We start from the raw sequence: 72,089 nt of genomic DNA, 5'->3' as shown, positions 1-72,089 counted from the left end.
TGGGTTCAGTGGGTATAACCAGATCCAAATCAGCCCGGAGGACCAAGATAAGACCACCTTCACTTGTCCATGGGGTACCTTTTCCTACCTAGTCCTTCCCTTTGGGCTATGCAACGCTCCTGCCACTTTCCAGAGAGCAGTATTGAGCATATTTTCTAAGTTGGTCCACGATTCGGTAGAAATCTATATGGATGACTTTACTCCTTATGGGTCCAACTTCCAAGAAGCATTGGCTAACCTGGGAAAAGTTTTAACCAAGTGCATTGAGATGAACCTGTCCCTCAGTCTCGAAAAATGTGAATTCCTGATGATCAAAGGGATTGTGCTAGGTCATACCATTTCTCGGCAAGGATTACAGGTGGATCCTAACAAGATTGCTATCATCCAAAAGGTCCCACCTCCTCAAAAGGTAAGAGATGTTCGAAGTTTCCTAGGCTTAGCAGGATATTATCGAAGATTCATTAAATATTTCAGTAAGCTAGCCTCGCCATTGTTTGGCCTCTTAGGGAAAGATGTTGAGTTTAAATGGACTGACGATTGTCAAGGGGCTCTGGATGAGTTGAAAGATAAGTTGGTGTCCGCCCCGATCTTGAGAGGTCCAAACTGGGCCCTACCTTTCCACATCCACACTGACGCCTCGAACAGAGCCATAGGGGCATCCTTAGGACAAGTTGAGGAGAAACTACCATATGCCATATACTTTGTCAGCAAAAACTTGTCCAAGGCAGAAATGAACTATACTGTAACAGAGAAAGAATTCCTAGCTGTAGTCCATTCCATAAACAGGTTCACACTGGTTATCAAACATTTGTACACACTGATCATGCTGCGATTAGATATTTAATGAATAAGCCTGATGTAAATGCTCGTATCATTAGATGGTTACTTTTTTTGCAGCAATTTGATTTGACTATTGTCGACAAGCCAGGTAAGGAAAATGTTGTTGCTGACTTCTTGTCTAGATTGGATTTTCCTGCAGGTGAAGAAGGGATAGTGGATGACCAGATGCCAGATGAACACCTGTTTTCTATCTCAGTACTCTCTCCATGGTTTGCTGATATATCAAATTACTTGGTCTCAGCACAGTTCCCTTTGCATCTATCCTCAAAGGAGAAGAGAAAAATTGTGAGGAAGAGTGCCCCGTTCACTTGGATCGGGGGCAACCTATTTAAACTTGGCCCAGATCAGATCTTGAGGTGTTGTGTTATGGAGGAGGAAGTCTTTAACATCCTCCTATCCTGTCATGACGGACCTTGTAGAGGCCACTTTGCAGCAAAAAGGACTGCCTTCAAAATTCTACAGGCATGCTAATATTGGCCTACTCTTCATCAAGATGTCAGAAGATACATCAGCTAGTGTGACCGATGTCAGAGGATGGGGAAACCGACTCCAAGGGATGAAATGCCTCTCCAACCTCAAGTGACCTTCGAGCCATTTGAGAAGTGGGGCATGGATTTTGTGGGTCCTATCAACCCTCCTTCAAAGCAAAGGTCATACATCATTGTGTGCACCGACTATCTGACAAAGTGGGTAGAAACAAAGGCAATCAAAGCAACGACAGAAGAAAAGGTGGCTGATTTTTTAAGGGAAAATATCTTCTACAAGTTTGGCTACCTAAGAGAGTTAGTCACCAATCGAGGGAGCCAGTTCACCTCTAACCTAATTGAAGACTTGCTCGCTCATCACAAGATCAAGCATAGGACTTCCACCCCATATCATCCACAAGCAAATGGGCAGGTGGAAGTCATTAATAGAGCCTTGGAAGGGATTTTGACTAAGGTGGTGAGCAGCAGCAGAAAGGATTGGGCAGATCGCCTGGTTGAGGCCACCTGGGCCTACAACACCACTTGGAAGACTACAACTGGTTTCACACCTTATGAGCTGGTCTACAGGAAGAAAGCTTTGTTGTCCATAGAGTTCGAGTACAACACATTGAGGGTGGCAGCTCAGCTGGACCTAGATCTTTGCCATGCTCAACGTGAAAGATTATTGCAGTTGAATGGATTAGATGAACATAGAATGCAGGCCCTCCTCCACTCAGAAGTAGTTCAACTCCAGAGGAAGATATGGCATGACCGGCACCTTAATGAAAAGCAATTCCAGCCGGGAGACTGGGTGTTGTTGTATAACTCAAGATACAAGGATTTCAAAGGAAAGCTGAGGACAAGATGGTTAGGACCATATATAGTGGAGAAATGCAATGACAATGGTTCAGTCCTTATCAGGACCATTGATGAAGATGCCATCCCCATGCTTGTTAATGGGAATCAATTGAAAATCTACAAGAAACCCCTTTCGAGGCAGGAGTTCATTGAAACTTTGGAAAAATCAGTGCTGGTAGTGGAGCAGGGCTCTGTCTCTATTCCGCCCACACCTTGATCATAAAAAAAAAAGGAATAAAAATATCCCTGGGTGAAAACCTCTCTGAGGTGCCCAGGGCAAACAGTGAGGGTGAAAACCTCATGCAGGCGCCCTAGCTGTCTCTTAGGAAATAAATAAATGGAATCAAAAAAGATCCTTGGGTGAAAACCTCTCTGAGGCTCCCAGGGCAGATAGTGGGGGTGAAAACCTCATGGAGACACCCCTGCTGTCTCTCAAGAAAAAATAAGAAAAAAGAGAAAGAAAAGAAAACAAGGGAAAAAAAAGAAAAAGAAACAGGTCTAATCTCTATAAAATTATTGAAGGTTGCAGGGAATACATTGCAGATAGAGAAGGTCGCACAAAACAAGGACAGGGGTCCGTACCAAGCTACATGACCTCCTTACAGACACTCCCTCCATGGCCACTCACTTCTCCTAGGGTTTGATCACATTCGGGTCGAGATTCCACCTCCTACAGGAAGTTTTGGGTAAGTTCTGGGCTTCTACAGGAAGTTTTGTATTTCTACAGGAAACATCCTATAGGACTGTCGGGCAGGCCAAATTCGATTTTGGAAGGGGAGTTGAAGCTGGGAGTCTGTTGATTAGGCCTGCAGCCACCCCTCTCTTCCATCCATCACCTGTTTCATCTCTTTCCACCGCGATTGCAACCATCTAGTTATGTATTCCTGCACAGTCATACAAAGAGCCCTGTTTTCCTCAGATTGATTTTTTTTTTCAAGTGACAAATCAAGCACACAAAGGCTCACACACCCTACCGGTCAAATATCCATCAGGACTCTTCATCAGCGAATAAAACCCTGCTTGTTTAATCCAGCATCCCAGGAGGAGAAGCAGCTACAGGATATCCTATAGGAATTCTATAGCAGCTGATCCGTCTAGAGCACATACTCTGGAGTCAGTAGCAGCTGAAATCGACACAGGGGACATGTAAAAAAGCTTCGCTTGGACGTGAACACATCCTCGACAATAGAGACCAGACAGAACCTGTGCATGCAGCGTTTACAACCAAAGGATCGGGTTCCAAAGCCGTGCATACAGCATCAACCAATGAAAGAAGGAGTTCCAGCACCTGTGCATGAAGCAGCAGTGAGCGAAGCAGTCGTTCCAACTCTCGAAGCCTACAGAACACGTCATCGGCCACAGAGGTAAGTGTCTAACCCTATTCGTCAAATTGCATAGACTATATTCCGAAAACTGCATGTCTGTGAAATGTTTCGGATTGAACGAATTCGGTGGCCAGTCAACTTGTTAGGGTCCCACCCTAACCCCCTTATTTATGTCATGGGATCACGTCATAGTCAAGATTCAATAAAGCCCATATTAATATTTGTAAGTGGTTCACCCGCAATTAATGACGAGACCACAGTTAGTTGCAAATGGGCGGTAGTATTAGATAGATGGTAAATGGGCGGTAGTATTAGATAGATGGTATTAATAAAACCCACGATATTGCCCGTGGTATTGCATGTACGAGTCATATATAAAGGATAGAGACTCCCTGTGAGGAGTATCGTGTCTTGTTTTGTAATCGAGCTCTGCTCTATTGGAGGTTGCCCCCTCGAAGAGGCCTGTGAACATTTCTCTCTGAATAATAAAATCATTGCTATTCTGTGCTCTGGGTACATTTCTTCGCATATTTTGTGTTCTTGGTATCTTTTCTTCGCAAATTCTATGTTTGGGTATTACTTTGCAGGTTAAGAGCATAACAAGTGGTATCAGAGCACTTTCCAGGGCTCGGTGGGATCTCCAAATCTTAGCAAATTTTTTTTTTTTTTTTTGGCTAGAGACGTGTTCCGGCGTCTTCAAACCACGGGATCTGTCGTTAAGCGCATAAACCTGCGGATTTGGGGAAGCATGCACGCAGGAAATACAAGAGGTGGTCACGTCTGTTGGACTCCCTTGTAACCCCTGTGGGTACCCCTTCGAGTAGTAGCGCATTAGACAGAACCGCGCACGGACTGTCTTCCACGTACCCTCTAGGTATATAGGAAGCCCCCTAGCTCCCTTGAAACCTCGCCATAGATAAACCTTCGGCCGTCTTGTGGCTACAGTACATCGAGAACAGCACTCGGAGAGATTACTCGCCCGTACGATAGGGTAGTCGGGTTGTACGGCTAAGGGTATGGTCGATCCTCCTTAGTTAGAGCCCTGAAACATTGGGCCGAGTACTACTGTCAGACCCTTATGTATATTGCGATCTGTAGTACCTGACACTCCTCAAGACCATAGTTCCCTTTCTATCGAGGGATCACACATCACCTACTCCAGATCAGCAAGTGCAGCAGCAGCCGACATCAATCCCACAGCTCCATCATATCAGCAGCAGCAGTTGTTCCACCATTCAGATCTCTCAGATCCACCAGATCGGAGTAGTTGTGAAGGGTTCCTGTCCCTGGATATAATTTTCGCATGAATTTTGGCGGCATTGACATTCTGAGGATTTGGCGACTGCAGTATTGATAAGGAAGGAGTAAAACTCTGTTAGGAGTTTTCCAAAAAAAAAAACGAGTCTGAGATCTTCCGGGGCGCTTATTGGTGACCTAGCCCATCAGGATCAGGACGACGAGCTGAGCAAGGTGGTACCATTCAATTTCTTAGTAAAAAAATTTTAGGCGGTCCCAATTTTTTCCTCAGGTTGGTGTATGGTAGAAACTCGCGCTCAAGTGATGGCCAATGAAAGGATCTACAAAATTGAATACCATGTGCACTCCCTCCAAACTGCGGTGAAGAATATCGAACTTGAGCTTAAAGGAATAAGTAACCAGATACATGATGCACTCCCAAAGGGCAAGGAGCCAGCCCATGAGGAGGCGTATAATCGCCATGAATACCATGAGGGTGAGTCTAGCCACTCTCAGCACGTCTGGCACACCCTTCCACCACCTAGTCAGCGACCTCCCAAGTTGGATATGCATAAATTTGACGGTTCTCACATGTCCGCATGGCTAGCACAAATGGAGCAGTATTTCCAATTGAATCATATCATAGATGAGGGGACTAAGCTTATGGTTGGCACCATGTACTTGGACAATGAACGATGGCAATGGAAGGAATGGCATCAGCGTTGCAATGGACATTTTCAGAATTGGGCCCAATTTGCCAAAACTCTTCGCAGTCGCTTTGAACAGGAAGACTCTTTTTTGGGGCGTCTCACTAAGCTCCGACAGACGGGTACAGTGGAGGAATATATTACTACTTTTGAAGCCTTAGCCTTCCGCACTAGGGGTCTCACAGATGAGTTCTACATCGAATGCTTTATCAGCGGTCTTAAAGAAGCCATCAAATCTCAGGTTCTACTCCACCACCCTCCCACATGGACAGAGGCTTGCCAGGTAGCCCGTAAGGTGGAACGTGCATTAACAGCCCAATCCAGCCGCCCCAACTTCCCCGCTAAAGGTCGTCCCTCACAGGCTCCCAATACGACTCAGACACTTAAGATTCAAAAGGTGTCACCTGCGGAAATGGCCGAAAGAAGGAAGCAAGGACTATGTTACTACTGTGATGAAAAATATTCCCCGGGTCATAAATGCAAAGAGCACAAGTTTTTTCAAATAGATTCCACTGACTACAGCTCCACCGAGGAAGATCCACCACTTGAGGAACCGGAGGAGATAGAAGAAGATAACCAAAAGGAAATTGTATCTAATGAACCAATTATTTCGCTAAATGCATTGGCAGGAATTTCTTCCCCTCAAACTCTCAAAATCAGGGGTTTTCTTAAACATCGCCCAGTAGTAGTCTTGATTGATAGTGGAAGTACCCATAATTTCATCCATCAAAAGATCGCTGAAGCAACACATTGTTTCGTCCGGGCAGTTTCTAACTTCCAAGTCCAGATTGCAGATGGGGGCACAATGAAATGTGAAGGTCGCTGTGAAAATGTCAAAATTCAAATGGGGGATTATCAATTGAAAACCCACATGTTTGCAATACACATGGGGGGTTGCGACATCGTCCTAGGCGCGAAATGGCTCCACACTCTTGGGCCAATCACAATGGATTTCCAGGAGTTATATATGAGTTTTAAGCAGAACAACTCCACACATACCCTCCGTGGACTACAGGCGGGAGCCCCCTCTATCATCAGCTCACATAGGATGGAAAAATTGTTAAAAAAGGGCCATCATGGAGTGGTAGCTCAATTCAATGCCATCCAGGTAGTAGACACCATGTCTCCGCCAATCCATCCTGAGATGCAACAGATTTTAAATAAACATCGGACGGTCTTTGACAAGCCTCATGAGCTTCCACCCTCGCGAGGGGAACATGATCATAGCATCACATTGGTTCCAGGGGCCCAACCCCCAAATGTGCGACCATACAGATATCCGTTCACCCAAAAGAATGAAATAGAAAAAATCATCAAGGAATTGTTGGAAGCAGGTGTCATTCGTCCCAGCATTAGTCCTTATTCATCCCTAGTGGTCATGGTCCTCAAGAAAGATGGGGAGTGGCGGATGTGTCCTGACTTCAGGGCCCTCAATAAGTTAACAGTCAAAGATAAATTTCCCATCCCAGTGGTTAATGATTTGCTGGACGAACTCAATGGGGCTCAATTCTTCACTAAGTTGGATCTTCGCTCAGGCTACCACCAAATTCGCATGAAGGAAGTCGACATTCCCAAGACAGCTTTCAGAACTCATGAAAGCCATTATGAGTTCCTAGTCATGCCATTTGGTCTCTGTAATGCCCCCTCTACTTTTCAGAGCCTTATGAATCACCTCCTCAAACCATATCTCAGAAAATTTGTCCTTGTCTTCTTTGATGACATCCTCATCTATAGTGGCACTTGGGCGGCACATCTTCAGCATGTATATCTACTCTTGCAACTGCTCCGCACGCATAAATTATTTATCAAGATGTCTAAGTGTTCGTTTGGCATGGAAGAAGTTGAGTATTTGGGCCACATTGTGGGGCGTGAAGGTGTCAAGGTGGACCCCAAAAAGATCCAAGCAATGCAAGAATGGCCTCAACCTAAGACCTTGAAAAGCTTGAGAGGATTTTTGGGTCTCACAGGCTATTATCGTAAATATGTCCGCAACTATGGCCGCATAGCGAAGCCCCTAACGCAACTCCTAAAGAAAAATTCCTTCTTCTAGAATGAGGAAGCACAACAGGCATTTACCGCTCTCAAAACCGCCATGTGTTCCACTACTGTCTTAGCACTACCGGACTTCACCAAATCATTTGTCATTGAATGTGATGCTTCAGGAACAGGTATTGGAGCGGTCTTAATGCAGGAAGGGCGACCATTGGCCTTCACCAGCCAACAACTAAGTGGGAGGAATCTGGGCCAATCTACCTATGAGAAGGAAATGATGGCCATCTTACATGCAGTCGAGACCCTGCGACCTTACTTGTTGGGGCGACGTTTCCAAATCCGCACAGATCATCACAGTCTTAAATATTTTTTGGAGCAACGCCTATCTTCCCCACAACAAAATAAATGGTTAGCCAAAATGCTGGGATATGATTATGAGATCATTTACAAGAAAGGGAAAGACAACAGGGTAGTAGATGCATTTTCGCGCCAATTTGAGGAGGAAAGTAATCTGCTCGCAATTTCCCTCCCCATTCCCGACTGGATTGAAGAGGCTCGCAGGGAATGGTTTTCACATCCCGGGCTCTCACAACTCATTTCTCAATTGCAGGTAGATCCTAATTCCAGCAAGGGCTACTCGTGGCAGAATGATATTCTTCGCTACAAGGACAGAGTCGTAATATCACCAACATCCACCCTCAAAGGTCGCATTTTGGCAGAATTGCACTCATCTCCCATTACAGGACATTTGGGCTTTCAGAAGACGTACGCTCGCACCAGAAGATCATTTTTTTGGGCCGGCATGAAACAGGACATCCTTACTTTCGTAGCAGAGTGTGACGTCTGTCAACGCCACAAAGGGGAAACTGTCAACACACCAGGCACATTACAACCATTGCCCATTCCGGCGTTAATTTGGACGGAGGTCTCCATGGATTTCATTACAGGTCTTCCAAAGTCTGGGGACAAGTCAGTCATCATGGTGGTTGTGGACCGACTGTCGAAGTATGCTCATTTCTGCGCCCTACCCCAACCATTTACACCAACTTTGGTTGCTCAAACTTTCATGGATCAGATCTTCAAATTGCATGGCATGCCCACTTCTATTGTGTCTGACCGCGACCCAATCTTCACCAGTAATTTTTGGCAGGAGCTCTTCAGAATACAAGGCACTCAACTCAAACTCAATACTTCATATCATCCGCAAACAGATGGTCAAACAGAAGCCGTCAACAAATGTCTAGAAACCTACCTTAGGTGTTTCACTTCAGAAAAGCAACACCTTTGGGTACAGTGGTTACCTCTGGCGGAGTTGTGGTATAACACCAACTATCATGCCACCACCAAAATGACTCCCTATGAAGCAGTCTATGGACAACTTCCGCCTTCCCCTACTTCTTATCTCACGGGGTGCTCCAAAGTACAAGTCGTGGATCAACTCCTACAACACCGTGCAACCATGCTTGCCCATCTGCGCGAGAATCTTCATCAAGCTCAGAACCGTATGAAGCAACAGGCTAACCAACATCGCTCAGAGCGCCAATTTCAAGAAGGGGATCAGGTCTTTTTGAGGCTGCAACCATATAAGCAAACATCACTCAAAGACAAGGGTTGTCAAAATCTCTCTCCAAAATTCTACGGACCATACCAAGTACTTCATCACATTGGAGAAGTGGCTTACAAGTTGGCTTTGCCACCTACAGTAAAAATCCACCCAGTTTTCCATGTATCGTGCCTCAAGAAAGTGATTGGGAACAATTGCCGAGTTCAAACCAGTCTACCTGAATTGGACGAAGAAGGGTCAATCTGGCTTCAACCTGAACAGGTTCTAGACACACGAGACAAGCACCTGCGTGGCCGCATGATTAAGGAGGTCCTCGTCAAATGGAAAGACACCTCTCCGAAAGAGGCAACTTGGGAACCAGCCACTATTCTTCAGCAGTTTCCGCAGCTTCAGCCTTGAGGACAAGGCTAGTCTTAAGGGGGAGGGCATGTTAGGGTCCCACCCTAACCCCCTTATTTATGTCATGGGATCATGTCATAGTCAAGAGTCAATAAAGCCCATATTAATATTTGTAAGTGGTTAACCCGCAATTAATGACGGGACCACAGTTAGTTGTAAATGGGCGGTAGTATTAGATAGATGGTATTAATAAAACCCACGATATTGGCCCGTGGTATTGCATGTATGAGTCATATATAAAGGATAGAGACTCCCTGCGAGGAGTATCGTGTCTTGTTTTGTAATCGAGCTCTGCTCTATTGGAGGTTGCCCCCTCGAAGAGGCCTGTGAACATTTCTCTCTGAATAATAAAATCATTGCTATTCTGTGCTCTGGGTATATTTCTTCGCATATTCTGCGTTCTCGGTATCTTTTCTTCGCAAATTCTATGTTTGGGTATTACTTTAAAGGTTAAGAGCATAACACAACTGGCCACCCACAGTCAGTCAAATGGCTTCGTGGGATCCGAACAAGCTCGGTTACATTTGAATTCACCAAAGGGACGTGCAGCCGACACGTGGGAAGTGTCCAGTCGGGAAGAATCAGCGGGATTGGCAGTGGTGGTGGCGGTTAATGGAAAAGGAAAGGTAATGGCTGTCAGAGACACACAGAAGAATGATGGCCGTGACGTTGGCTAACGGATCGGCCTGGTCACCTCACCCCCTTGCCATGAATTGCACTGTAATTCAAAAATGTGCGGCCGAAGAACTCACGTTAACCGTTGTTCATTTACATTTGCAACTATTCTCAGCGAAGTACGCGTCCTCCTCCTCTGCAGTTTGTTAGCCCGAGCTTTTCGGCCTATTTCAAAATTCTCCCGCGTCCCAGGCTCGTTCAGAAGTGCCGTAACATCCTCCAGAAGCCGGCAAAGCGTTCTACAGGAAGAAGCTCTACAGGAAACACAGCGTAGCCTTCCGGAGCGGAAAAGTCTGGACTTTCCTTCGTCAAAATTGAAGTTTCGAAGAGAGGTAGGCTCGAAAACACCCTTCCAATGCATGGTATATGTCGAAAACATGGTGAATTGAGTTGTCTTGAATTGGAGGGTTAGAGACAGGTCTGCCTGTGAGTCAAAATAGTAGTTTACTTGTGGTTGCATGAAATTTCTTCGTTGGTTTTGTGTCCAAGTTTTTCTCCACGGTTCCTGAAGAAAATTCCTCCTCTAGAAAAGTTAAAGCACTGTCAAGGCTAACCTGTGTAGAAAAAAATGTGAATTTTACATGGTTATATGTATGCTAGGGGGTGGAAATTGAGCTCTACACTCTGTCTGGGGAAACCCAAGTCTTCCTTCTGTACACGGATGATCGAGTTTTTTTAAAAAACTAGGGAATTGGTGCAAGGTTAAAACATAAACACCTGAGGGATACTGTCTTCAAGTTCAAGGGAGGAAACCATAAACAGAATTCCCCTTTCTGCTCAGAGCATCGAAACAGGTCATTCTCACCATGCTAGGAGGGTTTATCAGGAAGGAACCCTCGGATTCCAGAAAATTGCGTGAAACTCCCGAGGTGGTGAACCTCTTCACCCGTGCCAATTGGATGACCTTTTGTGATAGAATTCAAGGTCATGACGATGAGATAACAGAGGATTTCTTAATGTCCCTGCAGCATAAATCAAAGATACTGGCCACTATGAATTTTAGAGGGTTGACCCTAAAGCTTACCCCACAACTCATTAATCGAGTTATTGATCTGCCATTGGGGATACCCTGGAGCAAAGAGGAGAGGGCACTAGGCCAAAAAGCCAAGAAAGAATTCTTCCTACCAGAGGAACAGTTTTCAGAAGATAAGAACGGGGTCCGGAGAGCCATCTTACATCCTTTTTGGAGTGAATTCAGTCTTCAGATCATGAAATACATTACCTGTGAGGGGCGGTTCAGTATTGTTTACGGCTATCACTTCCGGTTGCTGAGCGAACTCAGACATGGGATGGATTTACCTCCAGAAAAAAAAAAGTTAAGCATCCCCTATTTCCTCCTACAATCATTAATTGAGTGTGGTACAAAATTGAAGGAAGGGACACCGGATCAGCTAGCCCATCATGGGCTTATCAAGCTTCTAGTGGAAGATGCCCTCCATACCTACACTGTCCCTCTCTCCTGGGAGATTTTCCGCAACATGTCCTAGGATGATGATATTCGAATTTTGGCCGAGGAACTCACTTCATCCAGCATTGAAGAGAAAGCCAGTGGAAAAGAAACATGGGACAGACCACCACAGAGAGAACGAGAAGAGAAACGAGGAAAAGGCCAAGTTGCAAAGCCTAAAACTGTGGGAGGAACAATGGCACAAACACCCAGGGAGAAAAGATTGCAGAGCAGGGCAGAGAGGACTAAAAAATTCAAAACAAGTGAGGACACAACCAAGGCAACCACACCAAAATTAAAAGGGAAGACACCCCCAGCCAAGCACACCAAAACAGTGAAGACAGTTTCTATAGGAAGCCAGGAAACAGTTTCTACAGGAAGCCAGAAAACAGTTTCTACAGGAAGCCAGAAAACAGTTGACATAGGACTTTCTACAGGAAGCATGGAGACAGGGCAATAAAAGGAAAAATCACTTGATATTTTAGCTAGGGAGGCAGCAGCTGTGATAGCTACCCTAAGCACATATCCAAAGCAAAAAGGGAAGCGAAAGAGGGAGCCTCCCATGTATTTTAAGGCAAGAAGGAGCATGCGGATAAAAACTGGTAGACCCCAACCACCATCAAAAGAGCCAATCACGATTTTAGACACCCCAGCTACACAAAAGGAGAGATCTCCCTCAAAGGCATCCATCACCTATGAACGGGGAAGCCCGAAGACATCCACCTAGATAGAAAGAATGAAAATGTTGGACACAAAGGCCTCTCTACATGATGCTGATACTGTTCTACAGGAAACGCTGGCTAGGATAAAGGAGACCGAAGAAATGGAAGGATAGGTAGCTAAATAACCACATGAGGAAGAAAAGGTGGAGAACATTATGGAACCTAGCCCCCAGCCCAGCTTGGGCTCCTACTATAACTTCTTAGAGGCCGGAAAGATCATTCCCCAAAAATTCACAGTGCCACTTTTCCTTGCACTAGAAGAAGAGAGAGTGAGGACCCACACTTGGATGAAGATCGCTAAGTCCAAGGGTGTGGCAGATATAGGTCCCCTGGAGGAACAACTCAAAGAGGCGAGAAAGGAATTGGCTTCGGTACGGCATGTGGAGAGCAGCCAACGGAGCAAGCTACAGGAAGAAAATGAGCTACTTAAACAACAGCTACAGCTACAGGGACAGAAGAAGGAAGACAAGCCTCACATCTTGGGAGAACAACAACAACAGGAGGAGCCCACAACAGACAAAGAAACCTCTAACGAACAGCAGAGAAAAGAAGGGATGTAGGCTGAAATTGAAACACTAACTAGATAGCTACAAGAGAAAGACTTGCAAGCAGGCCAGGAGATACAGTCTCTAAAACAACAGGTACAAGAAAAGGAGGCCCAACTGGCCTGCATGGCCAGCTGGGCGATGGAAGCTCTGCAGTGTAGGCAGCCTGCCAAATCATACGCCCTATACCTTAAGGATTAGTGGTTACAGTTTCATATTAACACCTTGGCCCAAAGGGGCATCACTCCATTTCAAAATTATCATCAATTTGTAGCTTTATGTGGAAGTAGTTCATCAGAGGATAGGGCCAAATTATCAGAATTTTATTTGCACAACTTATCCCTTCCAAACATGAATGCATGGGATCCCAACACTTTGATAGGAGATGTCCAACTTATGGCCATGGCCTATTGGATGAATCATGAGGAAAAAAAGAAGCAGAGGTCCACAGTATCATAGGCAGAGAACTCAGTGAGCCACTAATGATCATAGCAGAGCCGGATGACCCCACAGCAGTGATAAGCGCCCACCAGCACTTGGCCAACATCCCTCAGGATTTACCAGAATACATTGAGCAACAGGCTCAATCTATACTTTGAGGACATGGAGAGACTGTTGGGGGATAACTGCCTTCATGCCTGCACAAGGCAGTGGAACACACTGCCTCACAACTTGAAGATAATGGAATACCACTCTCCCACCAGGATGAGGGAGGCCTTGGCAAGGGTACCTACTACAAACAGTTGATACAAAATTTGCAAGCCAATTGGATCGGCCTGAAGTTCAGTCCTCCCTTACTTTTGGGATTGCTAGAAGGAGTTAAGGAAGAGGAGGAAAATAGACAGTGGGAGGAAGTGGAAAGGAAAGTAGGATTTCACGACTGGGAAGAAGATATCACCACGGAGGCCTGGGATGTGAGAGAGGCGATCAAGGAAATCATGGATGAGGAGCTGGACTAGTTGCTCAGAGGATGAGCAACCCATTTAGCAGGGGGGTGATGATGAGCCCCGAATTGGGTAACTTATTGGGCTCATTTTGCCTAATTTTTCTTGATCAATCCACCATTTTTCATATATTATGCATGTTTTTTGAGTATGTTTATGTTATTTGAACGAATAAGGGTGGTCACTTTACCAAGGAGGCTAATACGTGGTTATTTCAGGTTTTTTGGACAAATTTTGGAGCAAAGCCAAGTAATTATGAGCCAAGTGATAGCCAAGCATGAGGGAGCAAGGGTGAGGATTCGTAGGGAGGTTGTCTCTTGCATTAAATGGCCCTTCCTCGAAATTTCCACCCTCAACTCGGAGCTCAGCAGGCCACCAAAATGAATCCTAAAGGTAGCTGAGCAGCTTTGTGAAGAGTGACTGTTTACTGGCAGTTTGAACAACTTTGTCCCTTGAGTTAAGGAGCGCTACTAGGACCCTCGTAGTGCATAAATAGGAAGGCCTCAGCCTTCGTAGTTTACTTTTTGGAACTGTTGGGTTTTGCACTATAGTGCTATCATTGTCTCAGCTCGTTTTTTGTAGCTACTGTTGTATAAATTTCTTGTGATGATTATTTTTGAGTAATGAAGAGTAGCTTTACTTGGCATCAGTTCTGAGTTTTCTTTAGGAGCCTGTAGCTCTTGGGGTTGGGCCCAACCCAAGTGCCAAGGCTTCCTATATGTACTGTTATTTGCTTCTTCTGTCTCTGCAAGATAATTTCTAGGGTTTATGATATTAATACATATTCTAGTTTTTAGATTTTAACATCAATATAGATTTTAGGTTATTTAAAGTTTTTTTATATTATTATTATTATATATATTAGTTTTTAGATTATTATATTAATTTAGATTTTAGTTTTAAAAAAAAAAAATTGTTTCAAAAATATTTAATAAATAAGATTAATTTATTAAAATCATAATCAAAATTAAAATTAAAATTAGGTTTCATTATAAAGGATGCGCTTCTCTTAGTCTAAAAAATTTTGTTTCAAAAATTTTTAATAAATAAGATTAATTTATTAAAATTATAATCAAAATTAAAATTAAAATTAGGTTTCAATATAAAGGATGTGCTTCTCTTATTATATATATTAGTTTTTAGATAATTATATTAATTTAGATTTTAGGTTAAAAAAAAATTGTTTCAAAAATATTTAATAAATAAGATTAATTTATTAAAATTATAATCAAAATTAAAATTAAAATTAGGTTTCATTATAAATCTTTCTTGCCGACCTGTGCTTTGCCTTTAATTTTCATCCCTCATGAGTATTTATTTCCTCCATCTGGCTCTTCTTTTATCATCTTTCTCTTTCCCTGATGATGGATCCCATTTGGGATTCGAAACGTTGGTGTAAAAACTCTATTACTGTGGGTTCTCCAATCAAAAATTCAAATAGCACAAACCACAGATCTCTGAAATCCAAGATAATTTCTGTTAAGTAGATTAAAATCTTGCTGAATATCTAGGTCATTGTTGATGGTTAGAAAGGATTTTTATGTTCAGATTGAGCTGATAGGTTATTAACAAGAAAGATACCTAGAAAAAGGCCATCAAGGACCTCTGATCTCACCTCTCCCTCAGTGGGATCATGAGCTGGGACAAAGGATACATTGCTGCCAACAAAAACATTGTCTTTGCTTCACCATGCAATCATTAGTGTTCGATTTTTATTTGCAGAAGTTGGTTACATGTTCAGATTCTTGATTGCTTCGTTGCATAGTGATGAGCCCCAATTTTTGGTAACAAATTGGGCTCATTTGGCCTACTTACCTTGCTCAACCCTTCATCTTTTATCACTTATGCATTCATTTCTTGGTATATTCGTGTTATTTGTAGGAAGAAGGGCAGGCATTATATCTATGTGGCTAATACATGATGATTTCAGGTTTTTTGGCATTAAAGGGAGCAAAGACCACGCAGAAGGAGACAAGGAGACAGCAAAGGTGGCATTGCAGGTTTATAGGGAGGTTGTCTACAGCCTTAATGACCTCCCTCGTGATCTCCACCCTAACTCCGAGCTCCAACAGCTCTCCCCACGGAGCTTAAAGGCAGCCAACGGGTTCTACAGGAACAGCAGTTTACAACAGTTTAACTTTTAGTTGGACAGCCGAGCTCCATTAATTGAGGAAACCAGCTTGATCCTCATGATGTATAAATATTAAGGCCGTGGCCTTTGATAGGAGCTTTTTTGAACTTTTGAACTACTGTTGCAATTTCTAAGCACGAGCTACAGCTCGGTTTTTTGCTCTTTGTAAGCCAGTTTTGGCATGTCATTAGACTCATGATTATTCAATAAAGACAGGCAGCTTTTGATTCAATTCTGAGTTTCTAAGGGAGCTATAGCTCTCAGGTTAGGGCCCAACCTGAGAGCAATAGACCTCCTCTTCTTTGTATTGTTACTTGTCTTTCTTTTCAGCATTTTATTCCTCTGTTTTGACATGCATTTAGAGATTACAGTCTGCTAATTTGATTTCTTTTATGTGATTGAGTAGGATTAGTTTATGGTTCAAGTGCTTTTAGTTGCTTAGATTAGATTAGAAGGATCAGCATTCATTAGAGCTCCAAGAAAAGGCTGATAGTGCACTCACTGCCATCTCTGTTTAGAGATTGGGGGTGTAGACCGTACCAGCCACCAAAAACACAGTCATACACTTTCATTCAAGCTGCAACACATTCATTTCAATTATAGATCCATCCATGCATTCTGATCTTGAGCAGTATTTCCTCATTCCAACTCCGTGCACGATTTTTCTCTGAAGTATACATTGTTGTTCGTTGATCTAATAACACAGTTAGGATAAGTTGATGAATTCTCGGTTTTGTGCATATTTGTTTCCTTTACATTGCGTTGCATCACTCTGTTATCTTCTTCTTCTTCTCAACCGCGTCTAAAGCCACCTACCCAACCTCTGTTCAGATCGTTTGCCTTCCAACACTTCCACTGTTCACGTAGCTCCATTTTTTTGGACTTTTCATTGCTTCCACCCTTCCATTCACTAACTAGCTGCCAGCACTCTTTCCTCATCTCATATCTCTGTCCCTGAGCCATCATAAGCCCCCTTCCCATCCTACCTATCCACCTGTACCACTCCTCCACTCCTCCAACACCCAAAACTCCAACCACAGAACATCCTGTAGAAGTTAGCAGACTTCCTGTAGAAATCCCAAGCTTCCTGTAGGATCCCCTGCAGACATCCTGTAGAAACCTGTAACCTCGGTTGCCGAGCACCTGAACGTTGTGGACTTCTATGGAATGATGTTTTGGATCCTCTGGAACCTCTCCTAGCCCTCCTGACCTTTCCCAAGCTTTCTTTCCCTTCGAACTACCCCTGCGCAGTCAAACCCTAATAAGAAACAAAATCATAATAACTCCAAACCACTTAAGCAAAAATACAAAAACAATGTTCTTTTTAGTAGAAGTAGCTTAGTTTCATGCATCTCATATCACTAGAAGTAATGGCATCATTTCTAGAAGTTTGCAGACCCACCATAGCATCATAGAGATTAGACTAGTCAGATTAGGGTTTACTAGGGTTTCCCTGTTTTGTTGGCTTTCAGTTCATTATTGCAAAGTAGGTTAATTTCCTTTGAGGTAGTCTTCATCCATCATTTAGAAAGCTTCTTCTGAGAGCATATAGAAGTTGTCTTGAGCCCTAGCGGACTTGTGCCAGCTGACCAAGTGACAGCTGCGACAAGAGCTAGTACTTGTGCATACAGCACCGTCGCTTCCAAGTTTGTTACGAACTACCGGGTTGATAAAATTAGAGATAGGAAGCTCCAGGAGTTGTAGCATTATTGCTACAATACTGGAGCCCACCATCTTTTTGGCGCCGTTGCCGGGGAAGCATCAGAGTATTAGTAATTGTTGCTTTTCTTCTATTTTCTTACTCTTGCCTTCTGCTAAGTAGTTTATTTCATTTCCATTCTGCAAAAGTAGCATAGACATTTCCTGCTTTCATAGATTAGCATTTCCTGCTTTCATAGATTAGCATTTCAATTCTGCAATTTCAATTCTGCAAGCGTAGACTAACATTTCATTTCTGCAATTTCATTTGAGCAAAGTAGATTAGTTCTTTCCTGCTTTCAGTTTAATTCTGCATCTTTATAGTTAGTTGTAGATCAATCTGTTTCAGTTTTGCAGGTACCACAGAAAAAACAAAAGCAATCAAAAAGTCTTTCCATTTCATGCCTCGTAGGAATCGAGATAAAACAGACAAATTCTTACCTAACACCCCCACCACATCACTGAGTCACCCTTCTCTCTTCTTCGGTGATAGTGATCCAGAAGAACCTATAGGTGAACCTCCTGAGATATACGAAGATCCTATAGCAGAAGAAGAATTAGAGACCACCCCATCTGAAGCTATGGCTGACAATAGAAGAGAAGATGAGAGAATAGAAGGTGCCTTCCCCATCCGAGAGACCAATGGAGAGATGAAAATGAAGAACATTAGCCTCTCCGCTTTACCTCACTTCCATGGACTGACTACTGAAGATCCTGATACCTTCCTGTTTGAGTTTGATGTCCTTTGTAGAACCTATGACTATACTGAAGATGAGCAGAAGCTTAAACTCTTCCCTTCAACTCTTAAGGATGCAGCATTACGCTGGTTCATGGGCTTACCTAGGAATAGTATCACCACTTGGGCTCAGATGCAGCAAGCTTTCAATACCAAGTACAGGGATTACTGTAGGTCCAAGGAAACCAAGGGAGAAATCTTTCGGATGACCATGGGAAATGATGAGTCCTTAGAGGATTATGAGGAGAGGTTTCAACTTAGCTATAAGCGGGCCAGGTGCACACTTGACCGTGAATCCCTCAAGTTGGTCCTGCTCCGAGGAGTCCCTGAAGACCTCTTAGATACCCTTCACATGTTAGCTGGGGGGGACATTTACCAACTGCCTTATGAGGATATCAAGACTGTGTTTAGAAACCACTCCAGGGCAACTCGGAAACGAGGTAGAGAAAACCTCCTCTCAACTGGTGTCCCTTTCTCCAAACATGAGTTTGCAAATCAATTGGAATATCTTAAGAGTGAGGTGAGATAGACCATTGCCATGCAGCTGGACACATTCAGGATCCAGCAGAAGAAGGAAGAAGCTGAGAGAGCCTTGGCTATCTTCTGCCCTAGATGTACCCGGGGACACCCTAAGAACGAATGTCCATTGCATTCGGTTGAAGTGTGTTTCGTTTGTGAGGAGGACCATCCCACAAACCAATGTCCAACCTTACCTGGATTTAAATCCATGTACCAAGGGACAGAAGCTCCCACTGAACCTCTCTATTACCTCAACCAAAGGAGGCCACAAGGACCTAGAACTTACCAGCAGGGGATGCAAGGGGCACCTCAAGCTTATTACAGCCCCAACCAATCGACTCCTATGCCTTCCTAGGGTCCCCCTGCTCATCCTTCCTGGTCTATGCCTCCTCCATGGTCTTATCCACCTCAGTACCCTACCCAACCCACTACTCATTCTTATCACTCACATGCCCAGCCACAGCCTCAGTGGAATGCACCTCAGTCGGGGTGGAGGCCCCAATACAACACTCCTCCTACCATTTTGCCTCCACCACCAGTTCAACCTCAACCATTACCTCCTGCCCCTCCAAGGACACCTCAAATACCTGCTCAACCGAACCCGAACCCCAACAATAGACAGGCCCAGCAGGTGTACACTGGGGAAACATCATGCCCTACTTATGCTGTGGAGATCCAGGAGATCAATCTTCGATCTGGCAAGACTCTTCCAGATCGTCAACCTCCTCCCCCAGAGGATGAGGAAGATAAACAGGAAAGTGAACCAAAGGCTATTCCACCCTTCCTGAGAGACTAATAGCCACCACACAACCCAACCCAGAGGAGGATGACCTTCTGGGTGAGCTCAAGCAGTTGTGTGTAAAAATACCACTTCTCCAAGCCATCAAGGATGTGCCAATATACAACAAACTGGTTAAGGAAAAGTGTTTCAAACACCCAGGCAGGCGAAAGAGAGATGCTTCAACCATCAATGTCTTAGGACAACTATTTGACCTTATGTTAGGACAAGTCATTTGCCCAAGTATCTAGATCATGGGAGTCTTGTAGTAGATGTCCACATCAATGGCATCATCATACCTCACACTTTGATTGATTTGGGGGCCGCCATTAATGTGATGACCAGGGATACCATGCTCAAACTCAATCTTCAGGGTTCCTTGAGGAAGACCTCGACAATTCTGCAACTTGCAGATCGCTCCACTGTGACTCCCGAAGGGATTGTGGAGGATGTCTTGGTCTCTGTCAACTCTTGGGAATACCCTGCAGATTTCTTCGTTCTGCAACCCAAGGCAAAGCTTACTGGATATCCTCTTATTTTGGGAAGGCCTTGGTTAGCCACTGCAGATGCTTACATAAGTTTTCGTGCAGGAAATATGACCATCAAAAATGGTCCTATGTCCAAGCAGCTAGTCCTATATCCTCCTGCCCAACCTTCCTTAGAGCATGACTTACCACTTTGGTTGGAGGAAGGAGAAGAGGATGAAGTGTACTCAGCACCTTTGTGCACCCTAGATACCACCAGAAGAGACCCCCCAACCGAGGATGACTTGATTGAGACCTTGATCCAGAATCCACCTTCCAGTGCACTATCCTTAGAGAAATTGGTGGAGGATGCCCAAGCCAGAACCTTAGTGGATCTTTGTACGACCAACCCTGTCACTCCCAGAGTCAAAAATGTGGAGTTCGGCCCTGAGAGAACGTTAAAGATCAGCTCCTCCCTATCTCCTTCCCAGGAAAAGGAGCTGTGTAGCCTGTTGGCCAGTCACCTAGATGCTTTTTCTTGGAGCTATAAGGAGATGAAAGGAGTCCATCCCTCGGTCTGTACCCATCACATATACATCAAAGAGGGTTGTAAACCGGTTAGGCAACCTCAGAGGAGAATGAATCCAGCCCTTAAGGACATTTTCAAGGAAGAATTGCAAAAGTTGTTGGATGCCGGATTCATTTACCCCATCTCAGATAGTGAATGGGTGTCTCCTCTAGTGTTGGTTCCCAAGAAGAATGGGAAGTGGAGAATCTGTGTGGACTACCGAGAACTGAACAAAGCTACCAAGAAAGACCATTTCCCTCTACCTTTCATAGATCAAGTGTTGGATGGACTGGCAGGAAAGAAGTTCTTCTCTATCCTAGATGGGTTTAGCGGGTACAACCAGATTCAAATCAGCCCGGAAGACCAAGATAAGACCACTTTCACTTGCCCTTGGGGTACCTTTGCCTACTGAGTTCTTCCCTTTGGGCTATGCAATGCTCCTGCTACCTTCCAGAGAGCTGTCTTGAGCATCTTCTCGGAGCTGGTCCATGATGCAGTGGAAATCTATATGGATGACTTCACTCCTTATGGGGCCAACTTCCAGGAAGCATTGTCCAATCTGGGAAAAGTCCTAACCAAATGCATTGAGATGAACCTGTCCCTTAGTCCTGAAAAATGTGAATTCCTGATGACTGAAGGGACCGTGTTAGGCAATACCATTTCTTGCCAAGGGTTACAGGTGGATCCTAACAAAATTGCTCTCATCAAGAAGGTTCCACCTCCTCAAAAGGTAAGGGATGTTCGGAGTTTCTTAGGATTAGCAGGGTATTACAGGAGATTCATTAAGGACTTCAGCAAGCTAGCCTCGCCATTATTTGGCCTGTTGGAAAAAGATGTGGAGTTTAAGTGGACTAATGATTGTCAGAGGTCTTTGAATGAATTAAAGGACAAGTTGGTGTCAGCCCCAATCTTGAGAGGTCCAAACTGGGCCCTACCTTTCCACATCCACATTGATGCCTCGAACAAAGCCATAGGTGCAGCATTAGGACAAGTCGAACAAAAACTTCCATATGCCATTTACTTTGTTAGTAAAAACTTGTCCAAAGCTGAGCTGAATTACACTGTAACTGAGAAAGAGTTTTTGGCTGTGGTCCATGCACTGAACAAGTTCCGACACTATATCACTGGCTATCAAACATTTGTACATACAGACCATGTTGCAATTAGATATTTAATGAATAAACCAGATGTGAATGCTCGTATTATTAGATGGTTACTTTTGTTGCAGCAGTTTGATTTGACCATTGTTGACAAACAAGGTAAAGAAAATGTTGTTGCTGACTTTTTATCTAGATTGGATTTGTCTGCAGATGAGGATGGAACAGTGGATGACCAGATGCCTGATGAACATCTGTTTGCTATCTCAGCACTCTCTCCATGGTTTGCTGATATAGCAAACTACCTTGTTTCAGCACAGTTCCCTCCGCACCTATCTTCAAAAGAGAAGAGCAGAATCATCAGAAAAAGTGCCTCATTTACTTGGATCGGGGGCAATCTGTTCAAGCTTGGCCCCGATCAGATCTTAAGGCGTTGTGTAAGGGAGGAGGAAGTCATTGATATCCTCCTCACTTGTCATGATGGGCCTTGTGGAGGACATTTTGCATCAAAGAGGCCTTCAAGATCCTGCAGGCAGGCTACTATTGGCCCACACTTCATCAAGATGTCAGAAGATATATCAGCCAATGTGACCAATGCCAAAGAATGGGGAAACTGACTCAAAGGGATGAGATGCCTCTCCAACCTCAAGTGACTCTTGAGCCATTTGAGAAGTGGGGCATGGACTTTGTGGGTCCAATCAACCCTCCTTCGAGGCAAAGGTCTTACATCATTGTGTGTACTGACTACCTGACAAAGTGGGCAGAGACTAAAGCAATCAAAGCAGCAACAGAAGAAAAGGTGGCCGAGTTCTTAAGAGAAAACATCTTCTACAAGTTTGGTTACCCAAGAGAGCTGGTCACCGATCAAGGGAGCCAGTTCACATCCAACCTGGTTGAAGACTTACTAGCTCACCACAAGATCAAGCATAGGACTTCCACCCCCTATCACCCTCAAGCAAATGGGCAGGTGGAAGTCACCAATAGAGCATTAGAAGGGATCTTGACTAAGGTGGTGAGCAGCAGCAGAAAGGACTGGGCAGATCGCCTGGTTGAGGCCACATGGGATTACAACACAACCTGGAAGACCACCACCGGCTTCACACCTTATGAGCTGGTCTATGGGAAGAAAGCTTTGCTGTCCATTGAGTTCGAATACAACACTTTGAGGATGGCAGCTTAGCTAGATCTAGATCTCAGCCATGCAGAACAAGAAAGGTTATTGTAGCTGAATGGACTGGATGAGCACCGAATGTAGGCCCTCCTTCACTCAGAAGTGGTTCAACTTCAGAGAAAGGTGTGGCATGACCAACATCTCCATGACAAGCAATTCTAGCCGGGAGATTGGGCTTTGTTGTATGACTCCAGATACAAAGATTTCAAGGGAAAGCTGAGAACCAGATGGCTAGGACCATATGCAGTGGAAAAATGTCATGACAATGGATCTGTGCTTATTCGGACCATTGATGAGGAAGCCATCCCCATGCTTGTCAATGGGCATCGATTGAAGATCTACAGGAAGCCTCTCTCAAGACAAGAGTTCATCAAAACTATGGAGAAATCAGTGTTGGTCATAGAGAAGGGTTCTGCCTCTCCTTTGGGCATACCCTGAAAGATCTAAAAAATAAATAAATAAATAAAATAATAAAGATCCTTGGGTGAAAACCTTTCTGAGGCGCCCAAGGCAGGCGGTAGGGGTGAAAACCTCATTGAGGCGCCCCTATTGTCTTTCAAAAAAAAAAAAAAAGAGATTTGAAAAAAGATCCTTGAGTGAAAACCTCTCTGAGGTGCTCAGGGCAGATGGCAAGGGTGAAAAATTGCATGCAAGTTGCAGGTGTTCTATGGAGGAGAGAAAGCCTCTCAACTCAAAGCTAAGGGTCCTTATCATGCTGTCAAGAGACCTCACCAGCACCTCCTCCAAGAATACTCATTTTCTCTAAGGTATGTGAAATTTTATTACAGCTTGAGTCTTCTACAGGAAGACACAGATTTTCTACAGGAAGACGCAGATCTTCTACAGGAAGACGCAGATTTTCTACAAGAAGATGCAGATTTTCTACAGGAAGGTGTAGACTCTCTACAGGAAACGCAACCTTTCTACAGGAAGCTCTGTATTTCTACAGGAAACTTCCTGTAGAAGTTCAGGACGGCCCAGAATCCATTTTATGAGGAGATCTAACGACTAAGGATCGATTTGGACGCATGCAAGCTATTGTTATCTCCCTTGCACATTGTTGTCACCTCATCCTGCCCTCCTTGTCGACATGCAACGAAGTTACCTGCACCAGCAAAGCAGATCGATGAGTTCTCAAGGAAAAGAAATTTTTAAATGAAAAAACTCTGAGATCTCATACCATATCCAGCCCAGTCATCCAGAAGCTCTGGGAGCGTGATCGGGAGGCCAGATCCTTCGTCGTGCAGCATGCACCCAAGGAGGAAGAACTGTTACAAGACATCCCGCGGGAGTCCTGTAACAGTTAAGCTCGCTAGAGTGTATACTATTCATAGCGCTGGCCATACGCAATGAACGTGGATGCATGCAGCCAAGCATCAACTCCATCGTCGGCGGCCTGTAAACGTGAACCTCCGGGCCTGTGCAAATTCACCAGCAGCAGATAGATCCATTCATCATCATCCAAAACCCAAAAAATCGTGTTGCAGCCGCGCAGGTAAGTGTCTCGACCCTCTCTTCCGTCAGATCGCATGAATTTTACTTTGAATTGGTTGCAAAGTGTAAGGTGAATGGGTTGAGCAGCTGTATGGCCAGTTGACTGGCCACGTCGACCGGTTAATGGTCCAGTCAGATGTTTGGGTGGCGGCCGTGACAAAAGGAATGATCAGCACACACGTGAGAACAATCCTCGTCGGAAAAAACGGATTTAGCAGAAGAAACGGCGGCGGATCTGCTGGAGGGATGATGCGGTAGTAAGTGAACGCGCAATAAAATGATGGAACGACGTCATCCAACGGTCCGGCGGGGACAGCTCACCCCTGCGCCACGGATTCCGCCGATTCAAATCTAATCGGCTAGATTGGCCGCATGCATTTATCATTCGCCGTTTGAACCTCGAGTGAACATTCAGATCCCTCTGCAGTTCGAAACTCCAAGCCTTTGGCTATCAGAACGGCTGAGAAACACCACCGAGAGCGCAGACCAACTGCAGTCTTCCCCAGGAATCACGCGTTGCTCCTACAGGAAAACTGCTCCTACAGGAAAGCTGTTTCTACAGGAAGGCGGGTTCCTCACGTAAAAAAAGGTGGCAGATAAAAAGGTAACCCTGAACTCTCCATGCAATTGGTTTTTAAAGGTGGCAGGATCGTCGTCTACAGTCTGGTTGTAGGAAATGGTTGAAATTGTTGTCTGTTGTGCATAGACTGTCGTTCTACAGGATGTCAGTAAATTAAATTGTGTTAAGGTCCTCAGGGATAAGTTTTGTGGATTATTTGCACGACGGAAGCGTAATTCTACGCTCTGTCCCAATAAGCTAAACTTCTTCCGCATTTGCCACCTCTAGCAACAGTTTTTATCATGCCGGGTGGGTTCATTAGACGGGAACCCACTGATTCATCAAAATTAAGAGAAAACCAGGAGGTGGTGGAGCTCTTCACACAGGCACAATGGATATCCTTTTGCGACAAGTTTCAGGGTCATGACGACGAAGTGGCAGAAGAATTTTTACAAGCCTTGAGGTCGAAATCCAAAACACTGGCCACCGTGAACTTCAGGGGCCTAAGCCTCAAGCTCACCCCGCAGTCTATCAGTCGAATTACTGAACTTCCAATGGGTTTGCCATGGGATAAGGAAGAAAGGAAGTTGAGCCAGCAGGCAAAGAAAGAATTCTTTCCACTTGAGGAGGAATTCATGGAGGACAAAAATGGGGTACAAAGAACCAGCTTGCTGCCACCATGGAATGAAGTTAGACTGAAAATCATGAAGTATATAACCTGTGAAGGCGGTTTTAGCATCGTATACGCGTATCACTTCAGGTTGCTCACTGAATTGAGACACCAGATTGATCTCCCTGTAGAAAACAAACTGAGCATTCCTTATTTCTTGCTACAGTCTCTAATGGAGTGTGCCACAAAGTTAAAAGAAGGCATACCAGATCAGGTAGCCCACCATGGATTGATCAAACTTCTCGTGGAGGATGCGCTTCATTCAAATAAGGTTCCCCTCTCATGGGAATCATTCAGAAATTCGACAAGAGATGGAGACATAAGGATGCTGACCGAGGAAAGTGGTTCCTCCAGCAGTGAGGAAAAAGAAGCAGTGACCGCGGAAAAGGAAGAAACAGGCCAGAAGACCCCGACCACAGTGCAGAAGAAAGAACAAAGGAGGAAGCACGAGAAAAAGGATGTTGAGGAAAAAGGTGACATACCCATCTTGTCAGCAAGAGAGAAAAGGTTGCAGAGCAGAACGGACAAAGTTGAGAAGGTCCACATCAGCACAAGTACCTCGTCAGCACCCGCAACCAAATCAAAAAGCAAAACCCATGCAGCAAAGCAAGCCAAGGTGGTGACACCTGTGTCTACAGGAAAGCAGAAACAGGCTTCTACATGAAGCCCGAAAATTATTGGAAAAGGGTCTTCTACAGGAAGCCCGAAAATTACCAAAACAGGGTCTTCTACAGGAAGCCCTGGAAAGGTGAACCCCAAGGAGAAGAAGGCTGATATTCGTGAAAGAGAGGCAGCAGCTGTACTGGCTGGCCTCAGCACGCCACCTAAGCCAAAAGAAAAGAGGAAGAGGGAGACCCCTCTATACTCTGAAGTTCGAAGAAGTTCGAGAATAAAGACGGGCAAGCCACAGCCCCCATCCAGCAGCCAAGTCACTACAGGGGATGCCCCTACTTCACCCAGTGAGAGGTCCCCCTCGAAGATATCGGTCACCTACGAGAAGGGGAGCCCAAAAGCAACTACTTGGAAAAGAAGGATAGACCAATCGCCTTCAAAAGCCCGGCTCAAGGTCAAGGAAGCAGAGAAGAGGGAAGGAGCGATACCCTCATCGCCACCAAGGGCAGAATAGGTAGAGCCACCAAGAGTAGGGAAGAAAGAGCGTATTCCGAAGCCTAGTTCTCGGCCAAGGACAAGGAGTTGGGGCAAAATTGCTCAAGGATGAGCAAATATTTTCGCTGGGGGGTGATGATGAGCCCCAATTTTTGGTAACAAATTGGGCTCATTTGGCCTACTTACCTTGCTCAACCCTTCATCTTTTATCACTTATGCATTCCTTTCTTGGTATATTCGTGTTATTTGTAGGAAGAAGGGCAGGCATTATATCTATGTGGCTAATACATGATGATTTCAGGTTTTTTGGCATTAAAGGGAGCAAAGACCACGCAGAAGGAGACAAGGAGACAGCAAAGGTGGCATTGCAGGTTTATAGGGATGTTGTCTACAGCCTTAATGACCTCCCTCGTGATCTCCACCCTAACTCCGAGCTCCAACAGCTCTCCCCACCGAGCTTAAAGGCAGCCAACGGGTTCTACAGGAACAGCAGTTTAACTTTTAGTTGGACAGCCGAGCTCCATTAATTGAGGAAGCCAGCTTGATCCTCATGTTGTATAAATATTAAGGCCGTGGCCTTTGATAGAAGCTTTTTTGAACTTTTGAACTACTGTTGCAATTTCTAAGAACGAGCTACAGCTCGGTTTTTTGCTCTTTGTAAGCCAATTTTGGCATGTCATTAGACTCATGATTATTCAATAAAGACAGGCAGCTTTTGATTCAATTCTGAGTTTCTAAGGGAGCTATAGCTCTCAGGTTAGGGCCCAACCTGAGAGCAATAGACCTCCTCTTCTTTGTATTGTTACTTGTCTTTCTTTTCAGCATTTTATTCCTCTGTTTTGACATGCATTTAGAGATTACAGTCTGCTGATTTGATTTCTTTTATGTGATTGAGTAGGATTAGTTTATGGTTCAAGTGCTTTTAGTTGCTTAGATTAGAGTAGAAGGATCAGCATTCATTAGAGCTCCAAGAAAAGGCTGATAGTGCACTCACTGCCATCTCTGTTTAGAGATTGGGGGTGTAGACCGTACCAGCCACCAAAAACGCAGTCATACACTTTCATTCAAGCTGCAACACAGTCATTTCAATTATAGATCCATCCATGCATTCTGATCTTGAGCAGTATTTCCTCATTCCAACTCCGTGCACGATTTTTCTCTGAAGTATACATTGTTGTTCGTTGATCTAATAACACGGTTAGGATAAGTTGATGAATTCTCAGTTTTGTGCAGATTTGTTTCCTTTACACTGCGTTGCATCACTCTATTATCTTCTTCTTCTTCTCAACCGCGTCTAAAGCCACCTACCCAACCTCTGTTCAGATCGTTTGCCTTCCAACACTTCCACTGTTCACGTAGCTCCATCTTTTTGGACTTTTCATTGCTTCCACCCTTCCATTCACTAACTAGCTGCCAGCACTCTTTCCTCATCTCATATCTCTGTCCCTGAGCCATCATAAGCCCCCTTCCCATCCTACCTATCCACCTGTACCACTCCTCCACTCCTCCAACACCCAAAACTCCAACCACAGAACATCCTGTAGAAGTTAACAGACTTCCTGTAGAAATCCCAAGCTTCATGTAGGATCCCCTGCAGACATCCTGTAGAAACCTGTAACCTCGATTGCCGAGCACCTGAACGTTGTGGACTTCTATGGAATGATGTTTTGGATCCTCTGGAACCTCTCCTAGCCCTCCTGACCTTTCCCAAGCTTTCTTTCCCTTCGAACTACCCCTGCGCAGTCAAACCCTAATAAGAAACAAAATCATAATAACTCCAAACCACTTAAGCAAAAATACAAAAACAATGTTCTTTTCAGTAGAAGTAGCTTAGTTTCATGCATCTCATATCACTAGAAGTAATGGCATCATTTCTAGAAGTTTGCACACCCACCATAGCATCATAGAGATTAGACTAGTCAGATTAGGGTTTACTAGGGTTTCCCTGTTTTGTTGGCTTTCAGTTCATTATTGCAAAGTAGGTTAATTTCCTTTGAGGTAGTCTTCGTCCATCATTTAGAAAGCTTCTTCTGAGAGCATATAGAAGTTGGCTTGATCCCTAGCGGACTTGTGCCAACTGACCAAGTGACAGCTGCGACAAGAGCTAGTACTTGTGCATACAGCACCGTCGCTTCCAAGTTTGTTACGAACTACCGGGTTGATAAAATTAGAGATAGGAAGCTCCAGGAGTTGTAGCATTATTGCTACAATACTGGAGCCCACCAAATAGTTAGTATACATGGTTTCATTGTAAATAAACTTCTGTTCATTCTCTTTACTGTTAGCTAGATCAGATTAGGTTAACGTAACTAGGTCTCTAATTTTCCAAGTCTTCGTTGGTTCAGTTGGAGAAACAACTTGCAGAGCACCTGTACCACTTCTCTATCTACCCATACTCCATCAATCCCATCTGCTCCATCCCCTAACGCAGATTCTTGCCTCACGTTTGCCACATTTGCTCACATAACCCTAATTTTTGTGCAACATTGCTTCACTCCTCCTTGAACAAATCCAGCCATCTTCATCTCTACTCAGCTCCATCCACCAAGTCCTAGACCTCCTCACACCCTTATCCTACGTCCATACTCACTCCTTCACCTTCACTCCTCCATCCATCCTCCAAAATCCCATTTCTTAACATCCTGTAGAAAATTATAGACATCCTGTAGGAATTCTAGAACATCCTGTAAAACCCCTGCAGACTTCCTGTGGAAGCTCACGAATGAGATTTCTTGATATCCAAACTCTGTGGAACTCTCTGAAAGGGTGTTAGGGACCCCTTAGGCCCTCTCTGAACCTTCCCAACCTCCTCCAAGCATTTCCTCTCGCAAATCCACCTCTGCACAGTCAAACACAGTTAAATCGCATGCATGATAATTCTGACAACTTATTCAAAAATAATTTTATTTTATTTTATTTTATTTTATTTTTTATTTTTTATTTTTTTCAGATGTCACTGCAGAAGTAGCTTGGACACATGCATTTTACCTTCCTAGAAGTCAATGGCATCTCTTTCGGTAGCTTTCATCCTCTTTCTTGCATCAGTATGGCTAGCTGGTAAAATTAGGGTTTGCGTTTCCTTTCAGCTTTCCAGTTTCTTTCTGCAAGTAGATTAGCCTTCTTTGATTTAGCTTTCGTCCATAAATTAAAAATCTTCTTCTAAGAGCTCATAGAAGTTGGCTTAAGCTCCTAGTGGACTTGTGCCAGCTAACCAAGTGACAGTCGCGGCAAGAGCTAGTACTTGTGCATACAGCACCGTCGCTTCCAAGTTTGTTACGAACTACCGGGTTGATAAGAGTAAAGAAGGGAGTCCCAGGAGTTGCAGCATTATTGCTGCAATACTGGAGCCCACCATCTAGCACATGAAAATCATAGATCCCCTTGCATTGGATATGAAGCGAATGAAACCTTAGTTAATCCTTGCTCCAACAGACCAAGAGCACAAGGTTTCATTGTAAACATTTAGGAGCTCTCATTGGTGGAAAAAGTCTTGGGTGACCTTGTAAAACTTGTAAGGAAATCCATCAAGGCCTTGAGCCCTATCATCTACAATTTCATGAAAGATCACAATGAACTCATCAAAGGAAAGGGATAGATTATAGAATCTCCTTTTCACTTCTAAAAATTTGTATCACACCAAATCAAGGATTTTTTAGTAGATTATTATTTTTCTAGAGATATACCTTGTGAGTAAGGGAGCATTCAATAATGATCCACAAATCCATGTTCAAACTCTTCTTTAGTCATCCAATATGAGGTCGCATTCCAAGCAAAAATGGATTCCATATCCTCCTTAGAATCTAGGGATTTGAAGAATGCTTTGTGTTCATTACAAGTATTTCATAAGGCCCTCTTTTTCTTTGGTAGGTAAGCACCCACGGGGGATTTGAACCAGTGACCTATCATAAAGAGTGCCTTAACAGTGCACCCATTCACCGTCAATCCAAAGCCCTGTGGGCCTTTCATAAGGCCCTCTTATTCATATCACACCACATAATTTTTACCTCATCAAACTTTTTCAATTTGTCTTCCATATCCATGTATTCATAGTTCTAGCAATATCAACCTCCCACCAAGAAAACCAATGAGTATCCACCCATAGTTACAGAATGTACCATGTTTGGGGTATCTACACCCACTCTAATACCAAATAGAGGGGAAAACAACTAAGTTAGTGGTCTAAGAGATTGGCAATGTTACTTATATGGATTGGCTATCCACCCACAAAGTTAAAATAAATAAAAATTATGCTCTTAGAGTAGGGCATTATCTAAGAATTATTAGATTATTTCATATCCTTTACAAAATTGTGTCTAGGAGAACCAAAATTTAGTATAATATTTCCTCTAGTTGTCTTGAGGGTCATGAATGCCATGCTAGTGTTCAAAGTAAGCCAATTTTCATTATAACTGGTTGCACAAGAAGAACCCCTTCCTTTTCTTCTTAACAGTCTATTGTATCAAAATCCACATGGATAATTCAAGCGGTGTTAAGGAGGTCATTGTCCATCCAACACCCAAGGGTTACACATTCTCCTACATTATTGGAAACATATTTATTGGTCAAATCTAGTAGTTGTTCATCTCAATCAATCAAGAAGAAGCCACACAAGCCATTGGGAGGGACTAGTGCCTCACTTAACAACAATATTAGCATATTGTGGAGAGACAGGAATTACTGACCCACTTTCCATTAGCATGATCATAGACAAAACCTTGACCTCAAGCCAAATTACGGACAACGTAGTATAATGCATAAAACCGAAAGCTTTGACCTCTTGTAAACTAAGAACATTTTTTCCTACCTAGAGAAGTCAAAAGCTAGTGGACAATGTGTTTTCTATCAAGGTCATTGAGGTAATGCAGACATTCAAATAGGTCACTTTCATTGGAAACCAATAACATCAATATTTTTTTTGGATCTCCAATCTTCAAGGTCCATCAAGAGGGTTATTAACTAAAAATTGAACAACTAACTCAAAAATTTGACATATCGTATTTAATGAGAAATGGGATGAAGTGACCAATATGAGGGAAGAAAAAAACTAGATTAAATTATTTCAAGAAAAAATATATATATAATTATTTTTAAAAATGAGAATTTGACTAAAGCATTGAAGTGATCTCACCCCACAACTAATATTGTCTCAAAGTGTACACAATCTCTTACCGAGTTTCACCATATCCACTACACCACAAAATTTTACTCCAAATTGTACCTTTTTCCCAAAAAAAAAAAAAAAAAAAACCTGTATACTTGATATTTCAAAGTCTAAAATCAAATTATACATTGATCAATCATATATAGTCTCCACTTTATAGTTTGGAGTATTCATTACATTGTCTACATCAAAACCAAACTAGAACTGCATTATTTCAATAGTGTCTCAAAGCTATTATAACAAAAAAACACAACATACTTAAGCATATAGATCGACAAAAGTCACATCTATTATAACACATTATCTAATAGCCCCCTTCATCATAAAATTTTTAACAAAAGATTATTACAGAGTTTTTTAATGACACTAATAGGAGAGTGCCTCCTCTAAATTCGTGTTCACTTAAGGTACTCTCATATGAAAGCAAAGTTTCTCCAAATAAATTGTCTACGTTGGATTTGAATTTTTAATAAATGTGTGAAAGAATTTTCATGTAGTATTTTAGCTTTTGTACCTTGGAGCATAAACGGTAGCAAACCTATATTTCCAATGTTGAAACATCAATTGGTCCATTCAATTTTAGGCTTTAAATATCCAAACTTTAGAGATGTTGTAGTCCCCTTAGTTATGTTGTTTTCAAAAACAACCTCGAAGCATAAAATTCAACGCAATTGTTATTCCCTTAGCCAATGACATACTTCAAATTAATGAAATAGGAAAAACTAATGTATAGTATTACCCTTACTCCACCAATACTTGGGATTCATTAACAAGCTCCATCAAAGAAACCCCATGGATTCTCTTATATGATTGAACATCTTGAAAATTTCTCTTTTGGAGTAGCTTTGTCTCCTTCGAATGCCACTATTGTCTTGTGTGCAACCTTAGCTAGTGAGAAGATCGGATCCTAGAAGACCATCTAGCCCCTTGCCAACCAAATCCTAAATAAACAAACATGGTAGCACCTTATAAATCGTCATAATCTTGACCAGTTACCCAGTGCATAAGACATTTACCCAGTGCATAAGACATTCTTATAAGTTCAATTTATCCCATTTGCTCAAGCCATCTATGACTTTTTGATCCCATACCAAACTACTCTAATGAATTACCACATTACAAAAAATTGCGAAGTGTTTCTTCACTAGATTTACAAAGCATTTTATTTGAAAAGTCCAACATCTTAAAGATTTTCTTTTTTAATGGGAAATCAAATTCCTAAACAAAATGTCACCATTAGACACTATTCTTGTCTTCAATTTATGTATACCCTAGTTTCATAGTGTACTCCCATGTGCTCATATTCTTAGACCATTTAAGTGTATCTTCGTCTTCTATCAACTTTATGGCATTATAAGGTGACATCTTAACATACTATCCCTACTCCTCTTGACTCACCCTACAAAATTAATCCATCAATTGTCAACCAACATTATATCAAAGTATTTTTTACACTTTGAGATTCTACCTCTTCCAGGAAATAAATCCCATGTTCACATGAAGATTTAGCAAATCCTCTCATAATTTGAAATCACCGTTGGTTCTAATACAAGAACCCTCTCCAAACCTGACCTTTCCATTGTTCCCAACTTTCTAAGTTGCCTAGTTTCCACTGAGAGGAAATACCATAATCAAAGATTTTTGGTCTATTAAAGCTACTTGAGGAAGACCAGTGTTTAATTGAAACTACTCCAAATTTTACCTATATTCACCAACAAAAATTATTCCATAACCTAATTCACTAAAAAAAAATGGCCATTAAAATGATATATCAAAAAATCAATGGCCAAGACAAGAGTAAAACCATATTCTTTTTTTTAGTAGGTAAGCAGCCACGGGGGATTTGAACTAGTGACCTATCGCAAGGAGTGCCTTAACAGTGCACCCATTCACCGTCTATCCAAAACCCCGTGGGCAAGAGTAAAACCATATTCGAAATGCTATGAAAAATAAATAAAAGTGTGTAATTGCAATTCAATTTGCTCGTATTATTAATACATGTGGTGAAAACCCAATTAATAATGTAATTGTAAGTTGGGACACGTTCAAAACAAACCTTTTTAGGAGATTCCAAGACATGCAAGAGAATATATTTGGCAAACTTACTCATCTTCAATAGAAAGGTAATGTGGTAGAATACACATGTGAATGGGAAATACTAGCAACTTGCATGTCAAGGGTAATCAAAGAATAGAAAACTGAAACTTACTTCACCACCTTCTCTGACTTATCAACCAATCACTGAATGTGTGTAAGAGATTGATAGGAAAAGTTTTTTCGCATAGTTAGAGGCATGGGATGGGTACAATCATCATGGAAAGTGTAAGAGACCTACATTCTCCTAGTCAAAAGTAAATTCAACCATCATTTCCACCAACTCTTACCTTACCTTTCATTATATATGACATGCCAACGCCTCACATGAACTAGGTAGTTCATGTTGTGTTCGCCATTTCCAACATTACCAATATAAAATTATCCAAATTCAAGGTTGTCAATAGGCAAACTGCAAAATAATATAATTGGATATTAACAAGCATAAATGCTAAGCTAGATAGGAACACATCACCCAATGTTCATTATCTAATTTTTGAATGCTAGAGCCAAATGTTAGTTTTTCAATTCTCAAGCATATAACAAATTGGGCATTTTTCGGTCCTTGCTAAAGAGCGTTATAGGGAAGAATGTCTTTAAGGGATTGTTCAATAGCAAGAGAAAAGATTTACCTTATGTTGTGTGGGGGAGTGGAATATGTTTTACTATTCTTAAATGTTGAATGAGATGTGCCCATAAAGTTCTATGATGAGAGTAGATGGACAGGGCCAAGAGTGATATGGCTCGATTCCTTCACTCTAGTGGCATCATAACATGGCTTGGAGGTGGTATGCTAGATACCTCTGGTCAAGGGGACAATTGCTCTCACACAACCAATTTATTAAATTATTGTCAAAATAATTATTATTTAGTTCTCTATGAATGTACAAAATTATTGTTCCTACCTCTTTTAGATAATTATGTATTGTGCATCCTATATGTAAACATTTTTTATTCTATTCATGGACATTTTGGTTGTCATGAAACCCTCAAAATCTATGTTTGTTATTCCATTGCATTCTTTTAGTTTGCATTGTTCATGCATTCATTGTCATTTTGGTCCATTTAGGGAGGTTATACTACATTGTTATTATGGGGAGATTGCCCTAGAGGGATGAATTTAAAATTTGAAAAAACAAAATTGTGGCTATCCCATATGATGGGAAAGGATGTGACAAAAAGTACAACTTTATACTTGTCAATCTTATAAAATCACATTGTTTAATGTAAAAGGAGTAGAAATATGGGTTTATGTCTAAATACAGAATTTCGAACTATAAACAATGTTTGATATTGTATAGCATGGCGGGATGGATGTGAGATCAAGTGCATCACAGTTGATCAAGTTAGTTACTAATGCCATCAACCTTCATAATAATTCATGAATGTTAGTGGGCAAATAAAGAATTATAAATTATAACTTTACATTTACATGCTACCCTAAAGTGATATATTAACCATAAAGAAAGAAAATTACAAGGATAGGCCAACATACACACCTCAATGCCATCTAAAAAACAAATATAATGGGTGTTCCAATATAATGGCAGTGTTTACACATGATAAACACACTGAATTTACTTGCACAAAATTGAGCAGTCATCACAAAAATTAATTGGTATAATATATGTATCCCATTAACATAAAAAATAAGTACACTAAAAATGAAAAATAAACTTCAATTCAAAAAAAAATATTAATGTCTCTAAAAACATAGGAGTCCTATTTAAACATTACACTCTGAATCCATTGCATTGTATATGAGCATTTTATTGGTATGAAAAAAATTGAATACAAACATATAAATAACTATTTGAAAAACAGTGAGAAAATAATAATCATAAACAGTTTCAAAACGGTTAGAGAATAATAATTGTACAGAGTTTCAAAAAGTATAAGAGAAGAACAAAAAAAACAAGGAAATAGTGAATGATATTATATAAGTATTAGTGAATGATATTATATAAGTATTGGAATATTAACCAAAAGAAAATCACTTCAAAAAAATGAAGATATAAAAAATCTTGACAAAATAAATTAACAACGATAAGTGATAAGTGTCAATAAATAAGGTTTAAAGAAGAATAAAATTAAAAGCACAAATCAAACCAGGGAATAAGGGAAAAAGCGGATATAAAACCTGATTCTACTTCTCCCTTATTCCTCAACCCTTTTCATTGAGTGCCCTTTTTCTTTAATTCACTGAGTCACTCTGCCAATCTTTTTATGTTTTCTTTTCCCCTTACATTATGTATTTGCAATAATTCTTATATAATAATAATTCTTCTTTTTCACTTGATTCATTGTAATTGTTTTTCATGTGTTTTTTCCCTCTTACATTTACATTATATTTTTTTGATATTTTTCATTTGCAATCATATATTATAACTAAATTAAATTTCTTAATAATGACTGCAGTGTTCACCTACAACACATTGGTGAAAAATCTCATATTATAACAAGGTGAATTTTTTGAATAAAAACATTATCTCACTTGACATCTCACCTCCAAAAAAATTCAATGATGACCATGCCAAAAGGGCAATGCAAAGAGAAGCGAAGTGCTTTTAGAGAATTAAAAGGTACGCATGGATCTGTGGCGAAGCAAGGAAACCTTCAAAGGGGCAAAACAATAAGAAGTATTTGTGGGCCTGCTAAAATAAAGGATCTAAATCCTACAGAATCCAGTAGCTGCCATTCAAGCCAATGATATCAAGTAAATGTCAGTGAGTATACTCATCCACTGAATATAGACACAAATAAGTGATGGTAGATATGCTAAAACGCTCAAATAAGAAAAGATCAAAGTTTGTGAAGCTAGCAAAGGCTTAAAAACACAAAAACACCAGAGGGAAGAAAATTTGAAAGAAATCAGGATGGGATGGAAAGCCCTTAGGTTCCGTAAGAACTAGAAAGACTATTCACGTTCTAGCAATGAGCATACTAGATTGTATAGCTGAGTATTTTGGATCGTATAGCCATTAATTTAGACATATAAGAAGCGATGGTGGATAATTATTTCTAAAAAAAGGTTTTCAGTGTAAGTTGTGAAAAGACTAAGGGCACAAAACCAGGGTGGGATAGGAGATCTTCAAGTCCCTCACTACTTCAATCCTTCAACATCGAAAAGCAAGTCATGGAGGAGCGAAGAAAAATAATTCCACTTATTCTTAAATTGGATAATATTTTTTAAAAAATAAGGCTTCAATGTTATTTATGCAAAGTAAGAGTCAATGCTAAGAAAGAAACCCGTGAAGAACCAGAAAAGCACGAAAATTAGCAGACATGACAAGCATATGGAGACCATATTTTAGGTGCCAATAATTACATTCTCTCTAAAGAGTTTTTTACACTTTAATACTGAAAACATGTCTCATTTACATCAACTCAATTCAACAGGTCCTCCAACTTTCAGAATACAACCAATGCATGTGCCACAAATCGACTATACATCAATAAATCAAATAACAAATAATTAACCACTCTTATCAATTCATTTGTACACCTTCCAAAATACAAGAGAGGTTTGACTGAGTTCTCTGGCAAACACTAAGATTGAAGAATTGCGATAATAATTCCTAGAGCAGTTACCGACCAAACCAGCCTTTCTGGGGCTGTATTTCACCACCATTCATTAACTTGTCTAAAACAATATTCAGATCCACTGTTTGTCCATTTTCTGTGAGCTTTCGAACCACTACCTTCACTTGATCCCTTGAGAAACCCATTGATGAAACTTTATCTATAACATCATCCACTGGAACCCTGTTTGTAGATGTAGTGCTTCCTGAAGCTGAACTACTTATACTTGTAGCCATGGGTAAAGAACGTTGTACAGGCTTTGCAGTAGGCAATCGTGGATGGCCACTCCCACCACTTGAAGCTGAAGAATCAGACTGAGGTACTCTAAAACGTGGCCCGCTGTAAGACTGAGAATCACCATATACTGGACTTGGACCATAAACTGGATTTAATGGCACAGGGCCACTAGTTCTTCCAAACGAGGGATCATAAGCTTGTTGTCCTCCAATTAATCTTTGAGATGATGGCAAAGGTAGTTGGGAAGGCATAGATTGAGGTTGTTGGCGTGAATTGGACACTCCATAATTTGTAAGCATATATGGAGGTTCTGGTCCATAATTACTCAGAGGTGTAGATGGTGACATTTGTACATGTGGCATTGGTTGAACCATGCCAGGAGGAGGAAGTTCAGATTGACCATATGGAATTGAAGCAACCTGGCTTGATGGTTGTTGCACTTGTGCCATCTGAATTGCATTTGGAGCTCCTTGTTGGACTTGGGAGGGAACTTGATACTCATGTGGTTGAGGACGAGGGGGTGGCAGAGATGTAGAAGATTGAATAGAATTTTGATAAGGTTCATTCGGTACAAAAGAAGTTAAGGGAAGTTCCTGTTTGGGCCCTAGAGATGAAGAGGCATACGATTGTACTGTCTGTTGAGGTTGTGGAGCTGGAAATGCATTAGGTTGTGGAAGGCCTGACAGGTGGGGTTGAGGTTGTGGAGCTGGAAATGCATTAGGTTGTGGAGGGCCTGACAGGTGGGGTTGAGGTTGTGGAGCTGGAAATGCATTAGGTTGTGGAGGGCCTGACAGCTGGGGTTGAGGTTGTGGTGCTGGAAATGCATTATGCTGTGGAGGGCCTGACAGGTGAGGTTGTGGGGGTGATAGTATATTTTGGGCTGGGAGAGAATGAGAAGTTTGTGGCTGTGAGGGAAATGAAGAAAGTTCCGCTGACTGAGGCTTAGCTGAAGGCCCTTGTTGGTATTGACTATCGATAGAGCTAGATTCTAAGCTTTGCTGTGAAGCGGTGCAGTCATAAGGTTGGGATTTCACTTGTTGAGAATAAGCCTCAGCTATTTGTTGCTTGTCACGAAGAATCTGAACCCCTGTTTGAACCTGCAAAAGAAACTAATAATTAACAGCATTTCCCTTATATTAAATGGAAACTCCATATATAGTACAAGTGCAAATAGACTGACACCCTACACAAGTAGCAGGATTTTGAAGAAAGTTTTACATTTTTTGAATGTCCTAATTCTCGAACAATATTTTCAGCATTTCAATATTTTAGTCATAATCCAATTATGTATTCCATTTTTGCTTGTCCATGTTCTAGTTACAATTATAAGGTATCCCTTCCAGACATTGGATGCCAAAAGCTGTTGCAGTCTTCTACAAACATGCAAGGGTAAAGATCAAAAACATCCTGCAAATTTTGGAACCACTTTCTGTGAAAGCTGGAGATAATAACTTAATGCATACAAGCTCTCGTTTGCTTTAAGGCACTTGCAAAAGCATCCATGTAGTACAGTGTACACCCATGTCCCCAAGGTCATCTTTTGATAGAATGAATGTAAATATTGATATTTTTACATTTAGTATTTCTCCTACAAATTTGTTTATAATTTTACTGCATTGAAAAAATTTGAGATGGCAAAAGCATGAAGACACAATTTACAAGACATTTAGCTCCAATTATGTATTTAGGTTTTTTACACATTTTAAGGAATGAAAATAAAGACAAGGAAAATGATGCTAGATAGTAGATACATGTGAAGCATTATTTTATAGCACAATCCTTCGTCCAAGTTGATGAAGCATGATATTTTTCAATGAATCTAACATCATTTACATTATCAAGGGCATGCAAATCATGATATATCAAGGCGTTGAGAAAGCACTCTAATAATTATACATTCTAATATTATAACCTCTGAGATGCAGAAATAGGATGCAAGTAACTTTTCTAATCTATGATATAACAAAGAGACACCAGTCTAGAATGTTTTTAGTTATAAGTTTAACAAAAAGAACCATAAAACATTAAATGAATGACATGTCACCTCTCTTAAAATGTTCTCCAGGGACCTCATCCGTCCATCAGTCTCCCCATGGCTATTGCCAACAGATATTTTCAATTCTCTCACTGAACTTTCCAGATGATGGGTTTTGTGTTCCAGTTTTGTCAATCGCCCGCATATTCCCTCCAGGGCGTTTACCAGATTGTCACCATGTTTCTTCATAGTACTTTCTACTGCTTCTATTGTTGCTGTCTCATAGTGAGCCTTGTCATGTTCCCACTTTGATTGTGCAACTTCTCGATACTCACTAGAACTGTGAATCTGATGAGCATACCATTTACACATAAACAAAATGTTAGCAATTTAATTTAGCTTAACTTTATCCGATGCTTATCTACATATTCTTATTGGTTGTGCCTAGTTAAAGTTCCACTACTGATTTTCCAAATCTCCACCTTTACTGAGTGGGTAATATATATCTAGAGCACAAATTAATTGAGCATTGAGTCACAAGAGAAATCCGTGAAAATAATGTAGCTTGGAAGAGAATAAATAACTAGAAGGAAGCAGAATACAATCAGTAATAAACCTTGAGCATTAATGACAAATAATATATCACTTCTAAAGCTAGCTTGAAAGGCAATGAATAACTAGAAAGAAGCATAATGAAAACAGTAATAAACATCGAGCATTAATGACAAAATATAACTGCTTCTAAAGCTCTAACAAGAATTCTTTGGCCAGCAAATTCATGCAAAACCTACCAATCAATCATCAATGCAAGGACTTAATCTTTACTGTCACCGTGAATACAATACAGCCAATATGCTGTTGTGCTCTATGCAGCACAGAACAGGAGAATGAGGGCCTTTCAGAAGGTGTGGTAATTTTCTGAGTTGAGTCTATGTTTGAGGAAAAAAATTGTCCGCCAAGCTGTTGTCAGCTTGATTTGCTTTGCCACAAAGAAACCAATATGTTATCCAGATATAGACCTACCAACTTAATGTGTAAACAGAGTATAAAACTATCACGACAAGACCGCAAAGCCTGCCTCAATTATCAAATCAATTAGTTGTGTGCTTGTCAGAGTTTCTTGATGAAACACCACGGCAACTGCTACTGAGTTATCAGTATGTCAAACACCATGGTGCTTGGTGTGAGACCTGGGTACACTACAAAACAGCTTGATAATACCAAAAGGATATATTTAAACAGTGATTCACATATAGAATGACGATAAAGCTGCATATAACTTCACAAATTATATGACTACTCTTTCACTCAGCATTCCTTCCATTGCAGATTTACAATAGTATGATTGCGTGGTAGGAATGAACAGGACAACAAAAGTGATTGACATAAAAGGGAATGCACTTTGAAAAATACATGCATGTGATTAAGAAGAATACAATTAAATGGGTGTCAGCCACTGAAGCTTAATTTATACAACTATTCACTAGATAAATATCAAAGCTCAGCTGCTAATACCTCTAACATGTTACGAGAGGATATATGACAGAAGGATAATAGTATTTTCATGACCGATGCTAAAGATGCACAAGAGATATCAAAACGGTTTAATACGGCTAATGGCAAGTCCCAAATATGTTAAATGGAAGTCAACCAAAAAAGTCTCGTATGCCTAGTTTCGTTCTTGTGTGCTCTGAAAACCAACAATCCACAGTGTAATATTATACAGTTGTCTCGTATGCTAGGTTGAATATAGAGGAATGTTATCCAGGTGGAAATAGTATTATCATTCAATGAATTCCAAAATAGTTGCCTGCAATGTCCTATCTATATGTTTTTAATTCACGTTTCCTCCGTGCAAAAGAAATGGCTGCAACTTTCAATTTATCCATCCTCTGACCATCTTGTAAAGCCTTTTAAAAACTGTTCATTTTTTTGGGTGCAAAAACACATGTTTCAGTCTAACTTCAGTTCTTGAGGGTGGGATGTTTTGGGATAACCTAGTGACAAAGCATTGTATTGGGTCTTCCGATTTCTCCAGATCCACAAAACCTAGATAATTTCTGAATCTTTCCTTCCGACTACATCCATAAGGATCCACCGGTCATTCAATTCTTTGCAACCAGACTACAGAGCTTCAATATCGCCCAAACACAAAGTTGAGAATAAATACAAATTTCACAAACGTGCAAAAATAACCTCAAATATAGAAATTCCTTAGTAAATAAACATAACTGGAAAATCACAGAACCAGAAAACGAAATCAAGAAGCAAAAAGACATGACCGCCAGGCGAAGGAACTTAAAAGAGAAACAGAATACACATACGGAATGTTGGAAGTTATTACCGTAGAAGGGTTTTGAGCCTGAGAATTATAAGGGGGAAGCACGATATCCTTCTCAAACCCCAGATCATCCATCAGCTTGACCAATTCACTGCTGCTAATATTGTTATTATTCTGCAGCTGCGGCGGCGATGAGGAGAAAGGGGCAGTGTTGGGATGTAGAAGATCATAAAAGGGCTCGTTCTCAGATCCTGTAATGTGGGCTTCCATTTTCTTGTGACGAGTCTAGGGTTCAGGGTTCGATCCTCGCAGAAGTAGGCGCAAGGAACGCACCAATGACAAAACCCGGAGCGGAGGAATGAAACTGTGTGCAAGAAGTCCCCGATTGATTAGCTGTAAAAATAGACATCGATCGGAGCGCTACTCGACGCCGTAAGTTTTAGAAACCCTGTGGTTCCACATTTCGTGACAAAGCACTCCATATGATCCAGCGATAAGGCTAAACGGGCACTAAAATATATTACAATCATGGGTCGACTTCGATCATGGTTTCGTTTCCATGCTCAAGTGGTTTTGAAGTTCGGAATAAAGTCAAAATCTTTAAAAATACAGAAAATGCATAGAATTTCGAAATACCACACATTTTAAGTCGATCTTAAAAAGTGAAAAAAGAAAAAGCAAATTGAAACTAATATCAATATGATAATTGTATCATTATTATAATATTATTATTTAATTTTAAGGTCACAGTCAAGTCAGCTAGATACTACATTATCCGAGGAATTTAGACTTCTGTGATCCATAATATTGTAAGAAAATCTTCGGCAAAATCACATAACGAATCTTTTGTCGACGCGTTTCGAACCAACCAGTGTGGTTCATCGTCAGGACAAGTTGAAAACCAATCTAGCTTTAGCGTGATTAAATAGAGTGTGCAGAGATCCCAACAGCTACATTCCTAACGGCTAATTTGACCAAGAGACCCTGGTCAAACTACAAACAGTCAATTAATATTACTCGAAAAAGCTATAATTAGGTAAATATTTGGTAAATTTTAGGTGTAATATTCTTATTTTAATTAAGAGGGTTATTATATCCATAATATATTTTATTTATTCATATTTAATTATTATTCAACGAAAAGGTAATCAAACCCTATTATTCTAAGAATTTAGTTATACTAGATAGACGTGTGATAATTAATTAATGGTCTTTGGTAAGTTAGATCTATATCCTATTTAATATTTATTAATTAGATTGGTCACTAAGTTATATAAATTAAGTAAAAGTTTAATAAATAATCTAAATCTTTTATTATTATTCTTAGAGAATTAGTTAAATTAGGTAAATCATAATTACCTAATAATATTTATTCCAAGGTAAATCTATTATTTATAATTTAAGGTCTAATGTTATTGGTACCTAAAGGTTAAAACAATATTCATTAAAAAGGTTTTTATTCCAAATTTATTAAGGTTAACCATGTCATTATTATTTATTATTATTATTTATAAGTTAGGTCTATATCACATTTATTATTTAAGTAGATTGGTCAATAGATTAAAAGTATATTACATAATCTAAATCTTCTTGATAATTAAAAAAAAAAAAAAAAAAAAAATTATTAAACTATTATTCCTAGAGTTTTATCATATTATGTAAATATTATAATCAATATTATGGTAAATCATAACTACTTTTAAACCTAACGGTCACTAATCCAAAATCTATTTTTACTAATAATCCAAGGTTGATATGTTTATTACTAATATTATTGGTATCTTTAAACCTAAAGGTTAAAACAACATTTATTAAAAAAGAATATTTATTCCAAATTTTTATTATTAAGGATCACGATGTCAATATTATTAATTATTAATATTTATAAGGTTTAAAACGCGTTATTTAGGAATTAGTAAAAGGGAAACTTAATTCTAAGGGTAATCTAGAGATAATTAAATGGTATAAATACTAAAATGTCCAATAGTATCATAGACAGGTAAGGTTGATACAATACCAGCCCGAAACAAATCACTAACTCAACCGTACCAAAATAATAGGACAAAACTGTCAAAAGAAAAATAAAGGAGGGGGAAGACAGAAACCCTAAGATCTAACGAAAAGGAAATGAGTAGGCTAAGAAGACAAGGCTGGGACCCAGCAACTGCTAATCTTCCAGCCATCATCCCTATTAAGGTTGATCGGCCTTTTTTCGATCTCCAGGGCCTCTCTAAACTTGCGATGGTGAAAGTGCGCAATTTTGGCAATGACTTGAGCCTCCTCTATACACACAAGATGCATAGTCTTACCCGCATGCTCAGCCAAGGCCGAGGACTTGGTCCTCCCATGTCTCAAGTCAGCCGAATGCTCGCTAATCCGCTGATTAATAGAGCGACCAGTCTCACCAATATAGGGGGTTCCACAGGAACATGGAATGACATAGACGCCCTTCATGTCCTTAGGGTCAATCGGGTCTTTCACTGACCTGAGGGAACCACGGATAGTATTGAGAGGTCTAAAGGTTGTGGGCACATCATACTTCCTCAGAATCCTTGCAATCCTGTCTGTGGTTCCTTGGATGTAAGGAAGGTTCACACCCATGATATGATCATTGGGAACCTTTCGGATAGAAGGCTCCTTCTTGGCCTTGAGGAAGGCTTAGAAGGCATACATACTCTATACAGTGATATGCTCTTAACCATTAGACCCACTCAAGTTGAATGAGGTCAGGCATGGAGGACAAAATGATTTAGGATGAAAGTTATTCTCGAAAAATTAAATTATTAGAAAGGCGGTTAAACTACGTTAAAGTAAATTATTACGAAAGTTATTAAGCTAGTTTAAAGTAAATTATTACAAGGGCGTCTAAGCTAGATCAAGCTTCACATAAACTTGATGATAACATCGCATTGTGGATAGATTATGTTTTTATTCAATAAATAAGTTGACATCAGCCTAGACTTGATCTAATTAAAAATAATAATAATAATAATATTATTATTATTATAAATTTTATTTTTATTTTTATTTTTACTTTTTTATATTAAATGTAAATAGCAAAAAATGGTTTACATGCTTATAAGAAAAATAGTATTAAGACTTATGTTTGGCTAAGAGTTCATCTTCCTCAAAGGTGATGAAATAGGGTAACATCCCAAAACCCAAATATATTTGGCACAAGCATAAACCACGAGCGTATTTTAAGTGCAATGGTTTTCCTTCAATAATAGTAATAAGTCAACTTATATTTATGGATAAAAATTAGTAATGATTGTCCCCACTCCTAATTGACTACTAAGTTATGGTGATCATTTTTACTTTTGAAAATAAAAATAAAAATATTATCTATGCAGTCTAACTAAGAGACAGAAATTGTTTTTTTTTTACTTTTGAAAATAAAAATAAAAATATTATCTATGCAGTCTAACTAAGAGACAAATTGTTTGTTTGTTTTGTTTTGTTTTTTTTTTTTGGTGATTCGGCAATACAATTTCAAGCAAGATTGTGATTTGTTTTTTCAGAGTGAAGGCTTTTGTGAGAAGAGTGAGAAGAGTAATTGTATTCTGGCATTTCCAGAGGATAAACCACACTTATTGGCTAAAAACGTCGACAATAAAAACTTTTGATGTGAGTAATCTGAAAACGTTAGAACAAAATTGTGATTTCTTGTTGTTTAAAATGCGCTTTTGAATGTATAAATGGATTCAACACCCTAAAAAATATATAAATGGATTAAACATCCTAAAAAATATAAAAATGGATTCAGCACCCTAAAAAATGTTTAAGACACTGAAACTTTGTAGATTAAACAACTTAAACTTATGATTTTTAAAAAACTTCCAAGAAAAAGGTCATTTCATCTATTAATTATACTACTCAAAATATCAATCATACAATGAACTCTCATATTATCATGTTATAAGATAATAAAAAACTAACAATCGCCCCTAAAGGTGTAAAGGTACACCGAAGGAATTAAAGTTTGGAATTTCATCTCATCGCGAACAAAGGCCACTGCTTAATGCATGCATGCCCATAAGGTTTGCCAAACTCTCCAATCCAAAAGGAGTCTATCACACCAAACCATTAGAGGTTTCTACATGTGGGAAGTAAATTGGTCGATAAAATCTACATCTTATTGGCCTCAAAGGGGATGGAAGGAAGTGTCACAGGCGTCTGCAAAGCACTCTCCAAGGGAATGCATATGCCTCAACGTCCATTATAAAATAGCCAGGTCTACCCTTATCATAATTCAAGAAGGAACCTAACTATTAAAAATCAAAGAAATTCTTGGGAACAGATTTTTTTCTCTGTAGCGGGGAAATTCTCTACGACAAGCTTCTTCTCAGTGGGTTTCTTCTTTGCCTTCGGAGTCATACGGTTGCACCTAATAGAAAATATGAATTTAGATTAAACAAGAATTGTTTAAACAACAAAGCAAACAAGAGATCATAGATCTTTGTGGAATATTGAAAAATAATGAATTTTCAAAATGGAGACTATTGGATCTGGAATAGAGTTAAAGGACACACAAATTTGGATCTCTGATTGTTGATATTTGGTGTAGTGTTTGAGAGTAGGCATCCATGGCTTTTTAGTTGGATCTAGAGTAAATTTTGCTAGAAAAACAATAGATGCAGCTACTAAAGATGGCAAATACCCAATAAAACTATACTCTAGAAGGGTCAACTCTGCAAGATAATTTTCCAGGAACTCCAACTGTAGGTATTGAACTTGATGACAAACTTGAGCTGCTCAAATAAACCACCTAAGATAACTTTTTATAGTTGGAGACAAAAGCTCGAAATGAAGATGTTGTAGAACATGTGATTCCATTTGCAACACATCATCGCGACAATAGGAATCGCCAGTTATACGACAAAACTGGGCAATCTAAACACCATATTGCAGTTGCAAAGGGATACCACAAGAAAACCAAGGTGAGTTGGATATTTAACTCCCTATAACTGAACTCAACCTTCCCCCAACTCCATTAGCAAGAAAAGTTGAAAATAGTTTTGAATGACAAGTTATCCATCTTGCTGGATTTGAACCAACATCGTTTAAAATCAAACCTGTAGCGAAAGCCCGTCACACCTCAAGGTTATGGGAACTCATGTAACGAAATTCTTGGCATAAGACCAAACTCTGCAGGTTCACGTATAGCCTGAACTGTGTGTAGTCCATGAGGTGGACAGTGGAGATGACGAAAACTACTTATCATCTCCAGTCAAGCAAGACTACAAACACAAAACCCTTTCCATGCATGATTTTTTTACTCAATGGAGGAGGACGAAACAGGGAGACGAGGATTCACTGAGATGAACAATTTATGCCCAGCCAACTCCATAGAGAGAACACCTACAGTGTAATTGTGAAATAAACACAAATTATCAAAAATATTAGCATTAATGTAAAAAAAACTTTATAACATTATTTTCAAAAACTTAACTTCCAAATTAACAAAATTTTTAGTGTGGGATGCTTTATAATCCACATAATCTATTAACTTATAGATAGTAACAATCCTAAGATATATAATGCAATAGATAATAACAATCCTAATGTATATAATTCAAACCATACATATGGTAAAGATGAAAAAAAAAACTTCATATAAATTTTATAGTGAAAATGGACATTTTACAAGTTGTATATATATAACAAGTTTTAAATATATATATAAGAATATTAAAATAAAAGATGAAAAGCATTTTTTCCTTTATAAAGATATTAAATTTAATTTTTAAGCATTTTTTTTAATACTTAATTTATAAAAACATTAAAATTATTTTTTTTAAACATAAAACCAAATTTCACTATTTTTTATTAGATTAAAATAAATAAATAAAAAATTATTACCAAAATATTCAAATTTTAAAAATAAAAATAAAAAACACTATAAATCAGAATTATTACCAAATTATTCCATTATAAAAAATAAAAATAAAGAACACCATAAATCAAAGTTATTAAATTTATAAATTCAATAAAGCAAATTAATATTGGTGGATAATAATGATGATCATCATCTTGATTAAAAGAGATGTTAAATATATATTCACATTTTTAATTTATTAAGAAACTGACCATTCAATTATGATTATATTTTGTTGTTTGGTGAAATTGTCGTATTCGTAATTAATTGTTATTTACAATTAAAGTAGTATATGATCTGATTGGAATTTATTTTCACAAAATGTTATCCTAATTGTGTATATTGTGAATAATTTGTGTATATTGTGAATAATTTTATATCTATCAAAGGTATGGAAAATTTTGTGAATTTGGGTTACAAGAGCTAGATTGATGTGATATTGTTCTTCTTTATTTGTGATATTGTTCTTCTTTATTTGGATATTAACATTATTGTTGTTTTCAATGTCATGTGATATTGTTCTTCTTTATTTGGATATTAACGTTATTGTTGTTTTCAATGTCATACTTTGTGGACCCACTATTAACACTATTGTTGTTTTCCAATGTCATACTTTGTGGACCCACTTTGGTTTGTGGCTGTTATTTATCTGATGTTTATAATAATGGCACAGAATTATCATTCCACCAGCGTATTTTATGATTGAGATTTTATTCTTTATTAATACTTTCCCTCTTATGTGTGTGTGTTTTGATTAGCCTCATATGAATATGAATAGCAAATAGATTGCATTAAAGGTAAAAGTCATGTTTTTTACAATGTGAATATTATACCTTGATTCCCTTTTTAACTTATGGTTATTACTATATGACACCCATAATAATGGCAAAGTCTTATTACTACAATAGCATATTTTATATGGATAAAATTTATACGAAAGAGGTGGTCTAAAGGTAAATGTGATTTTTCAAATCATAGCACTAAGAAACATGTTGGATTTGGCATATAAGACCTTATTGTGGGGATGTGGCTCTCCTACCTCTTAGAGTTTTTACCTTGTGACATAGCTTAAGCATAAGCTACACTTTGTTAATATGTTTGCACATTTATTTGCACACTAAAAGCACTATTATATAGATGCAACCATACTACCCCCTTTTGCTGTCAACCTCATCATATAGGACCAAACACACTTTACCAATATACCTAAACCTCCATTGCCTACATTAAAAGCACCCTAGTGGGGATACATCCACACCCCATTGGGTTTCAACCTCATGACTACACTTTGCCAATCCCCTTACACCTTCATTACCTACATCAAAAGTATCCTTATAGAGATGCACCTAACTTACATATGGACTTTGGAGAAAAATGTGTTTTTTTCACTGACCCTACACTATCCACAAGGGGTGCGCCTTGTTGATTGGTATATTACCATGTTCATTCATAAAGGGGGTTTTTTAATTGTGAAAGATAAAGTCAATATGTTAGGGTCCCACCCTAACCCCCTTATTTATGTAGTGGGATCGAGTCATAGTAAAGAGTCAATAAAGCCCATATTAATAATTGTAAGTGGTTAACCCGCAATTAATGACGGGACCACAGTTAGTTGCAAATGGGCCATGGTATTAGATAGACGGTATTAATAAAACTCATGGTATTGCATGTATGAGTCATATATAAAGGATAGAGACTCCCTGCGAGGAGCATCGTGTCTTATTTTTGTATCGAGCTCTGCTCTATTGGAGGTTGCTCCCTCGAAGAGGCCAGTGAACATTGCTTTCTGAATAATAAAATATTTGTTGTTGTCTCTCACTATTCTATGTTTTGGGTATCTTTCTTCGCACATTCTGTATTTGGGTATATTTTTGCAGGTTAAGAGCATAACAAGTGGTATCAGAGCACTTTCCAGGGTCGGTGGGATCTCCAATTCTTAGCAAAAAAAAATTTGGCTAGAGACGTGTTCTGGCGTCTTTAAACCACGGGATCTGTTGTTGAGCGCATAAACCTGCGGATTTGGGGAGGCATGCACGCAGGAAATACAAGAGGTGGTCATGCTTGTTGGATTCCCTTGTAACCCTTGTGGGTACCCCTTCGAGTTGTAGCGCATTAGACAGAACCGCGTACGAATTGTCTTCCAAGTACCTTTTGGGTATATCGGAAGCCCGTTAGCTCCTCTGCAACCTAGCCATAGATAAACCGTCGGCCGTCTTGCTGCTACAGTACACCGAGAACAGCACTCATAGAGATTACTCTCCCGTACGATAGGGTAGTCGAGTTGTACGGCTAAGGGTACGGTTGATCCCCCTTAGTTAGAGCCCTGAAACATTGGGTCGAGTACTACTGTCAAACCCTTATGTATATTGCGATCTGTAGCACCTGACACTCCTCGAGACCATAGTTCCCTTTTCTATCTTGGGATCACGCATCATCTCTGCCAGATCCGCTCGCGCAAAGGGGTGCAGCAGCAGCAGACATCAGTCTTGCAGTTCCGAGTTAGCAGACCAACCATTCCGATCTATTAGATCCATCAGATCCGCAGCAGCAATCTATTCCGCCGCTCAGAGCTATCCGATCCGCCATTCAGATCTCTCAGATCCACCTGATCTGAGTAGTTGTGTGGGGTTCCTATACCGGGGCATGATTTTCGCAGGACTTTTGGCAGCATTGACATTTTGAGGATTCGGCTACTGCAGTATTCCTAAGGAAGGAGTAAAACTCCGTTAGGAGTTTTCAGAAAAAGTATGAGATCTCCCGAGGCGCTTATTGGTGATCTAGCCCATCAGAATCAGGACGACGAGCTGAGCACAGTGGTACCATTCAATTCTTAGTGAAAAAAAATTTTGGGCGGTCCCAAATTTCAAGAACATCAGGTCGGTGCATGGTAGAAACTAGAGCTCAAGCTATGGCCAATGAGAGGATGGACAAACTTGAACAATCCTTGCAATCCCTCCAAATTCAGCTTGACCGACTAACTAGCATAATCCCGAAGGGCAAGGAGGAAGCCCATGAGGAGGCATATATTGGCAATGGACACAGTGAGGGTGAGTCTAGCCACTCTCTTCACCTCTGGGGCCCCCACCAACAATCCCGTCCGCGACCTCCCAAGTTGGATATGCATAAATTTGATGGTTCTCACCCGGCAACATGGATAGCACAAATGGAGCAGTATTTCAATCTGAATAACATCTTAGATAATGAGACTCAGCTTATGGTGGGGAGCATGTACTTGGACAATGAAAGGTGGCAATGGTGGGAATGGCATCAACGTTGCAATGGAACTTTTGTGACTTGGACCACCTTCAAAAAAGCTCTTACAGAACGCTTTGACCAGGAATCTTCTTTTTTGGGTCGTCTTACTAAGCTTCGATAGACTAGCACAGTGGATGAATATGTTACAAACTTTGAAGCCTTAGCCTTCTGCACTAGGGGTCTCTCATATGTGTTCTACACTAAATGTTTTATCAGCAGTCTTAAAGAAGCCATAAAAGCCCATGTCCTACTGCACCACCCTCCCACATGGACGGAGGCTTGCAAGGTAGCTCGTAACGTGGAACGTGCGTTAGCAGCCCAGTACAGTCGCCCAAATTTCACCGCTAAGGGTCACCCCCCACAGGCTCACAGCACGACTCAAACACTTAAGGTTCAAAAGGTGTCACCTGCAGAAATGGCCGAAAGAAGAAAGCAAGGATTATGTTACTACTGTGATGAAAAATACTCCCCAGGTCATAAATGCAAGGAGCCCAAATTTTTTCAAATTGATGCCACTGATTACAACTCATCGAAGGAAGATCCACCACTGGAGGAACATGAGGCGGTAGAAGAGGACAACCAAAAGGACAATGTCCCTGACGAACCAGTTATTTCGCTGCATGCTTTGGCAGGGATTTCTTCACCTCAAACTCTCAAAATCAGAGGTTTTATTAAACATCGCCCAGTAGTAGTCTTGATTGATAGTGGAAGTACACATAATTTCATCCATCAAAAAGTCGCGGAAGCAGTGCATTGTTTTGTACGAGCAGTTTCTAACTTCCAAGTCCAAATTGCGGATGGGGGCACAATGAAATGTGAAGGCCGCTGTGAAAATGTCAAACTTCAAATGGGGGATTATTAGTTGAAGACCCACATGTTTTCCATACACATGGGAGGGTGCGACATTGTCCTCGATGCTGAATGGCTTCGCACTCTTGGGCCAATCACAATGGATTTCCAAGAGTTATATATGAGTTTTAAGCAGAACAACTCCACACATACCCTCCGTGGACTCCAGGCGGGAGCTCCCTCTATCATCAGCTCACATAGGATGGAAAAATTGCTAAAAAAGGGCCATCATGGAGTTATAGCTCAATTTAATGCCATCCAAGCAGTCGAAACCAAGTCTCTGCCGATTCATCCTGAGATGCAACAGATTTTAAATAACCATCTGCCGGTCTTTGACAAGCCTCATGAGCTTCCACCCTTGAGAGGGGAACATGATCATAGCATCACCTTGGTTCCAGGGGCCCAACCCCCAAATGTGCGCCCATACAGATATCCGTTCACCCAAAAGAATGAAATAGAAAAAATAATCAAGGAACTTTTGGAAGCAGGTGTCATTCGTCCCAGCATTAGTCCTTATTCATCACCGGTGGTCATGGTGCTCAAGAAAGATGGGGAGTGGCGGATGTGTCCAGACTTCAGGGCCCTCAATAAGTTGACAGTCAAAGATAAATTTCCCATCCCGGTGGTTGATGATTTGCTGGATGAACTCAATGGGCTCAATTCTTCACTAAGCTGGATCTTCGCTCAGGCTACCACCAAATTCGCATGAAGGAAGTCGACATTCCAAAGACTGCTTTTCGAACTCATGAAGGCCATTATGAGTTCCTGGTCATGCCATTCGGTCTTTGTAATGCCCCATCTACTTTTCAGAGCCTTATGAACCACCTTCTCAAACCATATCTCAGGAAATTTGTCCTTGTCTTCTTCGATGACATCCTCATCTATAGTTGCACTTGGGCCGCACATCTTCAGCATGTAGATCTACTCTTGCAACTGCTCCGCAAGCATAAATTATTTGTCAAGATGTCCAAGTGTTCGTTTGGCATGGAAGAAGTTGAGTATTTGGGCCACATTGTGGGGCGTGAAGGTGTCAAGGTGGACCCCAAAAAGATCCAAGCAATGCAGGATTGGCCTCAACCTAAGACCTTGAAGAGCCTGAGAGGATTTTTGGGTCTCACAGGCTATTATTGCAAAATGGTCCGCAATTATGGTCGCATAGCGAAGCCCCTCACTCAACTCCTGAAGAAGAATTAATTCTTCTGGAATGAGGACGCACAACAGGCATTTACAGCTCTCAAAAATGCCATGTGTTCCACTCTAGTCTTAGCACTACCTGACTTCACCAAATCTTTTGTCATTGAATGTGATGCTTCGGGTACGGGTATTGGGGCGGTCTTAATGTAGGAAGGGCGACCTTTGGCCTTCACAAGCCAACAACTAAGTGGGAAGAATCTGGGCCAATCTACCTATGAGAAGGAAATGATGGCCATTTTACATGCAGTAGAGACCTGGCGACCTTACTTATTGGGGCGACGTTTCCAAATCCGCACAGGCCATCACAGTCTTAAATATTTTTTGGAGCAACGCCTATCCTCCCCACAACAAAATAAATGGCTCGCCAAAATGTTGGGATATGATTATGAGATCATTTACAAGAAAGGGCAAGAAAATAGTGTAGCAGATGCATTATCTCGCCAATTTGAGGAGGGAAGTACCCTGCTAGCAATTTCCCTCCCCATTCCAAAATGGATTGAAGAGGCTCGCAGGGAATGGTTTTCACATCCCGGGCTCTCCCAACTCATTTCTCAATTGCAGGTAGATCCAAATTCTACCAAGGGCTACTCGTGGCAGGATGAGATTCTTCGCTACAGGGACAGAGTCGTAATATCACCAACATCCACCCTCAAAAGTCGCATTTTGGCATAATTGCACTCATCCCCCATTGCAGGACATTCAAGCTTTCAGAAGACGTATGCTCGCACCAGAAGATCATTTTTTGGACAGGCATGAAAAAGGACATCCTCACTTTTGTAGTAGAATGCGATGTCTGTCAACGCCACAAAGGGGAGACCGTCAAAGCACCAGGCACATTACAACCATTGCCCATCCCGACAGCAATATGGACGGAGGTTTCTATGGATTTCATTACAGGTCTTCCAAAGTCAGGAAACAAGTCAGTCATCATGGTGGTTGTGGACAGACTTTCGAAGTATGCTCATTTCTGCGCCCTACCCCACTCGTTTACACCGACTTTGGTCGCTCAAACTTTCATGGATCAGATCTTCAAATTGCATGGCATGCCCACTTCTATTGTGTCCGATCACGACTCGATCTTCACCAGTAATTTTTGGCAGGAACTCTTCAGGCTACAAGGCACCCAACTAAAACTCAGTACTTCTTATCATCCACAAACGGATGGTCAAACGGAAGCCGTCAACAAATGTCTGGAAACCTACCTTAGGTGTTTCACTTCAGAAAAGCAACATCTTTGGGTACAGTGGTTACCTCTGGCTGAATGGTGGTATAACACCAACTATCATGCCACCACCAAAATGACTCCCTATGAAGCAGTATATGGTCAACTCCCTCCTTCCCCTACTTCTTATATCAAGGGGGGCTCAAAGGTACAAGCAGTGGATCAACTCCTACAAAACCGCGCAATTATGCTCGCCCATCTTAGAGAGAATCTTCATCAAGCTCAAAACCGCATGAAGCAACAGGTAGACCAGCATCGCTCAGAGCGCCAATTTCAAGAAGGGGATCAGGTCTTTTTGAGGCTGCAACCATATAAGCAAACATCACTCAAAGACAAGGGTTGTCAGAAACTATCTCCAAAATTCTACGGACCATATCAAATACTTCAGTGCATTGGAGAAGTAGCCTACAAGCTGGCTTTGCCGCCTACTACAAAAATCCATCTAGTTTTCCATGTCTCATGCCTCAAGAAAGTGATTGGGAACAATTGCATAATTCAAACCAGTCTACCTGAATTGGACGAGGAAGGGTCAATCTGGCTCCAACCTGAACAGGTCCTAGACACACGAGAAAGGCATTTGCGTGGCCGCATGATTAGGGAAGTTCTCGTCAAGTGGAAAGACACCTCTCCGGAAGATGCAACTTGGGAACCAGCCACTATTCTTCAGCAGTTTCCACAGCTTCAACCTTGAGGACAAGGCTATTCTTAAGGGGGAGGGCATGTTAGGGTCCCACCCTAACCCCCTTATTTATGTAGTGGGATCGAGTCATAGTAAAGAGTCAATAAAGCCCATATTAATAATTGTAAGTGGTTAACCCACAATTAATGATGGGACCACAGTTAGTTGCAAATGGGCCATGGTATTAGATAGATGGTATTAATAAAACCCATGGTATTGATCCATGGTATTGCATGTATGAGTCATATATAAAGGATAGAGACTACCTGCGAGGAGAATCGTGTCTTATTTTTCTATCGAGCTCTACTCTATTGGAGCTTGCCCCCTCGAAGAGGCCAGTGAACATTGCTTTCTGAATAATAAAATATTTGCTGTTGTCTCTCACTATTCTATGTTTTGGGTATCTTTCTTTGCACATTCTGTATTTGGGTATATTTTTACAGGTTAAGAGCATAACACAATATATCGTCAGTATTGGGAGGTGGGGATGTGGGGTAGAGGGGAATTATAGGTATTGAGGGTATAAAAAGTGGTATTTATAAAAATAAAGGGGTATTAATAAAAATAGGGGTTCTTTTTATTAGCAAGAGGTACTTGGAGGAGGTTCAACAAAAGGATTTTTTTTTTTGGGGGGGGGGCGGATCTGTCAATATATAGTGAGATTAGAGGTATTCTTTACTATCCCACGAATGCATATGCTATAACACAAGTTGACTAAGTGGAGACCCCATGACACTAGCATTACTTACAATAAATATATTTTTCAATATAAAAGTTAGATTTGGAGTGCAAGTACCTACGTTGATGTGACATTATCCTTCATTACTTTGATACTAACATCATCAAGGGTTTCCATGGTATACCTTGCATTTGAGAAATTTTGACGTCTAAAATGGGCCTCAAAACAAAAATGTACAAAAAAAAAACAACTTTACAAGAGCCAATAGGATTCAAGATGATGATGTCAATAGTGATTCACCATTTTTTGAGTTAAAAATAATTATTAAAAAAAAATTACTTTCTCAAGTCGTATTTTCAACTTATCTTCCTACGATTTTACTCAAATTTTGAGTGGGAGCACTCATTGGATGCAAAATTTAATTCCTCATCCAAGGAGTACCCATGTTGCATACTTTTGATGGACCGTGCAACACAAAAAATGAGAAATACATGAAAAATGTGATTCCAAACACATTTTTTCATGTATTTCACATTTTTCATGTAGTAGGGTCCATCTGAAAGATGCAACATGGGTACTCCTTGGATGGAGAATTAAATTATGCGTTTAACGAGTGCTCTTGCTCAAAATTTGAGTAAAATCGTAGGTAGATAAGTTGAAAATAAGAGTTGAAAATGTAGTTTTTCTTTTTTTTCCCTCTAGAATTTGATGATGTAATCTAATCTTATTTTATTATTTCCATTATTATTTTATAATATTCCATAGGAGGCCCATTTCAAACCTCAAAATTTCTCTTATGTGGACCCTCTTTAACATAGGGCTGTTATGTGTATTGTATCCATAATAATTTCAGATCTTGTCATTTAGATTGTGGTTTAATAATAATTCATTGAGTGTTTACCTCTACTAGCCTAGGATCAATTTCTAAAATTTCACTACTTACACCTCTCTCATACTAAGTTTAATTTATAACATTTCCCTACTTACACTTATCTCTTATACTAGGGAATATTTCATAAATTGACACATCCAAGACTTTTAATCCTCTGCAATAATAATTTAGTGGTTTGTTAATGGTCATTAATAAACTTCATCCCTGGCCTTTGTTTTCCTTCTAATTATTTTCTAATTAATCTGTGGAATAATGTGATGGCATGGGGGCAAGCATGGATTTTGGAGAACACATGGTTATAAGTGTGTTTCGATGGACACTTAAGATCTAGCTATTGAAACATGGTTTGAGCTAGTTGAACCACTCAAGTCTTAACCAAAATAACAACTAAAATATGAGACGCAAATGTTATCAAAGAAGTCTCTCCTCCAAATATGTGAGTTCTTCCACAAGTCTTCCCTTGAATTGAAACAAAAAGAGGGATGGAAAACTATATAGAGACTCATTAGACTGGAAGACAATTAATCTATTAACATACTAGAATGTTAAGAAGATCAGAATGTGTACCTTTTTTTGGAGGTTTGTCCTTGCATGATCCAGGTATGTGTAGCTCCTGAGATCCAAAATTTAGCTCTTGCTACCTATAAGGTATACAGAAACAAAAAAACACCTTTCTCAAGCTTTTCAAGATGATAGAATGTTAATAAAAAACAAATGTAATCTAACTAAGCAAAAGTAGATTAACCACTTTATATATCATGCGTACATAAAATACACAAAATATGGAGGGGAAAACCATGTAGATCTTTTCATTAATAATATGAGAAAGAACATAATAGTTGAATTGGTTTTCTTTGAATTCAAATTATAGGTTGCTCCTCTCTTCTTGTCTTTTCTCCTCCTTGAACATCACAAATATGCAATGAACATAAAAATAGAAAGGAAAGAAGGCAATATATATTTTAATGGCATAAACTAGTTGTTGTAGCGGCTACAACCACCCTCCAAAATTTTGGCTCACATGTAAATTTCAGAGCCTACCATGGATCCTGTGATCGATCATTCCTTGGTCACTTATTGGTAAGCTGAGGATCTCAAGCCCCCTTCCTTGATCTTAAGAGTTGTCGACGGTCTCATCTTTATGTAGCAAGTGTCATATTTGGGCATGGGGATTATTGTTTGTCATGCAAAGGGAAGTTTGTTCTACTACAAGGGGAAATATTTGTGTGTATGAGTTGTTCTCATTACATAGACATGTTTCACACTCACTTCAAGCACTCTTGTCATGAATATTTTTGCATCAATCAGAGTATGTTTTATATGTTATGGATGGTCTATGTTGTATTGATAAGTGTTCGAGTGTGTGATCGTAGTCAAAGTTCTATCACTATTCGCACTAGTTCCATTGATCCCACACTTAGCCAAACTCTCAAGTTCCCTAGCAACTTAGCCTCATCCAGCTTTCTGTAACTACACACTTCGTGTCTACAATCCTCAAGATTTCCCCTTGCTTGTTAGAATTGCATAATACGTAGAGATGCAATGTTGTCCCTTAGTCACCTAATTTGTCTTACATCCAGAAACTATGCAAAGGTTTCCTCCCAATACCCCATCCCGCAACAATGTCTTTCATCCAAAAACTATGCAGTATTGTCCCTTAGTTGCCTAGTCTGTCTTGCATCCAAAAACTACGCAGAGGTGTCCTCCCAAGATCCCATCCTGCAATAGTGTCTTGCATTCAGAAATTGTGTAGTGTTGTCCTCTATTATCCAGTCTATCTTGCATCCAAAACTGCACAGAGGTGTCCTACCAGGACATCATCTCAACAACAATCACTGCTCGCTGAAACTACGCAGATGTATCTCTTAGTGACCACAAGGAATGATGACATGCTAGATGACTCTCAAAGAGTTGAGGAGAAGGACCAAGGAACCCATGTTATGATAGAATATCAAGACCACATGAAAACTTCGTCGAATGCATAACCCTCTAGAGGGTAAGTATGGTAAGCAAATCTCATCTTTTGAAATGCATCTCTTAGTGTAGCTTGAAGTAATGATATCATTTTGTCTTCAATGACATGCATGGTTGCAAGCATTGAAAGCCATTCCATATGTTTCCTCTATGTGTCTTGCTCCCTGTCACTGGTTGGACCACTGGTTGTATTTTAGTATATTGATTACTTTGTCATGCTTGCGATCTTTTTCTGGAAATTTTGAATGTTTGTCTTGTGTGCATGAGTTGTCTTCACTCTGTGAACATCGGTCACACTCACACACAAAGTTGTAAGCACAAGTGTCATCATGGTCATTCGAAGGTCTATCTCAAGTGTTGCACTTGTCACTCTTAGCTTTAAGATAGTCTCACTGAGCACATGTTTTGTCTTGTTAGTATGTGTTGTCTTTTAGTCAAAATATGCTAAGTGTATGATCACATTTTTAGTCTACACAAATTCACTTGCTTTCAATACTTGGTCATTTTCCTAAAAATCTGCTTGACCGGTGAACCTCCTTCAACCGGACCTCCACTGAGATGCACGGCACAGTCTCAGCTCTCACTGGCCCTGCTATGCTACCCAAAAATGCACAATGCTTCAGGTTGTCCTCCGGGTCAGCTACACTACGCAATCTTGGATGTGAGCAACCTGTCTACCTCTCAGAACTACACAGAAGTTGCCTCCAAGCCTGATCCAAATTGTGCTTCCCGCAAGATTATTTATCAAGCCTCCCTCTAGACTACAGAAACTTTCACTGCACTGAGACTTGGGGCTACACTTCTCTCCAAAACTAAGCATACATGCCCAACTATTTACCCTGTTGCCTGCCCTGTACTACCTTCAGAAAATATGCAGAAATGATCAGCAACGCCTTTGCTGCCTTGCTCTGCACTATCTCCAGAAATTGTGCAGTCTTATACGACAGGTCCTCAGTTGTCTTGCTCTACACTACCTCAAGAAGTTGTGCAGAATTCCCAGTTGGTCTGTCTTGTCTTCCTCTTGAAAATTGTGCAACAGTTCCCCTGGACTCTACCTTGTCTTCCTCTCAGGAACTGTGCAGAATTGACCAGCAGTCCCTTTGCATGCATGTTCTGTCTTCCCTTCAGAAATTGAGAAGAAATGCCCAACAACCTTTCTCTGTCTTCCCTCTGGAAACTGCACAGAACTTCCCAACAGTCCCTTTGCAGTGCCGCTCTATCCTCCCTCAAGAAACTGCACCGAAGTTGTTCCTCTCAAGTTCTCATCTTGCAGTTGACACTGGTGACTGTCACTACCTAATTCTGCCTCCTAGTCATCACTATACAATTTTTCCTGACAGTGCAGACCGAGCTCTGGAATCCCTCATGCCAGCATGAGTTGTGATCTACGCAGTTTTAGTGTCATGTCCTCCCTCTCAGTCACCTAGACCCGAACACGGAAAATAATGCATCATGCTACACTAGGATATTTCTAGATTTGATGTCATCCCATCCTAAGTGAATTGCAGGAACAAGTACATTGATGGAACATGGCAAGATGATGAACGGGATGAAGAAGGAGTGCATGCTAGAAGACTTGCTTGCAACTGGACGGATGTACAAAGCACAACAAGCAGCAAGTGAAAGGAGTACATGCACAGAACCATCTTACAAGACCAAGACCATTGGAGACCTCGCAACACCAATTTATGTGAAGGTGAAGACAAAGCACGTCCAAGAACACATTTATCACTTAGCATCGCAACAATTTGACATGGACACCATAGTCAACCAGTACATGTCAACAATGTCATGTCGAGTTGTGTCATGAGTTGTCTCGACCACATCACTACTATGGGCCATACTTATTGTAATGAAATTTAATGTGAAGTGAAATTACAAGTGTCATTAGTGGAATGAACAATCATATGTAATGTAAAGATTTATATGTAATGAAGTTGAAGAGTCATGAGGGTAGTCCAAGAGTCAAAGGGGAATGTCAAGGGTCACCCCACCATTTACTATATATAGAACCTCATAACTCATAGAACAGGCTTTTGGAAGCCAATATTTTGCTAGGTATTGCTTAGAGAGGGCTTGGAGAGTATTTTGATGAGCCTTGGCTTCTCCACAGTGCAGAGCAAGTACATCTCTTTGGAGGAGCAAGCAGTGTTGACTGTAACATTCCACTATTGGGGCTAGTGGTTGTCATGGTTGTATGTGTGGTTGGAACTTTCACCTTATATAATATAACAGAGCCAACACATTTCCATGCATATGTTGTTATTGTAGTTGGACTATTCTGGTTGCTTTAGTGATGTATGTCATTTAACTTATGCATTCATGTATGAACTACTTTGTATATGATTGTATGAATCTTGTTGGAATCATGTTGTTGGTTTAACCCGTCACCCTGGATTGTGGACTATTCCGCTTCCAACCTGTGATGTCATTATGCTCATTTGTTCCTTTTAGGTTGCGTACTATTACAGGCTTCTAAGGGACACACTTCCTTTTCCCCTTCGTATCTTAGAACCTACCCATGCATCTCTCTTGACTCGCCGCAAGGTCACACACTTGCTTACCTGTGCACGCTATCACAGTCAAGGCATAACTTTACTACCCACTGCTGGGACTTCTACTCCAAACGGTCTGAGGTCTAGTTGGGACTTCTTACTGAGGATATCCCCTTGACAAGTGGGCGAGTCCAGCATCGTCAACCTTTCTGGTGCTATAAGGAGGGCTAGATGACAAGATGGGTCCTCAAAGTCTGTTTTGAATCTTTGCACATCTTTCATGAATTATGCTACAATTTATCCTCCGACATGTCTTTCTTATGGAAATGATTTTGAAGTATTGGAGGATCTCTAGAATGAATTTTCATGTAACACGTATGATGGTGAAGGAAAAGAATCCTGGATTAGACACAGAGCTGCCTTCGTAGCCTTCTGTGTAAGGCATGAAATCCATGAAGATTACATTTCCTTCTCATTGTTCACATATACACTTCGAGGGAATCCATTTCAATGGTGTGTCACATTACCTGCAACATCCAATCACTCTCTTAATCAGTTGGTTGGAGAGTTTGATTGTGCTTTCCATCATTATGATCATAAAGAACTCAATAAAAAATTCTAGAATTACGGAAAGCACCTGATGAATCTATTGAGAAATTTCACAAACACTTTCATAATCTTGCATTTCGAATTCATGAAGATGAAATTGATTGGAAATTTCTCAATGAAAGATTTCAGTATCTTCTTCACATATTTGAGAATCCACATATCTTAGAATCATTCGAACCCCTCCTAGCATACCTCAATGTTAGAGCTTCCAAATCTAAGACAGAAAAGGTTGTTGTCACAAGTGACCATCCATCCTCTTCTCATCAAGCAACTCTAGCTCCACAGTGTGAGGTGGGAGAAGGTGCGCGCACATTTGTTGAACTGTCACATCCTCCCACCCCACCTGCTCTGGATATTTGCATAGATGTGGTTTGCAAGCCCATTGGTTATCATGTTTTCTTGTCTTCTCAACCTCTGTCTTATGGTTCCATTGATCCTATAGATTGTACTATGTTGTGTTCTCCCATTTCAGACTCCACATCTTGTGTTCATGAGGACCAAGTTGTCAACGAAGTTGATGTTGTGCAGCCAACCTATGTTGTCATTCATGATGAGTGTGTGCAAGAATCTGAAGAAGAGCTCGCGGTGAAGGATGAATTCCTTCCATCCTCGCCTCGTACGCTCTATCATGAAATCTCTTGTGATTTTTACACTTTTGATTTTCCTTGTGAAAACTCATCGCCAGATGTTTCTACTTTCGATCATTCACAGGGCACATCAGATGTCAGTCTGTCATCGCATTATGGAGAGGACACATCACTCTATGAAAATGCATTTAATCTTTCATCTGTCATTTCTAGAAACGTAGAGGGTGAACATTCTTGTTTCTCATCAACCCCTCTGCATGATTCGTCAAATCATGAGGATGCTGATGAACTTCTTGAATTTTCTGATTGTGTTTGTCATGATCTATTTATTTATTCATTTGATCACGATGTTGATTCATTCATTGATGATATTTCTAAGCCACTGGTCTTTGATGATCCAACTGTTGATGAAGTGGGAATCCCTCAAGCTGTCGAGACACTTCAGCCTATATTGATGGTTATGTCAGGTCCTCTCTATCTTGAGGTCAGTTCCACTTCTGATCAGAAATATGTTCAAATACCCCAGGCTCCTCATCACTCTCATGTTTGCATTGGATCAATCTAGTTCACATATTTCACTCCCTCCACCAGCATCACATGATCCTATAACCCATGCATTGGAGGAATCATACAAAACGAGCACTCATGTTAAACAAAAGTTTTCTATTTTTTCCATGTTTTCTCATTTGTCATAGTCAAAAAAGTGTACAAACTCATCGTCTGAGCATAGTGTGTTGTATCACCATGGTACGTCCACAGAATGTTTGTCTTGCACATTTACTCTTTTCTTTATTGTGGACGCATTTAAACTCAGAGCGTGTTGGGCTTCATTATCTTATATTTTTTGTTTATTGGTTTTCATGTATATCTTTCTTATTAACCATGCCTTCACCAACATGGACCAACCAATGAACCAGTGGCTGCATTGGAAAAATCATTTCACCTTAGTAGGCCCATGCACTATTTAGCGTAAGAGTAGGAGTAGTGTTTTCTTTCTTGCTTTGCTTTGCTACCTTGTTTTCTCTATTTTTCTTGCATGTTTTGCTTTGTGTGCTTAATTTTATTTCACTTTACTGCTTCCCTTTGCTTTCTTGTTCGTTTGTTTGCACCCGTAATTTAGCTTCACATGAAACCATGTCTGGCTCTTAAGACATGTCAGGCAAATATAAGAGGACTTGTACAACTATCAACATTTGGTTATCTTTCTATTCCTTCTCTTTATGAAGATCTTGTATTCTTTAGTTGATGATACCCTGATGGAAAACATGTTTTGTATAGAGTGAGTCTTGGTGAAGTCACAACACTTGCACTTTAACTAGTACCGCATACTCTAATTAGTTACTACAGTGTTCAGTTAACCCTTGTCATCTCAGTAAAGTAGAGTAAGGTGATGGGGAAAATCTTAAAATGTATGTCGAAGGTACATATAACATACTTCTATGAAGCAACAACCTCTTCTAATCTTAATAAGTCGGGATCCCTCTTTCGCCTTATGAAAAATAAATAAGTTCCTAGGCACAGTTCTTTGAAAAAAGAAAAAAATGGAAAAAAATGGAAAAAATAAAATAAAGGCGAAAGAAGAGAAAGGCTTCCTGCGTAGATAGGTGATGCAAGTAACTCTGTCAGGGTACTGACCAGACTCACTGGCAGTAGAGCGATGCATGTGTTCCTGCGTGACTCCATCGGAGTACTGTCCAGGCCTGCTAGCAACGAAGCAATACATGAGATGAAACTAAAACTCAAACAATTATATTACTTATGCACCAATATACCCCTCATCCCCAATCGAAACAACTCAATTAACTTGGCTTGGTATGTATGCTGCCTGATCAAGAGAATGGCAGGGACTACATCTTTCACTCAAGCTAGTGAGGAAGCCATGACGATCAAAGAATCGAACAATACTTTCGGAAGAGTTAGACTTGCTTTCACAAGACAAGGTCCATACAAAGAGCTGGAGTTCTACCAGTGTGTCGCAAATGTTGTAGCAGTTACAACCACCCTCCAAAATTTTGGCTCGCATGCAAATTTCAGAGCCTACCATGGATCCTGTGATCAATCGTTCCTTGTTCACTTATTGGTAAGCTAAGGATCTCAAGCCCCCTTCCTTGATCTTAATAGTTGTTCACGTTCTCATCTTTATGTAGTAGGTGTCATATTTGGGCATGGGGATTATTGTTTGTCATGCAAAGGGAAGTTTGTTCTACTTCAAGGGGAAATCTTTGTGCATATGAGTTGTTCTCATTACATAGACATGTTTCACACTCACTTCACGCACTCTTGTCACGAATATTGTTGCATCAAGCAGAGTATGTTTTATATGTTCTGGATGGTCTATGTTGTATCACTAAGTGTTCGAGTGTGTGATCATAGTCAAAGTTCTATCATTGTTTGCACCAATTCCATTGATCCCACACTTAGCCAAATTCTGGATTTCCCTAGAAATTTAGCCACATCCAACTTTCCAAACCTACACACTTCGCTTCTGCAACACTCAAGATTTTTCCCTTGCCTGCTAGAACTACACAATGCACAGAGACCCTAGCCTCCCTTGGCATCCAAAACTGTGCAATATTATCCCTCAACTTCCTAGCCTGTCTTGCATCCAGACATTATGCAGATTTTTCCTCACATGACCCCTTCCCACAGCAGTGTCTTCCATCTAGAAACTGTGCAATATTGTCCCTCAACTGCCCAGTTTGTCTTGCATCTAGAAACTACATAGAGGTGTCCTCCTAGGACCCTATCCCACATAAGTGTCTTGCATTCAGAAACTGCGCAGTGTTGTCCTCTGCTGTCCAATCTGCCTTGCATCCAGAAACTGCATAGAGGTGTCCTACCAGGACATCATCCCGACAGTAGTCACTGCCAGTTGAAACTGCGTAGATGTATCTCTCAGTGACCACAAGGAAGGATGACATGCTAGATGACTCTCAAGGAGTTGAGGAGAAGGACCAAGCAACCCAGGTTATGATAGAAGATTGAAACTACATGAAAACTTCGTCGAATACTTAATCCTCTGGAGGGACATAGAGTTTGGGATCAGAGGTTTACCTGATAAAATCAAGGACACAATCAAGCAGGATTGTGCGGTTGTCTTGAGAAAGGCTAAGCCCCCTAAAAGCAACCTTAGCAAGGAAGAATAAGTTGCCCTCAGATCCTTAAACCAGGTCAAAGATATCGTTGTTCTTAAGGCAGACAAGGGTGGAGCTGCCGTCATTCTTAACAGGGTTGATTACTGCAATAAGATGTTGGATCATCTTCATAATAGTGGTAGCTATAAAAAGCTTCCCAAAAACCCCTTAAAAAAGGTTGCTAGGAATGTGGCTCTTGCCATTAAGTCCATTAGCTCTGTGAGTTCCCTGCACCATAAACTCATTGAGAGCAACCCTATAACCCCTAGGATCTATGGTCTCCCCAAAATTCACAAGGAAGGAGCTCCATTAAGGCCCATTGTCAATACCATTGGAGGTCCTACCTACCTTCTTGCTAAGTTCCTTGCTTTAAGGCTTAAACCCTTAGTTGGTCGTACGGAGTCCTTCGTAAAAGACTCTGCCTCCTTTATTAATGAACTCAAGGACATTAAGCTTAACCGTGGGGACATTCTTGTCAGTTTTGATGTTGTTTCCCTGTACACTTGCATCCCCATAAATGAGGCCTTGGAGGTTATCAACCGCCTAACAGATCCTGACACTGCTTGGTTAGTTGAGATCTACCTCACTTCCACCTTTTTCAGTTTTGAGGGAGAGTTCTTTAAGCAAACCTGTGGGGTTGCCATGGGCTCACCCCTATCCCCTATCGTTGCTAATCTTTTTATGGAAGATTTTGAGTCCAAGGCTCTTAACTCATCCCGTCTCCTGCCTAAGCTATGGAAAAGGTATGTGGATGACACCAATATTATCTAGTCTCACGGCCAAGAGGAATTAGATCTCTTCTTCAATCATCTCAACGATCAATCCTCGGCCATAAAGTTCACTAAAGAGCAGGAAGTTGCTGGGTGCCTCCCTTTCCTTGATATTCTTATTTCTATGAATAGTGATGGCTCCCTCTCCCACCAAATTTTTTGAAAGAAAACACATATGGAGCAGTATCTTCATGCCAGTTCCCACCATTTCCCTGCTCAGAAGATGGGATTTCTCAATACCCTTGCTACTAGGGCCTTAAGGATCTCGAATAATAAGAGTTTTGAGAAAGAAAAATCCCATCTCCTTGATGTCTTTTTCGAGAATGGTTATAGTAGATACATGGGACAGAAGGCTTTCGTAAAAGCTACCAAGAACTCTCTTATTAAAAGGGAGCCGAAGGAGTGGATTCCAGGTGTCCATCTTCTGTTTGTTCAGGGGACTACTGATAAGATTGCAAGGATTCTCACGATTCATAGTGTCCCTGTAACCTTTAGGCCCCTTAACACCATTCGGATGTCCCTCAGATTAGCAAAGGACCCTATCGACCCTAAAGATATGAAAGGGGTATATATTATCCCTTGTTCCTGTGGGACCCCCTATATTGGTGAGACGGGTTGCTCCATCAGTCAAAGGATCAGTGAACTCGCAACTGACCTTAAGCATAGGAGATCTAAGTCTTCAGCTTTAGCTGAGCATGTGGAGAAAACCAATCATCACATGTGCATTGAGGAGGCTAGTGTCATTGCTAGAGTTTCACAATTCCATCATCGGAAATTCAGGGAAGCTTTGGAGATTGAAAAGAGGTCGTGCAATCTCAATAGAGAGGATGGCTGGAAGATCAGTAGATGTTGGGTCCCAGCTCTCTCTTCCTAGTCGCTTTCTTCCATTCCGCCCCTCCTCCTCCCCTCCCCTCGTTTCTTGTCTCATCTTTTTATAAATTAATTTTTATTTTTTAGTATTATTTTATTTATTTATTTATCTTTTATTTATTTATTTATTTTAAATTTCATTATATATATATATATATATATATATATATATATATATATATATTTTAAATCTGAAAATTGTTAATCATATGTTTTATTCCAATACTTATATGATAACTCTATTAATAGTTAATAATACTTTTTAACCAATGAAATTAAATTAATTATATTTTTATTAAATTAACAACCTATTAAATTTAACTATTTTTATTTTTATTTAGAGGCATACTCCCTTATTAATTTAGATTATTTTTTATTTTATTTTTTTATGTTTTTATTTTATTTTATTTTATTTTTAAATCTGAAAATTGTTAATCATGTGTTTTATTCCAATACTTATATGATAACTCTATTAATAGTTAATGATACTTTTTAACCCATGAAATTAAATTAATTATATTTTTATTAAATTAACAACCTATTAAATTTAATTATTTATATTTTTATTTAGAGGCATAGTCCCTTATTAATTTAGATTATTTATATAAGGTCCCAGTCCAATTTAGCCATTGGCCTAGTTAGCCGTTGGAGGCTCTACTAAAAGCTATTTAACATGCAAAGCTGGATCTAGCTCTTCAACTTGTCCTGACGAGGAACCACACTAGTTGGTTCGAAACGCGTCGACAAATGATATATCTTGTGATTTACACCGAAAATCTCTCGTAAAGCAAAGCACATATTTTTAAATACATCTCTTACTGTAGCTTGAAGTACTGATACCATTCTATCTTCATTGACATGCATGGTTGTGTTGTGACCAGCAACAACCCCCCTTCTCATTTAAGTATCATCCGAAATACTAAATGTGTGGGGACCCTTAGTTAAAATTTAGGAAAAGCAAAAGTAGTGCTTAAATTCCTTTTCCGCAAAAAAAGTTACCATCGTAAGCTTAGGAAACTCCTTGGAATACTTAAAACCTAAGTTTATGATGAGGAAAAAATCTTTAAAATCGCATCGCAAAACGGTAATAGGACGCCACCATTCAAGTGCAATCCCGACATTTGCGAGATTGTGGTATTGAACAAATATCGCGTCGCAATAGGTAAAACTAGAAGAAATACTATAGAATTTACCGATTTGCGATGACGCTGATCACAAGATCGCATATCGCAGGAAACAGGTTAACGAAATTTGTCACACATAAAACTTTTGCAATCTGCGATATTGCGATATCACGATAAAGCGATGGTCGCGATGTTAGGCTAGATCAACGCTGCGTTGTTATGTTTGTGCGATTTTAAGATATTGCGACGTTGCGATATGCGATGGTGCGATCTGCGATGTTGCGAAGCAAATCACAAAATCGCTCCATCGCAGATCTTTCGGGCACGATATTCAAGAAAATCTATTTTCCATAAGCTGACACGTGATTATGTGCTTTAAATGATAATAAAGGAGTTAGTTGTCAGTTATTAATAAAATATGAACGCGTGCTTTTCGAAGAATCACTTCACGTAAGGTGGTGTATTTGGTATGTCTGCGGCATTTAAAATTCTCCCATCACCCTTCCTGGTCATTCATTTCGACTTCATATGTGAATTGCAAGAACAGAGTACGGAGGACGATACAAAGCAATACACAGGTTGAAATGGGAAAGAAAAACAAAGCCCCGAGCTCTGAAGAAAAGGAAATGGCACCTTTGTATACACACACGGCTTGTAACAGAGACAAGGGAATAGCTACGTGGGAAGGCATGTACAGGCTACTCCAAGAGGAGAACCACAGAGTAATGGAAGTTACTGCTGTTGCAGCCTCACAGAGTTCTTCTGAAGCAACCCTAACAGAGCTAGCTTTCTCATTCCTACATCGGATAACAACGAGGCCAAAAATCCTCCCATACACAGATATGGTCAAGTGGATACTTGATAGCGCAAAAATAAAAAATAGACAGTTCAAGGTTCATGGTCAAGGGCTCATCGGGTCATTCGCTGCGTAGGATTTAAAGCTCATGTATCATCTGCCTGAACCACAGGCAACTTATAACACGCAATTCATAGAGAAATTCGTGAAGGAGAACTAGAACCTGTCAGAAACCACCAAAGACTGGTCCAGAAAAGACGAACTGCTCAAGAAAGATAAACACGGTATGTACAGTACTGGTTCCCTCACCTCCCCATATTGCTTTGCTGCTGCCATGCTCTGTAGAATATTTGGGATGCCAGATATCAATAAATTTTCATCCGAATGGTTACCATTACTAGATGCTGCCACAAATGCCACTATTGTAGATTGGGCCAAAATTTTATCTGATAACCTAATCATGGCTATTGTCAGTTACTGGTCCAAAAGGGCCACATCTCAAAGGATTTATCCTCCTTTTTACCTAGCTGCATATATTATGGATTCAATATGTTATGTTTCTAAATTCCCTGTTATGGGTTGGAAGTGGACAACTCAAGACCCCTTACCCATCCATGTCTATCATAAGGAATTGTGGGACTCTCAGTTCACTCCATACTTCTACCAAATTTGTCATGGAATTATGCTGCCCTTGTATAGAATGTTGTATGATAAAGACCCTCCGAGGTGCTCACCTGAAGCACAGGTAGACATCCTCCCCGTCGCAAGATGGTTCAGAGAGGAATTGTTCACTTATGTTAGGGTATTTGGAAGTACTGCACCCCCTCATGTTCTACCTTTGTATATCCCTGATAAACTCCTAGCTCGAGAAATTGCATATCAAACCTGTGGAGAAGGTGGCCTAACTAAAGACTTAAAGGACAAAAAGAAGGCTATATGGCCACAGTTTCCTATAGCTTGTGGGGCCTTTTCGCTATTTGATGTAGGTCACGCGTTCACTGAAGTACAGAATATGACGTGTTTACAACTATTTAAATTCTTGGGAAGACCATTTGACCCGAATGAGGTTGCCTAGAATCTCACAACTACAGTCAAGATAAAAGTGTTCGTTGGGAAAAAGGATTTATTTGATGATATATTCCAACAGAAAAGCACACTTCAAGATATTTTGCGTGAAGCCCAATTGCAATTGTCTCCAGAAGACTTTTAAAAGTTCATGGTGTTGGAAATAATACTGAGAGGGGGGGTGAATCAGTATTATCAAACTCTTTTCAATATACCTTCCAGATTTATACTTTAATTTATTCTTCAGATATTGATCATTAATTTGTATGTCAGTGCCATATAATAATGAACAAGAACAAGAAAAATAGATAGGCACACCAAAGAACACCAGATATAAGGTGGAAACCCAATGTGGGTGAAAACCACCTACTGCAATATGTCTCTACAATATGTCTCTATCTTCTTTCAATTAGAAACTTCTTTTACAAGGATTTTGTACTGGTGCAGTCCTTTACCAGTACGCAGGCAACAACCTACAGAGAGCTACAACTCTCTCTTGTTTTCCAGTCTCTCCTGGAAGGGAGCTACAACCCCCTTTTCTCTTTTACTTCTTTAAGGACCACGTTTCATTAATTTTCAAACTGGATCCAAGAAGATCAAATAATCATCAAGTACATGTAAATCACCCAATCTCCTTATACAATCAACCAATGAATCACCCAACTTCTCAGAATGTTGTAAACATAAAATTAATACCAGAAATCTAAACCCAGAACTCTACAGCAATAGATAAAAGACAACCAACAAATGTTTCAAGATAGGTCCGCAACTTCACCAATAGTGGCCTGCGAATACCCGCAACTCTTCTGTGTCTAAATTGCGCAGATCCGCACTTGGTCGGTCTACTTCTCTGCGTATCTCCGCACCACTAGTTCTTCTGCTCTGTGTACCTCTGCTCAAATCCGCACCTGTACTGTTTGCCTGAGAGCGTACCTCTGCAACTTGTTCTTCTGTTTCCATGCGTACCTCCGCACTGTGCCTTCTTCTGCACTGCGTACCTCGCACTGCGCCTTCTGCTGCGCTACGTGCCCCCACACTTCGCCTTCTCCTGCGCTGCGTACCCCCGCACTCGCGCCGTGGATCGCCTGCGAACCTCTGATTAGGGCCAAATTAATAGTCTTCCAAAGTGCCACAGACAGTCAGATCCACAGATCTGATCATGCGCCTGAGAGATCACAACTTATCAATAGATTCGCCTTAAGTTTTTTCCTTGATTTAGATCTAGCTTTTAAAACCATTCACCCAAAATTTTAGGTCTTAAGATATTCAAATTTCACAAGTGTCTAGCCAAGTGATCTATTTTCCTTTTTATAGGCAAGCCCTTATTCAAACCATGGGACAAAACCATCGAAAACCAATACAAGGGATCCAAACAGGGGTTCAAATAATTTAGATCCTATACCATGGGCCAAAACCATAGGATCATGAACGATGGGCTAAATACCAAGGGCCAAACATAAGAAACCCCACGTGAGCGCGCTTCTCTGCATTGGAGTGAGTGAACTGGGGGACCGCACCTTATGAACGGATAACCTGCGGGTATGTCCGCACTTCCTGGACGGCGAACCTGCGGGTCCGCACCTTTTGAACGATGCACCTGTGAACCTCTTATTTTCCATCATTTTGAGAGCCTGAAACAGAGTTTTGCCACTTGAGTGAGTTGCCATCAAGTACAACACCTGTACCAGAGAGCCAAACCAGAATCATAATGCCAACAATTTCCCCCTTTGGACTTGATGGCAACCTCAAGATCCTTAACATCATTCTCCCCCTTTGACATCAACGGCAAAGGGTTATGCTCCCCCTGAGAACATGCTTAGGACTTTGCTTTGCTGATCATGCTCCCCTTGACTAAAGATCAGATTTGCAAAAGAGAAAAAAAAAGTTCTTCAAGAAGAACCATAATCCACCATACACCATAAATGACCGTGAAAGGGATAGAGACATATTGCAGCAATAGTCAGATCAACATCCATG

General features: G+C 40.4%; 1 protein-coding gene across 1 annotated transcript; it reads right to left on the bottom strand.

Annotated features, from left to right (window-relative positions):
* Nucleotides 1-37,264: 37,264 nt before the first annotated feature.
* LOC149235829 (uncharacterized) lies at nt 37,265-42,589 on the bottom strand. Its single transcript, XM_089372202.1, has 3 exons — nt 42,104-42,589; nt 39,829-40,107; nt 37,265-38,881 (listed from the first exon to the last, which is right to left on the bottom strand). Exons 1-3 carry the CDS (start codon nt 42,308-42,310, stop codon nt 37,553-37,555), a joined length of 1,815 nt encoding a protein of 604 aa, XP_089228328.1. The 5' UTR covers nt 42,311-42,589; the 3' UTR covers nt 37,265-37,552.
* Between the last annotated feature and the right edge of the window lie 29,500 nt (nt 42,590-72,089).

The sequence above is a fragment of the Pinus tabuliformis genome, chromosome 8 (assembly GCF_031772625.1).
Source record: "Pinus tabuliformis cultivar Carrire ecotype Pingquan chromosome 8, CPIR1, whole genome shotgun sequence".
In the NCBI taxonomy this organism is placed as follows: domain Eukaryota; kingdom Viridiplantae; phylum Streptophyta; class Pinopsida; order Pinales; family Pinaceae; genus Pinus; species Pinus tabuliformis.
This window is presented reverse-complemented; position numbering and strand designations above follow the sequence as displayed.

Coding starts and splice junctions, on each gene's coding strand:
- LOC149235829 (XM_089372202.1), bottom strand. CDS start 42,310: ATGGAAGCCCACATTACAGGATCTGAGAACGAGCCCTTTTATGATCTT. Junction 40,108..42,103: donor AGGCTCAAAACCCTTCTACG/GTAATAACTTCC, acceptor TATGCTCATCAG/ATTCACAGTTCTAGTGAGTA. Junction 38,882..39,828: donor TGGAGAACATTTTAAGAGAG/GTGACATGTCAT, acceptor TTTCTTTTGCAG/GTTCAAACAGGGGTTCAGAT.